The sequence below is a fragment of the Bufo gargarizans genome, unplaced genomic scaffold (genome assembly GCF_014858855.1).
Source record: "Bufo gargarizans isolate SCDJY-AF-19 unplaced genomic scaffold, ASM1485885v1 fragScaff_scaffold_35_pilon, whole genome shotgun sequence".
Taxonomy (NCBI): Eukaryota; Metazoa; Chordata; class Amphibia; order Anura; family Bufonidae; genus Bufo; species Bufo gargarizans.
In genome coordinates, this window is record NW_025334101.1 from 168,294 (window position 1) to 238,368 (window position 70,075).

The window sequence follows — 70,075 nt, forward strand, 5'->3', positions numbered from 1 at the left end:
CCCTCCCCCATATAGCTGGTAGTGACCGCCCCTCCCCCATATAGCTGGTAGTGACCGCCCCTCCCCCATATAGCTGGTAGTGACCGCCCCTCCCCCATATAGCTGGTAGTGACCGCCCCTCCCCCATGGAGCTAACGACCGCCCATCCACCATATAGCTGGTAGTGACCGCCCCTCCCCATATAGCTGGTAGTGACTGCCCCTCCCCCATAAAGCTGGTAGTGACTGCCCCTCCCCCATAAAGCTGGTAGTGACCGCCCCTCCTCCATATAGCTGGTAGTGACCCGCCCCTCCCCCTATAGCTGGTAGTGACCGCCCCTCCCCATATAGCTGGTAGTGACCGCCCCTCCCCCATATAGCTGGTAGTGACCGCCCCTCCCCCATATAGCTGGTAGTGACCGCCCCTCCCCCATATAGCTGGTAGTGACCGCCCTCCCCCATATAGCTGGTAGTGACTGCCCCTCCCCATGGAGCTAACGGACCGCCCATCCCCCATATAGCTGGTAGTGACCGCCCCTCCCCCATGGAGCTAATGACCGCCCCAACCCCATATAGCTGGTAGTGACCGCCCCTCCCCCATATAGCTGGTGATGACCGCCCCCCCCTCCCCCAGATCTGATAATTATCACCCCTTCCCCATAGATCTGGTGATGACCGCCCCTCCCCCATAGATCTGGTGATGACCGCCCCTCCCCCCATAGATCTGGTGATGACCGCCCTCCCCCATAGATCTGGTGATGACCGCCCCCTCCCCATAGATCTGGTGATGACCGCTCCTCCCCCATAGATCTGGTGATGACCCCCCCCCCCTACCCCCATAGAATCTGGTGATGACCTCCCTCCCCCACAGATCTGGGATGACCGCCCCTCCCCCATAGAGCTGTTGATGACCCTCCCCCATAGATTGGTGATGACCGCCCCTCCCCCATGGAGCTAATGACCGCCCATCCCCCGTAGATCTGGTGATGACCGCCCCTCCCCCGTAGATCTGGTGATGACCGCCCCTCCCCCATAGATCTGGTGATGACCGCCCCTCCCCCATAGATCTGGTGATGACCGCCCCCTCCCCCAATGGAGCTAATGACCGCCCCTCCCCCATAGATCTGGTGATGACCGCCCCTCCCCCATGGAGCTATGACCGCCCCTCCCCCGTAGATCTGGGATGACCGCCCCTCCCCCGTTAGATCTTGGTGATGACCCCGCCCCTCCCCCGGTAGATCTGATGATGACCGCCCCTCCCCCGTAGATCTGGTGATGACCGCCCCTCCCCCGTAGATCTGGTGATGACGCCCCCTCCCCATGGAGCTAATGACCGCCCCTCCCCCGTAGATCTGGTGATGACCACCCTTCCCCTGTAGATCTGGTGATGGACCGCCCCTCCCCCGTAGATCTGGTGCTGACCGCCCCTCCCCCGTAGATCTGGTGCTGACCGCCCCTCCCCGTAGATCTGGTGATGACCGCCCCTCCCCCGTAGATCTGGTGCTGACCGCCCCTCCCCCGTAGATCTGGTGCTGACCGCCCCTCCCCCCGTAGATCTGGTGCTGACAGCCCCCTCCCCCGTAGATCTGGTGCTGACCGCCCCTCCCCCGTAGATCTGGTGCTGACCGCCCCTCCCCCGTAGATCTGGTGCTGACCGCCCCTCCCCCATATAGCTGGTAGTGACCGCCCCTCCCCCATATAGCTGGTAGTGACCGCCCCTCCCCCATATAGCTGGTAGTGACCGCCCCTCCCCATATAGCTGGTAGTGACCGCCCCTCCCCCATGGAGCTAACGACCGCCCCTCCCCCATATAGCTGGTAGTGACCGCCCCTCCCCCATATAGCTGGTAGTGACCGCCCCTCCCCATATAGCTGGTAATGACCGCCCCTCCCCATATAGCTGGTAGTGACCGCCCCTCCCCCATGGAGCTAACGGACCGCCCCTCCCCCATATAGCTGGTAGTGACCGCCCCTCCCCCATATAGCTGGTAGTGACCGCCCCTCCCCCCGTAGATCTGGTGATGACCGCCCCTCCCCCATAAAGCTGGTAGTGACCGCCCCTCCCCCATAAAGCTGGTAGTGACCGCCCCTCCCCATAAAGCTGGTAGTGACCACCCTCCCCCATATAGCTGGTAGTGACCGCCCCTCCCCCCATATAGCTGGTAGTGACCGCCCCTCCCCCATATAGCTGGTAGTGACCGCCCCTCCCCCATATAGCTGGTAGTGACCGCCCCTCCCCCATATAGCTGGTAGTGCCGCCCCTCCCCATGGAGCTAACACCTCCATCCACCATATAGCTGGTAGTGACCGCCCCTCCCCCTATAGCTGGTAGTGACTGCCCCTCCACCATAAAGCTGGTAGTGACCGCCCCTCCCCCATATAGCTGGTAGTGACCGCCCCTCCCCCATATAGCTGTAGTGACCGCCCCTCCCCACTATAGCTGGTAGTGACCGCCCATCCCCCATATAGCTGGTAGTGACCGCCCCTCCCCCATATAGCTGGTAGTGACCGCCCCTCCCCCCATATAGCTGGTAGTGACCCGCCCCCTCCCCCCATATAGCTGGTAGTGACCGCCCTCCCCCCGTAGATCTGTGATGACCGCCCTCCCCCATATAGCTGGTAGTGACGCCCCTCCCCCCCTAAAGCTGGTAGTGACCGCCCCTCCCCCATATAGCTGTAGTGACCGCCCCTCCCCCATATAGCTGGTAGTGACGCCCCTCCCCATGGAGCTAACGACCGCCCATTCCCCATATAGCTGGTAGTGACCGCCCCTCCCCATATAATGCTGGTAGTGACTGCCCCTCCCCATAAAGCTGGTAGTGACCGCCCCTCCCCATATAGCTGGTAGTGACCGCCCCCCCCATATAGCTGGTAGTGACCGCCCCTCCCCCATATAGCTGGTAGTGACCGCCCTCCCCCATATAGCTGGTAGTGACCGCCCTCCCCCCTATAGCTGGTAGTGACCGCCCCTCCCCCATATAGCTGGTAGTGACCGCCCCTCCCCCATATAGCTGGTAGTGACCGCCCCTCCCCATATAGCTGGTAGTGACCGCCCCTCCCCAGAGCTAACGACGCCCTCCCCCATATAGCTGGTAGTGACCGCCCCTCCCCCATATAGCTGGTAGTGACCGCCCCTCCCCATATAGCTGGTAATGACCGCCCCTCCCCATATAGCTGGTAGTGACCGCCCTCCCCCAGGGATGCTATCACGACCGCCCCTCCCCCCATATAGCTGGAGGACCGCCCCTCCCCATATAGCTGGTAGTGACCGCCCCTCCCCCATATAGCTGGTAGTGACCGCCCCTCCCCCATATAGCTGGTAGTGACGCCCCCCCCATATAGCTGGTAGTGACCGCCCCTCCCCCATATAGCTGGTAGTGACGCCCCCCCCTATACGGTAGTGGACCGCCCCTCCCCCATATAGCTGGTAGTGACCGCCCCTCCCCCATATAGCTGGTAGTGACGCCCTCCCCCATGGAGCTAACGACCGCCCATCCCCCATATAGCTGGTAGTGACCGCCCCTCCCCCATGGAGCTAATGACCGCCCCAACCCCATATAGCTGGTAGTGCCGCCCCTCCCCCATATAGCTGGTGATGACCGCCCCCCCCTCCCCCAGATCTGATAATTATCACCCCTTCCCCATAGATCTGGTGATGACCGCCCCTCCCCCATAGATCTGGTGATGACCCGCCCTCCCCCATAGATGGTGATGACCGCCCCTCCCCCATAGATCTGGTGATGAGCGCCCCTCCCCCATAGATCTGGTGATGACCGCCCCTCCCCATAGATCTGGTGATGACCGCCCCTCCCCCATAGATCTGGTGATGACCGCTCCTCCCCCATAGATCTGGTGATGACCCCCCCCCTCCCCCATAGATCTGGTGATGACCTCCCCCTCCCCCACAGATCTGGTGATGACCGCCCCTCCCCCATGGAGCTAATGACCGCCCCTCCCCCATAGAGCTGTTGATGACCTCCCCCATAGATCTGGTGATGACCGCCCCTCCCCCATGGAGCTAATGACCGCCCCTCCCCCGTAGATCTGGTGATGACCGCCCCCTCCCCCGTAAGATCTGGTGATGACCGCCCCTCCCCCGTAGATCTGGTGATGACCGCCCCTCCCCCATAGAGCCGGTGCTGAGCGCCCCTCCCCCATAGATCTGGTGATGACCGCCCCTCCCCCATGGAGCTAATGACCCGCCCCTCCCCCATAGATCTGGTGATGACCGCCCCCTCCCCCATGGAGCTAATGACCGCCCCCTCCCCCGTAGATCTGGTGATGACCGCCCACTCCCCCGTAGATCTGTGTGATGACCGCCCCTCCCCCGTAGATCTGATGATGACCGCCCCTCCCCCGTAGATCTGGTGAGGAGCCCGCACCCTCCCCCGTAGATCTGGTGATTGACCGCCCCTCCCCATGGAGCTAATGACCGCCCCTCCCCGTAGATCTGGTGATGCCACCCTTCCCCTGTAGATCTGGTGATGACCGCCCCTCCCCCCCGTAGATCTGGTGCTGAGCCGCCCCTCCCCCGTAGATCTGGTGCTGACCGCCCCCCTCCCCCCTAGATCTGTGCTGACCGCCCCGTCCCCCGTTAGATCTGGTGCTGACCGCCCCTCCCCCGTAGATCTGGTGCTGACCCGCCCCTACCCCCGTAGATCTGGTGCTGACCGCCCCTACCCCGTAGATCTGGTAGCTGACCGCCCCCTCCCCCGTAGATCTGGTGCTGACCTGCCCCTCCCCCGTAGATCTGGTGCTGACCGCCCCGCCCCCGTAGATCTGGTGCTGACCGCCCCTCCCCCGTAGATCTGGTGCTGAGCCGCCCCTCCCCGTCTTAGATCTGGTGATGACCGCCCCTCCCCTATAGGGTAGTGACCGCCCCTCCCCCTATATGGTATGACCGCCCCTCCCCCATAGCTGGTAGTGACTGCCCCTCCCCCATGGAGCTAACGACCGCCCCTCCCCCATATAGCTGGTAGGACCGCCCTCCCCATGGAGCTAATGACCGCCCCAACCCCAATAGCTGGTAGTGACCGCCCCTCCCCCCATATAGCTGGTGATGACCGCCCCCCCCCTCCCCCAGATCTGATAATTATCACCCTCCCTCCCCCATAGATCTGGTGATGACCGCCCCTCCCCCATAGATCTGGTGATGACCGCCCCTCCCCATGGAGCTAATGACCGCCCCTCCCGTAGATCTGGTGATGACCGCCCCACCCCCATGGAGCTAATGACCGCCCCTCCCCCGTAGATCTGGTGCTGACCGCCCCCCCGTAGATCTGGTTGACCGCGCCTCCCACGTAGATCTGGTGCTGACCGCCCCTCCCCCGTAGATCTGGTGCTGACCGCCCCTCCCCCGTAGATCTGGTGCTGACCGCCCTCCCCCGTAGATCTGGTGCTGACCGACCCGTGCCCCCCGTAGATCTGGTGCTGACCGCCCCTCCCCCCATAGATCTGGTGCTGACCGCCCCTCCCCCGTAGATCTGGTGATGACCGGCCCTCCCCCCATATAGCGGTAGTGACCGCCCCCTCCCCCATATAGCTGGTAGTGACCGCCCCTCCCCCATATAGCGGTAGTGACTGCCCCTCCCCCATGGAGCTAACGACCGCCATACCCCCATATAAGCTGGTAGTGACCGCCCCTCCCCCATGGAGCTAATGACCCGCCCCACCCCATATAGCTGGTAGTGACCGCCCCTCCCCCATATAGCTGGTGATGACCGCCCCCCCCCTCCCCCAGATCTGATAATTATCACCCCTTCCCCATAGATCTGGTGATGACCGCCCCTCCCCCCCATAGATCTGGTGATGACCGCCCCTCCCCCATAGATCTGGTGATGACCTCCCCTCCCCCATAGATCTGGTGAGGACCGCCCCTCCCCCATAGCTCTGGTGATGACCCCCCCCTCCCCCATAGATCTGGTGATGACCTCCCCTCCCCCACAGATCTGGTGATGACCCGCCCCTCCCCCATGGAGCTAATGACCGCCCCTCCCCCCGTAGATCTGGTGATGACCGCCCCTCCCCCATAGAGCTGTTGATGACCTCCCCCATAGATCTGGTGATGACCGCCCCTCCCCCATGGAGCTAATGACCGCCCCTCCCCCCGTAGATCTGGTGATGACCGCCCTCCCCCGTAGATCTGGTGATGACCGCCCTCCCCCGTAGATCTGGTGATGACCGCCCCTACCCCGTAGATCTGGTGATGACCGCCCCTCCCCCGTAGATCTGGTGATGACCGCCCCTCCCCCATAGATCTGGTGATGACCGCCCCTCCCCCATAGATCTGGTGATGACCGCCCCTCCCCCATGGAGCTAATGACCGCCCCTCCCCCATAGATCTGGTGATGACCGCTCCTCCCCATAGATCTGGTGATGACCGCCCCTCCCCCATGGAGCTAATGACCGCCCCTCCCCCGTAGATCTGGTGATGACCGCCCCTCCCCGTAGATCTGGTGATGACCGCCCCTCCCCCGTAGATCTGGTGATGACCGCCCCTCCCCCGTAGATCTGATGATGACCGCCCCTCCCCCGTAGATCTGGTGATGACCGCCCCTCCCCCGTAGATCTGGTGATGACCGCCCCTCCCCATGGAGCTAATGACCGCCCCTCCCCCGTAGATCTGGTGATGACCGCCCTTCCCCTGTAGATCTGGTGATGACGCCCCTCCCCGTAGATCTGGTGATGACCGCCCTCCCCCGTAGATCTGGTGATGACCGCCCCTCCCCCGTAGATCTGGTGCTGACCGCCCCTCCCCCTAGATCTGGTGCTGACCGCCCCTCCCCCGTAGATCTGGTGCTGACCGCCCCTCCCCGTAGATCTGGTGCTGACCGCCCCTCCCCTAGATCTGGTGCTGACCGCCCCTCCCCCGTAGATCTGGTGCTGACCGCCCCTCCCCCGTAGATCTGGTGCTGACCGCACCCTCCCCGTAGATCTGTGCTGACCGCCCCTCCCCCGTAGATCTGGTGCTGACCGCCCCTCCCCCGTAGATCTGGTGCTGACCCGCCTCCCCCGTAGATCTGTGCTGACCGCCCCTCCCCCGTAGATCTGGTGCTGACCGCCCCTCCCCGTAGATCTGGTGCTGACCCGCCCCTCCCCCGTAGATCTGGTGCTGACCGCCCCTCCCCCGTAGATCTGGTGCTGACCGCACCCTCCCCCGTAGATCTGGTGCTGACCGCCCCTCCCCCGTAGATTTGGTGCTGAACCGCCCCTCCCCCGTAGATCTGGTTGCTGACCAGCACCCTCCCCCGTAGATCTGGTGATGACCGCCCCTCCCCATGGAGCTAATGACCGCCCCTCCCCCGTAGATCTGGTGATGACCGCCCCTCCCCCGTAGATCTGGTGATGACCGCCCCTCCCCCGTAGATCTGGTGCTGACCGCCCCTCCCCCGTAGATCTGGTGCTGACCGCCCCTCCCCGTAGATCTGGTGCTGACCGCCCCTCCCCCGTAGATCTGGTGCTGACCGCCCCTCCCCCCGTAGATCTGGTGCTGACCGCCCCTCCCCGTAGATCTGGTGCTGACCGCCCCTCCCCCGTAGATCTGGTGCTGACCGCCCCTCCCCCGTAGATCTGGTGCTGACCGCCCCTCCCCCGTAGATCTGGTGCTGACCGCCCCTCCCCCGTAGATCTGGTGCTGACCGCCCCTCCCCCGTAGATCTGGTGCTGACCGCCCTCCCCCCGTAGATCTGGTGCTGACCCGCCCCTCCCCCGTAGATCTGGTGCTGACCGCCCCCTCCCCCGTAGATCTGGTGCTGACCGCCCCTCCCCCGTAGATCTGGTGCTGTACCGCCCCTCCCCCGTAGATCTGGTGCTGACCGCCCCTTCCCCCGTAGATCTGGTGGCTGACCGCCCCTCCCCCGTAGATCTGGTGCTGACCGCCCCTCCCCCGTAGATCTGGTGCTGACCGCGCCCTCCCCACGTAGATCTGGTGCTGACCGCCCCTCCCCCAGTATGAGCGGTGCTGACCGCCCCTCCCCCGTAGATCTGGTGATGACCGCCCCTCCCCCGTAGATCTGGGTGCTGACCGCCCCTCCCCCGTAGATCTGGTGCTGACCGCCCCTCCCCCGTAGATCTGGTGCTGACCGCCCCTCCCCCGTAGATTGGTGCTGACCGCCCTCCCCCGTAGATCTGGTGCTGACCGCCCTCCCCCCAGTAGATCTGTGATGACCGCCCCTCCCCAGTAGATCTGGTGATGCCGCCCCTCCCCCGTAGATCTGGTGAGGACCGCCCCTCCCCCTGATCTGGTGATGACCGCCCCTCCCCCGTAGATCTGGTGATGACCCGCCCCTCCCCCGTAGATCTGGTGCTGACCGCCCCTCCCCGTAGATCTGTGCTGACCGCCCCTCCCCCGTAGATCTGGTGCTGACCGCAGCCCCTCCCCCGTAGATCTGGTGCTGACCGCACCCTCCCCCGTAGATCTGGTGCTGACCGCCCCTCCCCCGTAGATCTGGTGCTGACCGCCCCTCCCCCGTAGATCTGGTGCTGACCGCCCCTCCCCCGTAGATCTGGTGCTGACCGCCCCTCCCCCGTAGATCTGGTGCTGACCGCCCCTCCCCCGTAGATCTGGTGCTGACCGCCCCTCCCCCGTAGATCTGGTGCTGACCGCCCCTCCCCCGTAGATCTGGTGCTGACCGCCCCTCCCCCGTAGATCTGGTGCTGACGCCCCTCCCCCGTAGATCTGGTGCTGACCGCCCTCCCCCGTAGATCTGGCGCTGACCGCCCCTCCCCCGTAGATCTGGCGCTGACCGCCCCTCCCCCGTAGATCTGGCTGCTGACCGCCCCTCCCCCGTAGATTCTGGCGCTGACCGCCCCTCCCCCGTAGATCTGGCGCTGACCGCCCCTCCCCCGTAGATCTGGCGCTGACCGCCCCTCCCCCGTAGATCTGGCGCTGACCGCCCCTCCCCGTAGATCTGGCGCTGACCGCCCCTCCCCGTAGATCTGGCGCTGACCGCCCCTCCCCCGTAGATCTGGCGCTGACCGCCCCTCCCCCGTAGATCTGGCGCTGACCGCCCCCCCCGTAGATCTGGCGCTGACCGCCCCTCCCCGTAGATCGGCGCTGACCGCCCCTCCCCCGTAGATCTGGCGCTGACCGCCCCTCCCCCGTAGATCTGGCGCTGACCGCCCTCCCCCGTAGATCTGGCGCTGACCGCCCCTCCCCCGTAGATCTGGCGCTGACCGCCCTCCCCCGTAGATCTGGCGCTGACCGCCCCTCGCCGGTAGATCTGGCGCTGACCGCCCCTCCCCCGTAGATCTGGCGATGTCCGCCCCTCCCCCGTAGATCCGGCGATGTCCGCCCCTCCCCCGTAGATCCGGCGATGTCCGCCCCTCCCCGTAGATCCGGCGATGTCCGCCCCTCCCCCGTAGATCCGGCGATGTCCGCCCCTCCCCTATATCAGGCGATGACCGCCCCTCCCCCGTAGATCCGGCGATGACCGCCCCTCCCCCGTAGATCCGGCGATGACCGCCCCTCCCCCGTAGATCCGGCGATGACCGCCCCTCCCCCGTAGATCCGGCGATGACCGCCCCTCCCCCGTAGATCTGGTGATGACCGCCCCTCCCCCATGGAGCCGGTAGGGCTGACGTCCCATGCATTAGCCTCACATGAGAGGGTACGGGCCCCCGAGGGGCAGCAGGGGCCCCGGTTGGTAAATCTGTAGTGTTGTCAGTGCAGTCCCGTTCCCTGCGCTGATGATAACCCCCATCATCCTCTGATCAGCGTGTTGTCTCCTCCCCAGGCTGAGGATGCGCTGCCCGCTCTGCCACGCCCTGCTGGCCCTGACTCTGCTGTGTAACCTGCTGCTCCTGTACTACACCTGGCGCCTCCGCCCGGAGCCGCGCCCCCCGTCTTCTCTGTCCGCGGGCATCACTGTCATTGTGCGGGAGTTCCGCCCCTTTGAGCATGGCCTGGCGGAGTTACACCGCTCCTTCCTGCGCGCCCGCCCTGCACTCCAGATCCTGGTGGCTTCAGAGTTGGCTCCGTACCCGCCGGTCCCTGGCATTTCCCTGCTGAGGCTTCACCCATCCCCGGAGCTGCCCAGCGCTGCCGCCCGCCTGGAGTCCCATGTTCACACCCGCCTGGTGGCGCTGGTACCGGACGGGTGTGCCCTGGATCCTCCTGATCTACTGGAGCGGATGGCTCGTGGACTGCGCGACGCTGCGCCCGGAGTCAGACTAGTGGCGGCCGGAGCTGGCGCCGCCCTGCACTGCCTGCACCTGAACGTGTCTCAGAGGGAATGGACGGCACAGTACCGGGTGGCCGGTGGCAGAGAGTCCTGCGGAGCGGTGGCCGGAGCGGCAGTCATCCTCATGCGCTCCCGCGACTTGTTTGACTTGCCCTTTCCTCTCTCCCGCCCCCTGCTGGCGGCCATATTTATTCAGGCGGCTCTGCGTGGGTGGAGGGTGAAGGTGATGGATGACGTCATGTTTCCTCGCACTCCGTTCCCGGCCACAGACCACGGCCGCTGGAAGGCAGAGCAGGCGGAGCGGGCAGAGGAGGCAGCCACAATGCGGGCACTGGGCGTGAAGCTGCTGCGCGGACTGGATGGGGGGGAGCGCTGGTTTGGCTGCACCAAGGAGACGCCCCGCTGCTTTGGGACTGTGGTTGGAGAAACCCCGGATTACCTGTACGAGGGGCGCTGGACCCCCCCCTGCTGCCTCCGGGCCCTCAGGATCACAGCGCTCCACGTCATCAAGGTCCTGGAGGCAAACAACGTGCGGTACTGGCTGGAGGGGGGGAGCCTGCTGGGGGCCGCCCGCCATCGGGACATCATCCCCTGGGACTATGACGTGGACCTTGGCATCTACCTGGAGGACATCGCCCTGTGCCCAGAGCTGCGGGGGGCCCAGGAGGGCTCTCTGGTAGATGAGGAGGGCTTTGTGTGGGAGCGGGCCGTGGAGGGCGACTTCTTCAGGGTGCAGTACAGTCAGACCAACCACCTCCATGTGGACCTGTGGCCCTTCTACCCCCGGGATGGGCTGATGACCCGGGACTCCTGGACTGGTCACCCGCAGGACATTGAGTTCCCAGAGCGCTTCCTCCGGCCCCTGCAGACGCTGCCGTTCGCCGGGGCTTTAGTTCAAGCCCCAAATCGCCACGTGGAGCTGCTGAAGATGAAGTTTGGGGAGAGAGCCATAGAGGAACCCGAGTACCCCAACCCGGCCCTACTGAGGATGGGGGGGGCGGTGAGACCAGAGCGAGGCCTGAAGGGTGGGATGTGGGGCACTGGGAGGGGGCGCAGGACTATAGGGGGCAGATAATGGCTGAAATAAACCAAGGATGTTCACTGCATGGACTGTGTATATACCCAGGAGAGCGAGGGGCGGATACGAGTATATACCCAGGAGAGCGAGGGGCGGATACATGTATATACCCAGGAGAGCGAGGGGCGGATACATGTATATACCCAGGAGAGCGAGGAGCGGATACATGTATATACCCAGGAGAGCGAGGAGCGGATACATGTATATACCCAGGAGAGCGAGGGGCGGATACATGTATATACCCAGGAGAGCGAGGGGCGGATACATGTGTATATACCCAGGAGAGCGAGGGGCGGATACATGTGTATATACCCAGGAGAGCGAGGGGCGGATACGAGTATATACCCAGGAGAGCGAGGGGCGGATACATGTATATACCCAGGAGAGCGAGGGGCGGATACATGTATATACCCAGGAGAGCGAGGAGCGGATACATGTATATACCCAGGAGAGCGAGGGGCGGATACATGTATATACCCAGGAGAGCGAGGGGCGGATACATGTATATACCCAGGAGAGAGAGGGGCGGATACATGTATATACCCAGGAGAGCGAGGGGCGGATACATGTATATACCCAGGAGAGAGAGGGGCGGATAAGAGTATATACCCAGGAGAGCGAGGGGCGGATACATGTATATACCCAGGAGAGAGAGGGGCGGATACATGTATATACCCAGGAGAGCGAGGGGCGGATACGAGTATATACCCAGGAGAGCGAGGGGCGGATACATGTATATACCCAGGAGAGCGGGGGGCGGATACATGTATATACCCAGGAGAGCGAGGGGCGGATACGAGTATATACCGTATTTTTCGCCTTATAAGACACACCTAGGTTTTTGAGGAGGAAAATAAGGGCTCTTTCACACCTGCATTGTGCGGATCCGGCATAGAGTTCCGTCGTCGGGGCTCTATGCCGGAAGAATCCTGATCAGTTTTATCCTAATGCATTCTGAATAGGAGAGAAATCCGTTCAGGATGCATCAGGATGTCTTCAGTTCCGGAACGGAACATTTTTTGGCCGGAGAACATACCGCAGCATGCTGCGCTTTTTGCTCCGGCCAAAAATCCTGAAGACTTGCCGCAAGGCCGGATCCGGAATTACTGCCCATTGAAAGGCATTGATCCGGATCCGGCCTTAAGCTAAACGTCGTTTTTGCCGGATCCGACGTTTAGCTTTTTTAGAGTGGTTACCGTGGCTGCCGGGACGCTAAAGTCCTGGCAGCCATGGTAAAGTGGAGCGGGGGAGCAGTATACTTACCGTCCGTGCGGCTCCCGGGGCGCTCCAGAGTGACATCAGGGCGCCCCACGCGCATGGATCACATGATCGCATGTACACGTCATCCATGCGCATGGGGCGCTCTGACGTCATTCTGGAGCGCCCCGGGAGCCGCGCGGACTGTAAGTATACCGCTCCTCACTACTACTATGGCAACCAGGACATTAATAGCGTCCTGGCTGCCATAGTAACACTGAACGCATTTTGAAGACGGATCCGTCTTCAAATGCTTTCAGTTCACTTGCGTTTTTCCGGATCCGGCGTGTAATTCCGGCAAGTGGAGTACACGCCGGATCCGGACAACGCAAGTGTGAAAGAGGCCTAAGAAAAAAAAATGTTTTAACCAAAAGGTGTGATTTTGGTGGGTTTGAGCTAATGGCGGTCTGTGCACGACACTATTATGCGGGATCTGTGGATGGCCCTGCTATATGTGTCATCCCCATCATTATCCCATTCACAGTCCTAGGGAGGGTCTGTAGTAGGCGGGGAGAGCGGCGGGCCGCGCAGGCGCTGTGCTCTGTACTGTATTATACGTAGTGTTAATCATCAGATCTAAACTGAATAACGATGCGCTGCCCCCCATGTGTCCATAACACCACACTGTGTATAAAGACCCCCATACAGGACGTACAATGTCTGCCCCCTGACTGGGAGGTAATCAGGTCAGACACTGTAGTAACCTAATCATCTCCAGACAGGAAAACCACATTAAAAGTACCCCAAAATCCACAATATCCAAACAGACAAACAGACAGAGAGCTTCTGTTACATACAGTACAGACCAAAAGTTTGGACGCACCTTCTTCTCATTCAAAGAGTTTTCTTTATTTTCATGACTATGACAATTGTAGATTCACACTGAAGGCATCAAAACTATGAATTATCACATGTGGAATTATCTACATAACAAAAAGTGTGAAACAGCTGAAAATATGTCATATTCTAGGTTCTTCACAGTAGCCACCTTTTGCTTTGATTACTGCTTTGCACACTCTTGGCATTCTCTTGATGAGCTTCAAGAGGTAGTCACCTGAAATGGTCTTCCAACAGTCTTGAAGGAGTTCCCAGAGATGCTTAGCACTTGTTGGCCCTTTTGCCTTCACTCTGCGGTCCAGCTCACCCCAAACCATCTTGATTGGGTTCAGGTCCGGTGACTGTGGAGGCCAGGTCATCTGGTGCAGCACCCCATCACTCTCCTTCATGGTCAGATAGCCCTTACACAGCCTGGAGGTGTGTTTGGGGTCATTGTCCTGTTGAAAAATAAATGATGGTCCAACTAAACGCAAACCAGATGGAATAGCATGCCGCTGCAAGATGCTGTGGTAGCCATGCTGGTTCAGTATGCCTTCAATTCTGAATAAATCCCCAACAGTGTCACCAGCAAAGCACCTCCACACCATCACACCTCCTCCTCCATGCTTCACGGTGGGAACCAGGCATGTAGAGTCCATCCGGTCACCTTTTCTGCGTCGCACAAAGACACGGTGGTTGGAACCAAAGATCTCAAATTTGGACTCATCAGACCAAAGCACAGATTTCCACTGGTCTAATGTCCATTCCTTGTGTTCTTTAGCCCAAACAAGTCTCTTCTGCTTGTTACCTGTCCTTAGCAGTGGTTTCCTAGCAGATCTTCTACCATGAAGGCCTGATTCACACAGTCTCCTCCTAACAGTTGTTCTAGAGATGTGTCTGCTCCTAGAACTCTGGGTAGCATTGACCTGGTCTCTAATCTAAGCTGCTGTTAACCTGCAATTTCTGAGGCTGGTGACTCGGAGGAACTTCTCCTCCGCAGCAGAGGTGACTCTTGGTCTTCCTTTCCTGGGGCGGTCCGCATGTGAGCCAGTTTCTTTGTAGCGCTTGATGGTTTTTGTGACTGCACTTGGGGACACTTTCAAAGTTTTCCCAATTTTTCGGACTGACTGACCTTCATTTCTTAAAGTAATGATGGCCACTCGTTTTCCTTTACTTAGCTGCTTTTTTCTTGCCATAATACAAATTCTAACAGTCTATTCAGTAGGACTATCAGCTGTGTATCCACCTGACTTCTCCACAACGCAACTGATGGTCCCAACCCCATTTATAAGGCAAGAAATCCCACTTATTACACCTGACAGGGCACACCTGTGAAGTGAAGACCATTTCAGGTGACTACCTCTTGAAGCTCATCAAGAGAATGCCAAGAGTGTGCAAAGCAGTAATCAAAGCAAAAGGTGGCTACTCTGAAGACCCTAGAATATGACATATTTTCAGTTGTTTCACACTTTTTGTTATGTATATAATTCCACATGTGTTAATTCATAGTTTTGATGCCTTCAGTGCGAATCTACAATTGTCATAGTCATGAAAATAAAGAAAACTCTTTGAATGAGAAGGTGTGTCCAAACAGTCAGACCAACCACCTCCATGTGGACCTGTGGCCCTTCTACCCCCGGGATGGGCTGATGACCCGGGACTCCTGGACTGGTCACCCGCAGGACATTGAGTTCCCAGAGCGCTTCCTCCGGCCCCTGCAGATGCTGCCGTTCGCCGGGGCTTTAGTTCAAGCCCCAAATCGCCACGTGGAGCTGCTGAAGATGAAGTTTGGGGAGAGAGCCATAGAGGAACCCGAGTACCCCAACCCGGCCCTACTGAGGATGGGGGGGGCAGTGAGACCAGAGCGAGGCCTGAAGGGTGGGATGTGGGGCACTGGGAGGGGGCGCAGGACTATAGGGGGCAGATAATGGCTGAAATAAACAAAGGATGTTCACTGCATGGACTGTGTATATACCCAGGAGAGCGAGGGGCGGATACATGTGTATATACCCAGGAGAGCGAGGGGCGGATACATGTGTATATACCCAGGAGAGCGAGGGGCGGATACATGTGTATATACCCAGGAGAGCGAGGGGCGGATACATGTGTATATACCCAGGAGAGCGAGGGGCGGATACATGTGTATATACCCAGGAGAGCGAGGGGCGGATACATGTGTATATACCCAGGAGAGCGGGGCGGATACATGTGTATATACCCAGGAGAGCGAGGGGCGGATACATGTATATACCCAGGAGAGCGAGGGGCGGATACATGTATATACCCAGGAGAGCGAGGGGCGGATACATGTATATACCCAGGAGAGAGAGGGGTGGATACATGTATATACCCAGGAGAGAGAGGGGCGGATACATGTATATACCCAGGAGAGAGAGGGGCGGATACATGTATATACCCAGGAGAGAGAGGGGCGGATACATGTATATACCCAGGAGAGAGAGGGGCGGATACATGTATATACCCAGGAGAGCGAGGGGCGGATACATGTATATACCCAGGAGAGCGAGGGGCGGATACATGTATATACCCAGGAGAGCGAGGGGCGGATACATGTATATACCCAGGAGAGCGAGGGGCGGATACATGTATATACCCAGGAGAGCGAGGGGCGGATACATGTATATACCCAGGAGAGCGAGGGGCGGATACATGTATATACCCAGGAGAGCGAGGGGCGGATACATGTATATACCCAGGAGAGCGAGGGGCGGATACATGTATATACCGTATATGTACCCAGGAGAGCGAGGGTCAGAGTCATGTATATACCGTATATATACTATAGGTTCAAAGCCTTGTGCCAGCAAGTGGGCGTGTCTTTTCTCTGAAGGAGGGTCACAACGTGCCATGTGTTTAGAGGGACCTGCAACCTGATGACATCACTACCCTCCATGTGACTACAGCAAAGGACTCATCACAACCCAAAGGACTTCTATACCTGGTGTTCTGCTTAACCCTGTTTGTACCACGCCATCTGTATTTGTAACCGCAGACCACTGTATATATTCTGTGTGTATAGTGTTAATTCTAGTGAGCCCTTAATGTGATTAAATATATAATTTAATCTTGTGCTATCTTGTATCTCCATCACAAATCCCCACGTCCGTGTTTCGGCCTAGTAATACGCTACCGCTGGTTTTTTTTTTACCCTATATAATCCCGTTAGCAGACCGTACCTATATCAAACAAGGAACTGGTGGAAGATACCCGGGCTGAGAACGCGCTGTTTCACTGCGGAAGTGACCAGGCTCTCTCAGCTTGATGCCTCTCTGTGCTCGCGTGGACAGGAGGTGTCTTTAAAAACTGTACCAAGCTGACCTTACCTGCTCCTCTGAAAGGCGTAACGTCACGCCTTGGTTAACCCATGACCGTACCGTATGTTGTGAGCTCAACGTAGTTGACGTCAGTCGGGGTGGGCCTCACTCCACCTGCCCATCCCACCAGGCAGGCTTGGCTGCTCTCCTACAGGCCGCTCTAGAGGACTTCCCCCTGCTGGACAAAGATGGGGACTTGGACACCTTTTTGTTGGCATTTGAGATGGCCTGCCATCAGTACCAACTGCAAGAGAACCAGTGGGTCAGATTCCTCAAGCCATGTCTCAGGAGAAAAGCCCTTTAAATCTTTGAGTACCTGTCAAGTGAGACCATCCTGAGCTATGAGGACATCACGCAATCTCTGGTCCGGCAGTGCAACTTGACCCCTTAGACATACTGGAAAAAGCTCAGGAATTTGCAGCGGGGTTCTACCCAGAACTGGGCCGATCACATGCAGGCCTTGCTGAGAGCGGTCGACCAATGGACCACAGGATTGGAGCTCACCACTGTCCAACAACTGAAGGAGCTCATCGCCACAGAGCAGTTATTGTGGAATTTCCCGGAGGACCTCCAGCAGTACCTCCGTGACTGGAAGCCAAAGGTGGCCTCCGCAACAGCAGCCCTGGCCGATGAATACACCAACAACAGGACATCAGAGGGCTAACCTGTTGCTGGAGAGGGGGTAAGACGCATGCTGCTACCCCTGCCCCTAGGCCCAAGTGCGCACCGGCCTCACTTTTCACGTGGGTGGGGGAACCCCGACTGTGTCACCTTTGTAAGCAACCAGGACACTTCAAGGCCACGTGTCCCCAGCACCCGAGGGACCCGTCCCAGTCATCGACCCGGAAACCGTCCCCTGTGTTGTGTGGGGGTGGTGGGAGGTCCCTTGACAATGTAAAATTGGTCACCATGGGCCAGGCCATGGCCATGGAACTTGGAGACACCGGCGCTGAGATGACTCTGGTACGGCCTGAACTGGTGGCACCCCATGATTTATTGCCCGGGAGATCCCTTACTGTCTCCGGTATTGGAGGAGTTGAACCGGCGATGCCCATTGCCATGGTCTATTTGGACTGGGGCACCAATCGAGGAGTAAGGGAGGTGGGGGGTATCCGCAAATATCCCCGCCAGTGTTTTGCTTGCGACGGACCTGGGGCGACTTGTGTCTAAGTACGTGGCCGCTGACACCCCGAGGTCCGATCCCCCAGAATGTAATGCCATGTCCACCCCTGTTGATACTGTGAATGTACCCAACATGCCTGTTGGTGGGGATGGGGGATGTAATGTGTGCCTCTCCCCTCAGTGGAGAGGGGGTCATTCCTGCCAGATGTGCTGAAGCCCCAGGGTGTGGCCAGCAAGCCTGCTGGAACCTGTTGTCCTCCGATGTGGTGACTGAGGGGACAAGCAGGGGGCAGACAGCTGCCCAGGAGAAGTAGGGCTCCCAGATAACGCCTCAGTGCAGGGTTCCTCCACCACTGTGATTTCAGAGGGCCAGGTTAGTCCATCTGGACTGGCGACTTGGTCGGAAGCCGAGGGGAAGCAGGCAGTACCAGCGGTGGCAGCGGCCATAGCTGCTGTCACGCGCTGCGGGAGTGCTGGGACTCCTCACGGGTCCGATTAGCTTTCCCACTTCCAACCAAGTGGCTGCCAAAACAGATGGAGGCCAGGAGACAGGTCCCGGGGACGTGGCAGTCTCGTCTATTCTGGCCATGTCCTCTCAGAGGGTTCAGGTGGCGTTAGTGGCTCATGCCAGCCTGAATGCTCTGAAGGAGCAGGCGGCACAGCCTCCCTCGGACTCAGACCTCGAGCGGGTGGCCTGGGACCAAGGACGGCTGTATCGGGTCATGGTCCAGCAAGGCTCACCGGAGGAGTGGCCTAGGGACCAGCAGGTAGTAAAGCTGACAGGGGACGTGGAAGTCTCGTCTATTCTGGGCACATCCGGTCAGGGGTTTCAGGTGGCGTTAGTGGCTGACGCCAGCCTCAACGCTCTCAAGGAGCAGGTGGCATGGCCCCCCTTGGACTGAGACCTCCAGAGGGAGGTCTGGGACCAAGGACGGTTGTGCCAGGGAACCGGAGGCATGGCCTAAAGACCAACAATTTGTGGTACCTTATCCGTTCAGGGCGGAGTTTTTGTGGGTTGCGCATGAAATTCCGATGGCCAGATACCCAGGGGCTGCTAATACAGAGGCCTGGATGGGAGACGTAGCCACCCCTGGGGTATCGGTCACTAAGTGTGTCATGTGCTTCTAGGAAAAGTCGCAGGCCTTGTCGCGGTTGGTGCACGACAGTATGGGGCAAGCCCAGACCGACCAGAAGCAGGGGTATGACCAGATGGCATGTGAGAGGACCCACCAGGTGGGTCAGCAAGCGTGGATACTGGTTCCATTAACTCAGGACAAGCTTCAGGCGGCCTGGGGGGGCCCGTAGCTCGAGCACCAGCGGCTCAATGCCAGGATGTACCTGGTCACCCTGGACCACGCCCAGGGAAGGCAGAAGGCCTTCCCCGTGAACCTGATGCAGGTGCCCTCCGGAAGGGAGAAATGTTCACCAAAACGCCCGGAAGGACAGAGCCCGAGATACCATTAAGCATGGAGTATGCCCTTGCCACTTTTAAGCGGTTGGTCAAGCAGCTTAAGGGACTCGAAGAGTATGTGGCCATGTACCTGGAGGTCATTGCTGTCTTCGGTCCTACATGGGAGGATCCCGGAGAGCATCTGGCTTACGCCAGGAAAGGGCCAGCTGGGCATAAGCGAGGGGCCCCAGGTGGGGAAGCTTTGAAACCGGAGCCAGGGAGAGTGGATGCCAGCCAAGAACCAGGTGATGTCTTCCCTGGGCACCGCCAGGTACTATTGCGCCCCACAAAAAGTAGCCTGACGAGGCCCCTGACGGACCGCACCAGGAAGAAGCTGCCTTCCGCAGTCGATTGGACAAACAACTGCAAAGACGGCCTTCCAGGCGCTGAAGGATACCCTTTCCAGCTTTTGGTACCCCTGACTTCATGCGGCCATTTATAGTACCGCCGGACGCCAGTAATTGTGGCCTTGGTGTTATGCTTAGTCAGGGTGACTCCATTGGCCAGGTGCGAATGGGAGGTGGGTAAGTGGAAGCCTTGCGCTCCAGCCTTACCACTTTGCCATTCGCCACCAGAGAGGGTACAGATGGGCGCACGGGGAAACACAGGAATGTGCTGCCCCTAGCGCCCTCTAAAAGGGGGAGGTGTGAGGAATATGGATTCATATTTACTGTCAGCTATGTTCCCACACCAACCATCTTCTGAAAGGTAGCAGAGGTAGTGAGATCCACAGGGGGGGGGGGGGGCCTGCTTCAAAGCCAGCCAGATGGCAAAGAGCCTCTAGCAGTCCACCTTTGTTTACAATTTCTCACCTCCATTCAGCCAGCCAGGAACCCAGCTAATGGAACAGGAAAAAAGTCTCTGCAGGGGTCTAGGCCATTCCCCAGTTCAATCAAATTTAGCAGACAGCATGAAACCAGTGGTTCATGAGGAATTATGAATCGCCCGTCCATCACAGGCATAAACCTGACACATATTTGTGTCCCTGTGGCCACGATGAACAAGTCAGTGGTCATTGCTTGGTGGTGGGATGCCAGGGAGGAGATTTATACATATCACCTCACAGAAACCAAATGACAATACCATGCTTGGACTCTACTGGTAGCCGGAACCCAGGTGGATCCATTGGTCCCTGAACCACCTCCCTGTGACCATGAGCCCTAAACGGTTTTGTGGCTCATGTGCTGCCAGCATGGCAGAGGGGGTGTGGACCCCTCCCAGAGGCTGGGAGGGTCCGGCTACAGGTTAAAAGGCTTGTGCCAGCTATCAGGCATGTCTTTTCTCTGAAGAAGGTTCACATCGTGCCATGTGTTTAGAGGGACCTGCAACCTGCTGACATCACTGCCCTCCATGTGACCACAGCAAAGGACTCATCACAACCCAAAAGGACTCATCCATCTGGTAAACTGACTATCGCTCTGTTTAATCCTGTTTGTACCATACCACCTGTATTTGTAACCTCAGACCACTGTATCTATCCTTGTGTGTATAATGTATTGTCCAGTGAGCCCTTAAGGCGATTAAATATATAATTTAATCTTGTGCTATTTTGTATCTCGATCATGAATCCCCACGTCCGTGTTTCGGCCTAGTAATACGCTACCGCTGGTTGGTTTCTTACCCTATATAATCCCGTTAACAGACCAGGCTTATCTCAAACAAGGAACTGGTGGCAGTCTTCCCGGGCTAACGTGCCGTTTCACTGGGGCGGTGAAAAGGCTCCCTCAGATTGGTGCTTCTCTGTGCCCACGTGGACAGGAGGAGTCTGCGAAAACTGTACGAAGACTGACCTTACCCGCTCTTCCAGGAGGGTGTAATGTCACGCCTTGGTAACCAGTGACGATCCCGTATCTCGTGAGCTTGACGTCAGTCGAAGTACGGTATTCGTCACATACCGTATATACCCAGGAGAGCGAGGGGCAGCGCCCCTCTGTCCTCCGTCCAGACTCCCCTGTCACCTCTATGTCCTCCAGACCCCCGTGTTCTCTTCCAGGCTCCTCTGTTTTCTTCCAAACTCCTCTGTCTTCCTTGAGACCCCTTTGTCCCCTGACTCTGTTCGTCTCTAGATCCCTCTATGCCTCCCTGCCCTCCTCCAGACTCCCCTGTCCCCTGTCTTCCAGACCGCTCTGCCCTCCTCCAGACTCTCCTGTCCCCTCTATGTATTCCAGACCTCTCTGCCCTCCTCCAGACTCTCCTGTCCCCTCTATGTATTCCAGACCTCTCTGCCCTCCTCCAGACTCCCCTGTCCCCTCTATGTATTCCAGAATTCTCTGCCCTCCTCCAGACTCTCCTGTCCCCTCTATGTATTCCAGACCTCTCTGCCCTCCTCCAGACTCCCCTGTCCCCTCTATGTATTCCAGAATTCTCTGCCCTCCTCCAGACTCTCCTGTCCCCTCTATGTATTCCAGAATTCTCTGCCCTCCTCCAGACTCTCCTGTCCCCTCTATGTATTCCAGATCTCTCTGCCCTCCTCCAGACTCTCCTGTCCCCTCTATGTCTTCCAGACCTCTCTGCGCTCCTCCACACTCCCTTGCCCCTCTATGTCCTCCAGACTTCCCTGTCCCCTCTATGTCCTCCAGACCTCTCTGCCGTCCGGAAGAGAGAAATGTTCACCAAAACGCCTGAAAGGACGGTGCCCACAGAGATGCCGTTAAGCATGGAGTATGCCCCTGCCACTTCTAAGCGGATGGTCAAGCAGCTTAAGGGACTCGAAGGGTATGCGGCCATGTACCTGGAGGTCATTGCTGTGTTCGGTCCTACATGGGAGGATCCCCGAGAGCATCTGGCTTACACCAGGAAAGGGCCGGCTGGGCATAAGCGAGGGGCCCCAGGCAGGCGGGGAAGGTTTGAAACCGGAGCCTGGGAGAGTGGATCCTGGCTCCCCCCCCCCCCCCCCCGGGACAAGAACCAGGTGATGTCTTTCCTGGGCACTGCCAGGTACTATAGGGGGTTTGCGCCCCACAAAAAGTGACCTGATGAGGCCCCTGACGGACCGCACCAGGAAGAAGCTGCCTTCCGCAGTCGATTGGACAAACGACTGCGAGACGGCCTTCCAGGCGCTTAAGGATACCCTTTCCAGCTTCCGGTACCCCAGGCAGCCGACTTCATTCGATGTTTATAGTATCGCCAGACGCCAGTAATTGTGGCTTGGTGTTATGCTTAGTCAGGGTGACTCCATTGGCCAGGAGCGAATGGGAGGTGGGTACGCTCCAGCCTTACCACTTTGCCATTTGCCACCAGAGAGGGTACAGATGGGCGCACAGGGAAACACAGGAATGTGCTGCCCCTAGCGCCCTCTAAAAGGGGGAGGTGTGAGGAATATGGATTAATATTTACTGTCATCTATGTTCCCACACCAACCATCTTCTGAAAGGTAGCAGAGGTAGTGAGCACCACAGGGGGGGCCCTGCTTCAAAGCCAGCCAGATGGCAAAGAGCCTCTAGCAGTCCACCTTTGTTTACAATTTCTCACCTCCATTCAGCCAGCCAGGAACCCAGCTAATGGAACAGGAAAAAACTCTCTGCAGGGGTCTAGGCCATTCCCCAGTTCAATCAAATTTAGGAGACAGCATGAAACCAGTGGTTCATAAGGAATTATGAATCGCCCGTCCATCACAGGCATAAACCCGATACATATTTGTGTCCCTGTGGCCACAATGAACAAGTCCGTGGTCGTAGCTTGGTGGTGGGATGCCAGGGATGAGATTTATACCTATCTCCCCACAGAAACCAAATGACGATACCATGCTTGGACTCTACTGGTAGCCGGAACCCAGGCGGATCCATTGGTCCCAGAACCACCTCCCTGCGACATTCTGGTCTGGAGCCATGAGCCCTAATCAGTTTTGTGGCTCATGTGCTGCCAGCGCATCACTGCCCTCCATGTGACTACAGAAAAGGACTCATCACAACCCAAAAGGACTCATCCATCTCGTAAACTGACTTTCGCTCTATTTAACCCTGTTTGTACCAAACCACCTGTATTTGTAACCGCAGACCACTGTATAGAGAAAAAGAAGAAACTTGCAGCTCTCACCTCCTGATCTCCCTTGTGACGCACGGAAGATAAGGCTTGAACCCAGACACATTTAGAATATCCAGAAAACAAAGGATCAATTCCAGCTTCTGACGTATAAAATAGTTTATTCTTTATTTGGCTTCCAAAATTTAAGATCCAACCTACATCACATGGAGAGACACAAGGTAATTATGACGCGTTTCGGGCTATAGTATTGAGCCCTTCATCAAGACAATACAAAGTGCACTAAAAACAAGTACTTATATACAGCACAGGTAGGTTCCTCCTCCTTTTTTGATTGGCTAAAGGTCACACCCCAGGCCCAGGTGCTCCTGGATTAGGTAAAGAATCCAGCCAAGAGCACATGGGCGGGGAGGCAGCAGATTAGTATCATGCATTTGAAAACACAAACTGATGAACTACACGTACTGCAGTGTTAGATCATATTTTCTGTTTAGGCCCTTCGGTGTACAAGTTTCCAAAACAAACCTCCAATATGTGTCTCTGCTGAGGAGCTTCTGTTTGCGATCCTCTAATAGGTGCGGAGACAACCTCCACGCCCTGCAGAGAACGCAGAGAGGTCGCCCTAGTGAACAGGGGCAAAATGCATTGCTGCCGCTGAGACATTCCGAGACCTGACGTGAGGGACATCACTCAAATGCTTCCTTTACCTACTTATAGATCATTTGTGGTACAGCCCACGTATTGTACCCTGCATATTTTACATGTTATGACATATACTACGTGGTCTGTGTTGCAATTGATGTATTGCTTCAGCATGGTTTTATTATTAGCCGTAGATGTGACCTCTCGAGATAAACATGTGTCGACAGCAGATGCATTTTTTGCTACCACATTTGTAGTTTCCATTAGTTTTAGGCCAAGTGCATGTTTTGGGAATTTTTTCCTCAAACAGACTTGGACTGATTTTTTGGCCCACTGTGGGGGCTCTTTTCGTGGATGCCGTGTTTCTCCATTCCTCAATAAAGGTTAGAACCGGAAGGTGTTTCCGTGTGACTTCACATATCCTGAAATAGTCTCTTCTGTAATTGTATACTACTGTGTAGTTCATCCTTATTCAAGTCTTTTTTGTTCCTGTTTTCACTCTTATGTTTGTTCCCTCTCCTATTATTTTTGTTCTCATCCTTTATTCTATTATTATTATTATTTCCTTTAGAGAAGATGAGGGTCTTTCTGTCTGTTACTCTGGCAGCACGTTGCCTCTATTTATGCTGCTTTGGGTGTATCCTCTCATTTTGAGTCTTAGCTGCTATATTTTGGACTTCTCTTTCATATAGTTCCTCGAGGAGCAGTTCCTCCTTGCCCTAATCCTTTGCCCTTGTCCATAGATCCAGAAAAACGATTTTGTCCGGATCGCTGGAGAAGGTTAGTTGTATAGAAGTGGTACAACTGTTTAGGTGCTCTATACACTTTACTATTCTCTCTTTGTCCCCTGCCATACCCACAGCATGTCGTCAATGAATCGACCATACCATTTAAAGTCCTCTCTATACGGGTTATTGTCGGAGAAGAGATACCTGCTTTCCCACCGCGCCATCTATATATTTGCGATTGAAGGTATTTCGCTCCCATAGGGATTGCTGATTCCTGACGATAATATTTTTTGTCTCATCAGGAAGTCTATACATAGACATAGAAAGTCCTGCCGCTCTGGGGTAATTGCTATAATACTCTAGGGACCGTTTTAGCGCAGTAATAGCGGACTGATGCGGTATGTTCGTATATAATGCAGTGATATCTGCTGTTACCCAGGTAAAAGTACTGTGCCAATCAAAAGAAAGGACATTTCCTAATACTGCGCCTGTGTCCCTCATGTCCTGGTGTTAGCGGCACAAGTGGCTGTAGCAGGGAACCTGCCCACTCCTCTGCCACAATCAGACGTAATGGGGGAGGGAAACCTGCTTTATGGATTTCGGGAAGCGCATGGAACACAGGTGTAATTGCACGCTCTACATATATGAGTTCAGTTTCCTTTTTTGATAAAATACCCCGGGACTGACCCTTTTCCCAAATTTCGCATTTTCTGACAAGGGAGGAGAGGGCTGCAGTCCAATACACGATAGGCGCTGTCATCACTCGGCATACCCAAACTCGCGGTCTGGGATCACCGCCGCTCCGTATTACAACATCCTGCATACCTTGTAGCCCCTCTAACGCGTTATATTCATCTTTGTGAGATTATTTTTAAATCTGTCAAGGACCTCGGACCGGGACTGTATGGGATCATATGTGACGGATCTATTACAGACAGGATCGCTGTCCGAGTCCCTGCACGGATTCTCTGCCATATTACTATGAGGTGCATCACCTTCATACGGTTCTGATACACGGTTTGTCTCCGTGTTGGTGGCCTCATTAATGGATGAAAAGTCATTTTCCTGGCAATCAGTTCACATCTATGGTCGGGACGGGGAGAAGGAAACCCTTCCTGAGAACCCTCTCCTGTAGAGGGGAGATGGGCTTTGAGGAGGTTGAGCACCTGTATGTCCTCGGCTATTTCCTGCGTCTCGGATACCGCCTGCTTTTTGCGAGGTTTTCTCCCCGCCCTGCGTTTGTTGCTTGATTTCTATGACTGGGGCCTCCTGGTGTTCGTCCTTCCGATTGAATAGCAGCACCTTCCGCATTGTCTGAATTGGATTCAATGGAGTCCGTGGAGCTAAACGACGCACCTGCGTTGGGCCCAGCTCTGGATTGGGGGGTTCCTGTTCTGTTTGACCAGGTCTATACGGAGTCTGTACTGTAGTCAAGGAGGTCACGGTTACATTTGCTTGGCTTGAGCTCTGGAAGCGTATCCTCCGGCTGGTTCAGATCTTCAGTTTGGCGTCCATGCCTTGAAAGCTCTCGCTTCGTTAGTTTCAGATCCTCAGGAGCGTTCTGATCTCAGCGCGAGTTTCTTCATGTGCAATGATTAATTCCATTAGTTTTATGGAGCATTCGGACAGACTGTTGTAAAGGAGTCAGAGGACGTCGTGGTCGGGTTTTTCTTTATCCGCAATCCCCGTGGCACCACGTTCTTATCCAGGTATCTTTGTAGGGATAGGGAACCTACCTGTGCTGTATATAAGTACTTGTTTTTAGTGCACTTTGTGTTGTCTTGATGAAGGGCTCAATACTATAGCCCGAAACGCGTCACGGTTACCTTGTGTCTCTCCATGTGCTGTAGGTTGGATCTTAAATTTTGGAAGCCAAATAAAGAACAAACTATTTTATACGTCAGAAGCTGGAATTGACCCTTCGCAGACCACTGTATCTATCCCTGTGTGTATGGTGTATGGTCCAGTGAGCCCTTAAGGCCATTAAATCTATAATTTAATCTTGTATCTCGATCATGAATCCCCACGTCCGTGTTTCGGCCTAGTAATACGCTACCGCTGGTTGGTTTCTTACCCGATATAATCCCGTTAACAGACCGTACCTATATCAAACAAGGAACTGGTGGCAGTCTTCCTGGGCTAACGCGCTGCTTCACTGGGGCGGTAAAAAGGATCCCTCCGCTTGGTGCCTCTCTGTGCCCACGTGGACAGGAGGAGTCTGCGAAAACTGTACGAAGACTGACCTTACCCGCTCCTCCAGGAGGGCGTAATGTCACTCCTTGGTAACCAGTGACCATCCCGTATCTCGTGAGCTTGACGTCTGATGTCAGTCGGAGTACGGTATTTGTCACATACCGTATATACCCAGGAGAGCTCTGTCCTCCCTCCAGACTCCCCTTTCACCTCTATGTCCTCCAGACTCCTCTGTTTTCTTCCAAACTCCTGTCTTCCTTGAGACCCCTTTGTCTCCTCCAGACTCCGGTCGTCTCTAGATCCCTCTATGCCTCCCTGCCCTCCTCCAGACTCCCCTGTCTTCCAGACCTCCCTGCCCTCCTCCAGACTCCCCTGTCTTCCAGACCTCTCTGCCCTCCTCCAGACTCCCCTGTCTTCCAGACCTCCCTGCCTTCCTCCAGACTCCCCTGTCTTCCAGACCTCTCTGCCTTCCTCCAGACTCCCGTCTTCCAGACCTCTCTGCCTTCCTCCAGACTCCTTTGTCCCCTCTACATACTCCGGACCTCTCTCCCCTCCGCCAGACTCCTCTGTCCCCTCTACATACTCCAGACCTCTCTGCCCTCCGCCAGACTCCTCTGTCCCCTCTACATACTCCAGACCTCTCTGCCCCCCGCCAGACTCCTCTGTCCCCGCTACATACTCCAGACCTCTCTGCCTTCCGCCAGACTCCTCTACGTACTCCGGACCTCTCTGCCTTCCGCCAGACTCCTCTGTCCCCGCTACATACTCCAGACCTCTCTGCCCCCCGCCAGACTCCTATGTCCCCGCTACATACTCCAGACCTCTCTGCCCCCCGCCAGACTCCTATGTCCCCGCTACATACTCCAGACCTCTCTGCCCCCCGCCAGACTCCTCTGTCCCCTCTACATACTCCAGACCTCTCTGCCCCCCGCCAGACTCCTCTGTCCCCTCTACATACTCCAGACCTCTCTGCCCCCGCCAGACTCCTCTGTCCCCTCTACGTACTCCTGACCTCTCTGCCTTCCGCCAGACTCCTCTACATACTCCAGACCTCTCTGCCCTCCGCCAGACTCCTCTGTCCCCTCTACATACTCCAGACCTCTCTGCCCCCCGCCAGACTCCTCTGTCCCCTCTACATACTCCAGACCTCTCTGCCCCCTGCCAGACTCCTCTGTCCCCTCTACATACTCCAGACCTCTCTCCCCTCCGCCAGACTCCTCTGTCCCCTCTACATACTCCAGACCTCTCTGCCCTCCGCCAGACTCCTCTGTCCCCTCTACATACTCCAGACCTCTCTGCCCCCCGCCAGACTCCTTTGTCCCCTCTACATACTCCGGACCTCTCTCCCCTCCGCCAGACTCCTCTGTCCCCTCTACATACTCCAGACCTCTCTGCCCTCCGCCAGACTCCTCTGTCCCCTCTACATACTCCAGACCTCTCTGCCCCCCGCCAGACTCCTCTGTCCCCTCTACATACTCCAGACCTCTCTGCCCCCCGCCAGACTCCTCTGTCCCCGCTACATACTCCAGACCTCTCTGCCCCCCGCCAGACTCCTTTGTCCCCTCTACATACTCCAGACCTCTCTGCCCTCCGCCAGACTCCTCTGTCCCCTCTACATACTCCAGACCTCTCTGCCCCCCGCCAGACTCCTCTACATACTCCGGACCTCTCTGCCTTCCGCCAGACTCCTTTGTCCCCTCTACGTACTCCGGACCTCTCTCCCCTGCCCTCCGCCAGACTCCTCTACATACTCCAGACCTCTCTGCCTTCCGCCAGACTCCTCTGTCCCCTCTACATACTCCAGACCTCTCTGCCCCCCGCCAGACTCCTCTGTCCCCGCTACATACTCCAGACCTCTCTGCCCCCCGCCAGACTCCTTTGTCCCCTCTACATACTCCAGACCTCTCTGCCCCCCGCCAGACTCCTCTGTCCCCGCTACATACTCCAGACCTCTCTGCCCCCCGCCAGACTCCTTTGTCCCCTCTACATACTCCAGACCTCTCTGCCCTCCGCCAGACTCCTCTGTCCCCGCTACATACTCCAGACCTCTCTGCCCTCCGCCAGACTCCTCTGTCCCCTCTACATACTCCAGACCTCTCTGCCCCCCGCCAGACTCCTCTGTCCCCGCTACATACTCCAGACCTCTCTGCCCCCCGCCAGACTCCTTTGTCCCCTCTACATACTCCAGACCTCTCTGCCCTCCGCCAGACTCCTCTGTCCCCGCTACATACTCCAGACCTCTCTGCCCTCCGCCAGACTCCTCTGTCCCCTCTACATACTCCAGACCTCTCTGCCCCCCGCCAGACTCCTCTGTCCCCGCTACATACTCCAGACCTCTCTGCCCTCCGCCAGACTCCTCTGTCCCCTCTACATACTCCAGACCTCTCTGCCCCCCGCCAGACTCCTTTGTCCCCTCTACATACTCCGGACCTCTCTCCCCTCCGCCAGACTCCTCTGTCCCCTCTACATACTCCAGACCTCTCTGCCCTCCGCCAGACTCCTCTGTCCCCTCTACATACTCCAGACCTCTCTGCCCCCCGCCAGACTCCTCTGTCCCCTCTACATACTCCAGACCTCTCTGCCCCCCGCCAGACTCCTCTGTCCCCGCTACATACTCCAGACCTCTCTGCCCCCCGCCAGACTCCTTTGTCCCCTCTACATACTCCAGACCTCTCTGCCTTCCGCCAGACTCCTCTGTCCCCTCTACATACTCCAGACCTCTCTGCCCCCGCCAGACTCCTCTGTCCCCGCTACATACTCCGGACCTCTCTGCCCCCCGCCAGACTCCTTTGTCCCCTCTACATACTCCGGACCTCTCTCCCCTCCCCTCCGCCAGACTCCTCTGTCCCCTCTACATACTCCAGACCTCTCTGCCCTCCGCCAGACTCCTCTGTCCCCTCTACATACTCCAGACCTCTCTGCCCCCCGCCAGACTCCTCTGTCCCCGCTACATACTCCAGACCTCTCTGCCCCCCGCCAGACTCCTTTGTCCCCTCTACATACTCCAGACCTCTCTGCCCCCCGCCAGACTCCTCTGTCCCCGCTACATACTCCAGACCTCTCTGCCCCCCGCCAGACTCCTTTGTCCCCTCTACATACTCCAGACCTCTCTGCCCTCCGCCAGACTCCTCTGTCCCCGCTACATACTCCAGACCTCTCTGCCCTCCGCCAGACTCCTCTGTCCCCTCTACATACTCCAGACCTCTCTGCCCCCCGCCAGACTCCTCTGTCCCCGCTACATACTCCAGACCTCTCTGCCCCCCGCCAGACTCCTTTGTCCCCTCTACATACTCCAGACCTCTCTGCCCTCCGCCAGACTCCTCTGTCCCCGCTACATACTCCAGACCTCTCTGCCCTCCGCCAGACTCCTCTGTCCCCTCTACATACTCCAGACCTCTCTGCCCCCCGCCAGACTCCTCTGTCCCCGCTACATACTCCAGACCTCTCTGCCCCCCGCCAGACTCCTTTGTCCCCTCTACATACTCCAGACCTCTCTGCCCCCCGCCAGACTCCTCTGTCCCCGCTACATACTCCAGACCTCTCTGCCCCCCGCCAGACTCCTTTGTCCCCTCTACATACTCCAGACCTCTCTGCCCTCCGCCAGACTCCTCTGTCCCCGCTACATACTCCAGACCTCTCTGCCCTCCGCCAGACTCCTCTGTCCCCTCTACATACTCCAGACCTCTCTGCCAGACTCCCGTCTCCTTTGTGTACTCCAGCATCCTCTGTCAGCAGCTGCAGCATCTCAACTGCCCCCACAAACTCACTGGGATATCCAGCTGTGTACACTGTGGATGATGGGTATGTAGTGTGGAGAGTGCAGGTGTAGTAGGATGTCTACACTGCAGAAGATAGGTATGTAGGGTGGAGGTGCAGTAGGATGACGTGTACTCTGTGGATGATAGGTATGTAGTAGGATGACGTGTACTCTGTGGATGATAGGTATGTAGTAGGACGACGTGTACTCTGTGGATGATAGGTATGTAGTAGGATGACGTGTACTCTGTGGATGATAGGTATGTAGTGTGGAGGTGTATAGTGTGAATGATGGGTATGTAGTGTGGAGGGTGCAGGTGCAGAAGATAGGTATGTAGGGTGGAGGTGCAGTAGGATGAATTGTACACTGCAGATGATGGGTGTGGAGGGTGCAGGTGGAGTAGGATGACAGGTATGTATTGTGGAGGTGTATAGTGTGAATGATAGGTATGTAGTGTGGAGGGGGCAGATGTAGTAGGATGAGGTGTATACAGGGTCACATGCGGTACACAGTCTCTCCACCAGGAGGCATCACTGTCCTTGCGAATAAAGAAATGCAGGGAGCGGTTGGAGCTGGTTTTGTAAGCGGAGGCACGAGTCACCACACCCAGCATGCCTCACCGCAGACATGTCAGCTCTGCCCTGGTTGTACATAGATATCAGACAAGTCCCCATCACACTGCCAGGAATCCCTCAACCCCCAGAACATCGGTAACGCCACCGGCGAGGCTCCTCCCACTGTTCCCGAGGGGAAATACAATGTATCAGCCTGGTGGAGGCTCCAGACTGCATGCTATTATAACAAACCCTCAGCTGTGGAAAGGCAGGATGGGCTTTCAGCTTCTGGATATGAGTAAGCTGAAGTGTGTCCTGCATTAACTGACAGCAAGCAGGGATCCTGAAAGTAAAGGGGAACTGAAACACAATAGCGCACATTCATCAGCCCATTATAACTTCTGTCTCCAAACTGAAGTCTTGAGGCCGCCGGTGTCTGATCCTCTGCTTGCTGTAATACAATCCTCTCCACCTGGACCACGTTCCTGCCGAGCCTGTGTTTAGACAGAGCTGCAGTGTAAAGCATGGGGGGGGGGGGGGGTGAGCAGTGACACTGCTGAGCCTAGCCACTAATAATCAGCAGGGGGCAGAGTCTGTGCAGCAGTCCCCCCAATTATAAAACCACATTCAGATTTCATTATGGACCGTGCACAATGGGAGAGTTTGGACTGTAAGCGCCTGGGGATGATGGGAGTAATGGTCGCTGCAGGCCCAGGGCACGATCCGCTACTACTAGGGGGCTATGGAGGGCAGGGCAGCTGTCTTATTGGGGGCATGCTCTGTATGGCGCTCATTTCTTCAGTGGATACTTGGAGGTCATCATGGCGGTCTACACCAGAGGAGAGGATGTGGCGGAGTAGTCTCCTGGACAGGCGGAGTAGTCTCCTGGACAGGCGGAGTAGTGCTGTACATTTGGGGGACAGATCTTTTGGACTCTAGCGCACTCCCCTGGTCACCACTGCACCGGCAGCAATTCCACAATGAAGACACCACACATCAGCAGCTTCTTTGTCTTTACTTCACTAAACTCCCATCATTGACCACTACACCCATCGTGTTTGGGTCCAGGGCTCCACCGGTAACAGACTTAGTGCACAAGCGTGTAGTGCAGTCACGGATCAGCAGCGACATTTAACCCAGAGCAGGGGGGTCACCGGCTGTGAACCCGCACAAAGTCAAATTGGTCCAAAAATAGAACAAACCTTAAATATCCCAAAATAAAATTACAGACAAAAGGAGCCACCCGCGGACGTATAAAAGAGGGCGGAGCCTCAGGCGGACCATTCCTACACCGCGATTGGCTCCGGTCCTGATTGGAGGAGGCGCCGCCTGAGCGCCCGGAAGATGCAGCACATAAGTTAAGAGTCCAAGTAAAAAAAATAATTATATAAAAAAATAAAAGTGACCTAAACAAGTCCGCGGCCGGCCTCACATGGTGGACTCCTTATCGGAGGGGCTGCAGCCGTCCGTCTTCAGGAGGGGGTCCCCCTCCGGCTGATCCTCCGTCACCACTCGTACCGCCGTCAGATCCACATCGTCCGCACTGGGCTTCGCCGTCCGGTCGCTGTACACCTGGAGCAGGCCGGCACCAAAGGCGTCGCCCTCGACATTCAGTATCGTACAGGTTCGGTCACTGCAGGGAAATCCAACATGGAGTCAGTATAACGGATCCATCCTACTCCAGAATTCCTGACCATCCATGGGGCCTCAGAGGGCTGTGGCCACCATCACACTGGCGGTAGCCTTTTCTGGCTGGACCTGCGGCTCGCCCTCTCACTATAGAGACTGGGGCCGGAGCATGGATCCGGCCGGCTGGTCCCCTGCCAGAAAAGGCTGCCATCAGTGTGACAGTGGCCGAGAGCAGCAAGTGCAGCAGTCACCCAGTAGACAGCAGCTATGTGTTGTTTTAGGGTGGAACACCAGACCAGACCATAGTGTGAGATGCGGGGCGAGTCGTGGTACATAGTGTCATGGTGTGTGGCCGGGTAGTACGTAGTGTCATGGTGCGTGGCCGGGGGGGGGGCGGTAGTACGTAGTGTCATGGTGCGTGGGGAATATTTACCATGACCGATATGTGAAGCACCAGTCTTTAGTAGATGACCCCCAATGTATTTGACTGAAAGCCGCATTTATGATGCCAGTGTGCCCCTCCTGACCCCGGTGAGGGGCACCATCTCCTGCCACCCACAGAGTGAATGGAGCGGCGCATGCGATCGGGGGACAGGAACCCTGTTCTTGGTGGGGCAACTAAGATGTACAGGGGCCACCAAGGAGTCGCCATACTGTACAGGGGCCACCAAGGAGGCGCCATACTGTACAGGGGTCACCAAGGAGGCGCCATACTGTACAGGGGCCACCAAGGAGGCGCCATACTGCACTCTCTTCTAAACGGGCATTTATCCCCCCGCGCTGCAGAGTAGGGCCGATGTCCCCAGGGTAGGTTGTGGGTTATGCTCAGCCCCTAAGAACCAGTACTTACACCAACCAGTCCACAGCCAGAATGAGGGAGATATCATTGGTGGGGAGACCGACCGCCTCCAGAATGATGGCCAGTGTCAGCACGCCGCCCGCCGGGATGCCTGCAGCCCCCACACTGGACGCGGTGGCTGTGACCCTGAGAGAGAGAAGAGGAGGAGTCAGTCTGCGATACGCCCCTTGATGGGCGAGAAGATGTTCAGGGCAGGGCACTCACAGGATGGTGATGATCTGGATGAAGTTCAGGGGGTGGTTGTTCAGCTGCGCGATGAAGACGGCCGCCACACACTGGAACAACGCCGCTCCGTCCATGTTCACTGTGGCGCCGATGGGAAGGATGAATCTGCTGATCTGCTTGGAAACGCCGTTCTTCTCCTCCACACATTTCATCATCAGCGGAAGGGTGGCCGAACTGAGGGGAGAGCGGGAACATTAACCCTACAGCGGTCAACCAGTAACTACTACCTCGTTCTTCTCAGCAGAATATTACATCCTGTATTATACTCCAGAGCTGCACTCACTATTCTGCTGGTGCAGCCACTGTGTACATACATTACTTATCCTGTACTGATCCTGAGTTACATCCTGTATTATACTCCAGAGCTGCACTCACTATTCTGCTGGTGCAGTCACTGTGTACATACATTACTTATTCTGTACTGATCCTGAGTTACATCCTGTATTATACTCCGGAGCTGCACTCACTATTCTGCTGGTGCAGTCACTGTGTACATACATTACTTATCCTGTACTGATCCTGAGTTACATCCTGTATTATACTCCAGAGCTGCACTCACTATTCTGCTGGTGCGGTCACTGTGTACATACATTACTTATCCTGTACTGATCCTGAGTTACATCCTGTATTATACTCCAGAGCTGCACTCACTATTCTGCTGGTGCAGTCACTGTGTACATACATTACTTATCCTGTACTGATCCTGAGTTACATCCTGTATTATACTCCAGAGCTGCACTCACTATTCTGCTGGTGCAGTCACTGTGTACATACATTACTTATCCTGTACTGATCCTGAGTTACATCCTGTATTATACCCCAGAGCTGCGCTCACTATTCTGCTGGTGCAGTCACTGTGTACATACATTACTTATCCTGTACTGATCCTGAGTTACATCCTGTATTATACTCCAGAGCTGCACTCACTATTCTGCTGGTACAGTCACTGTGTACATACATTACTTATCCTGTACTGATCCGGAGTTACATCCTGTATTATACTCCAGAGCTGCACTCACTATTCTGCTGGTGCAGTCACTGTGTACATACATTACTTATCCTGTACTGATCCTGAGTTACATCCTGTATTATACTCCAGAGCTGCACTCACTATTCTGCTGGTGGAGTCACTGTGCACATACATTACTTATCCTGTACTGATCCTGAATTACATCCTGTATTATACTGCAGAGCTGCACTCACTATTCTGCTGGTGCAGTCACTGTGTACATACATTACTTATCCTGTACTGATCCTGAATTACATCCTGTATTATACTCCAGAGCTGCACTCACTATTCTGCTGGTGCAGTCACTGTGTACATACATTACTTATCCTGTACGGATCCTGAGTTACATCCTGTATTATACTCCAGAGCTGCACTCACTATTCTGCTAGTGCAGTCACTGTGTACATACATTACTGATCCTGTACTGATCCTGAGTTACATCCTGTAATATACTCCAGAGCTGCACTCACTATTCTGCTGCTGCAGTCACTGTGTACATACATTACTGATCCTGAGTTACATCCTGTATTATCCTCCAGAGCTGCACTCACTATTCTGCTGCTGCAGTCACTGTGTACATACATTACTTATCCTGTACTGATCCTGAGTTACATCCTGTATTATACTCCAGAGCTGCACTCACTATTCTGCTGGTGCAGTCACTGTGTACATACATTACTTATCCTGTACTGATCCTGAGTTACATCCTGTAATATACTCCAGAGCTGCACTCACTATTCTGCTGCTGCAGTCACTGTGTACATACATTACTGATCCTGAGTTACATCCTGTATTATACTCCAGAGCTGCACTCACTATTCTGCTGCTGCAGTCACTTTGTACATACATTACTTATCCTGTACTGATCCTGAGTTACATCCTGTATTATACTCCAGAGCTGCACTCACTATTCTGCTGGTGTAGTCACTGTGTACATACATTACTTATCCTGTACTGATCCTGAGTTACACCCTGTATTATACTCCAGAGCTGCACTCACTATTCTGCTGGTGCAGTCACTGTGTACATACATTACCTATCCTGTACTGATCCTGAGTTACATCCTGTATAATACTCCAGAGCTGCACTCACTATTCTGCTGGTGCAGTCACTGTGTACATACATTACTTATCCTGTACTGATCCTGAGTTACATCCTGTATTATACTCCAGAGCTGCACTCACTATTCTGCTGGTGCAGTCACTGTGTACATACATTACCTATCCTGTACTGATCCTGAGTTACATCCTGTATTATACTCCAGAGCTGCACTCACTATTCTGCTGGTGCAGTCACTGTGTACATACATTACTTATCCTGTACTGATCCTGAGTTACATCCTGTATTATACTCCAGAGCTGCACTCACTATTCTGCTGGTGCAGTCACTGTGTACATACATTACTTATCCTGTACTGATCCTGAGAGACATCCTGTATTATACTCCAGAGCTGCACTCACTATTCTGCTGGTGCAGTCACTGTGTACATGCATTACTTATCCTGTACTGATCCTGAGTTACATCCTGTATTATACCCCAGAGCTGCGCTCACTATTCTGCTGGTGCAGTCACTGTGTACATACATTACTTATCCTGTACTGATCCTGAGTTACATCCTGTATTATACTCCAGAGCTGCACTCACTATTCTGCTGGTGCAGTCACTGTGTACATACATTACTTATCCTGTACTGATCCTGAGTTACATCCTGTATTATACCCCAGAGCTGCGCTCACTATTCTGCTGGTGCAGTCACTGTGTACATACATTACTTATCCTGTACTGATCCTGAGTTACATCCTGTATTATACTCCAGAGCTGCACTCACTATTCTGCTGGTACAGTCACTGTGTACATACATTACTTATCCTGTACTGATCCTGAGTTACATCCTGTATTATACTCCAGAGCTGCACTCACTATTCTGCTGGTGCAGTCACTGTGTACATACATTACTTATCCTGTACTGATCCTGAGTTACATCCTGTATTATACTCCAGAGCTGCACTCACTATTCTGCTGGTGGAGTCACTGTGCACATACATTACTTATCCTGTACTGATCCTGAATTACATCCTGTATTATACTGCAGAGCTGCACTCACTATTCTGCTGGTGCAGTCACTGTGTACATACATTACTTATCCTGTACTGATCCTGAATTACATCCTGTATTATACTCCAGAGCTGCACTCACTATTCTGCTGGTGCAGTCACTGTGTACATACATTACTTATCCTGTACGGATCCTGAGTTACATCCTGTATTATACTCCAGAGCTGCACTCACTATTCTGCTAGTGCAGTCACTGTGTACATACATTACTGATCCTGTACTGATCCTGAGTTACATCCTGTAATATACTCCAGAGCTGCACTCACTATTCTGCTGCTGCAGTCACTGTGTACATACATTACTGATCCTGAGTTACATCCTGTATTATCCTCCAGAGCTGCACTCACTATTCTGCTGCTGCAGTCACTGTGTACATACATTACTTATCCTGTACTGATCCTGAGTTACATCCTGTATTATACTCCAGAGCTGCACTCACTATTCTGCTGGTGCAGTCACTGTGTACATACATTACTTATCCTGTACTGATCCTGAGTTACATCCTGTAATATACTCCAGAGCTGCACTCACTATTCTGCTGCTGCAGTCACTGTGTACATACATTACTGATCCTGAGTTACATCCTGTATTATACTCCAGAGCTGCACTCACTATTCTGCTGCTGCAGTCACTGTGTACATACATTACTTATCCTGTACTGATCCTGAGTTACATCCTGTATTATACTCCAGAGCTGCACTCACTATTCTGCTGGTGTAGTCACTGTGTACATACATTACTTATCCTGTACTGATCCTGAGTTACACCCTGTATTATACTCCAGAGCTGCACTCACTATTCTGCTGGTGCAGTCACTGTGTACATACATTACCTATCCTGTACTGATCCTGAGTTACATCCTGTATAATACTCCAGAGCTGCACTCACTATTCTGCTGGTGCAGTCACTGTGTACATACATTACTTATCCTGTACTGATCCTGAGTTACATCCTGTATTATACTCCAGAGCTGCACTCACTATTCTGCTGGTGCAGTCACTGTGTACATACATTACCTATCCTGTACTGATCCTGAGTTACATCCTGTATAATACTCCAGAGCTGCACTCACTATTCTGCTGGTGCAGTCACTGTGTACATACATTACTTATCCTGTACTGATCCTGGGTTACATCCTGTATTATACTCCAGAGCTGCACTCACTATTCTGCTGGTGCAGTCACTGTGTACATACATTACTTATCCTGTACTGATCCTGAATTACATCCTGTATTATACTCCAGAGCTGCACTCACTATTCTGCTGGTGCAGTCAGTGTGCACATACATTACTTATCCTGTACTGATCCTGAGTTACATCCTGTATTATACTCCAGAGCTGCACTCACTATTCTGCTGGTGCAGTCACTGTGTACATACATTACTTATCCTGTACTGATCCTGGGTTACATCCTGTATTATACTCCAGAGCTGCACTCACTATTCTGCTGGTGCAGTCACTGTGTACATACATTACTTATCCTGTACTGATCCTGAATTACATCCTGTATTATACTCCAGAGCTGCACTCACTATTCTGCTGGTGCAGTCACTGTGTACATACATTACTTATCCTGTACTGATCCTCAGTTTTACATCAGACACGGAGGCTTCATATTGCTTTCTCTTCCTTTACTGATCACCATAGCAGCAAGGAGAAACAAAAACAAATGCAAATGGTCGCCATAGTAACCCATACGTCCCACCCCTACAGCCCCATATAAGGCTGCGTCCAAGGTGGTACTCCCTCTTTCTTGCTGCTCACCAGATAAGTAACATCTTCATTTTATCTGTTAGCTGCTTCTGTTCTCCCTAGGGGTTTATATCGCTATATATTATATTCCCCTTGTTATTTTCTCCCCTGGGGTTTGTTTTCCTCCCTTTAGGTGGTGTAGGGATTGTGCAGCGGTATAGCTATTTACCCTGCATTCCTTTTCCCAGGGGCTTTCCCTGTCATGGCAGCCATTGCCTACATCAGTATTCCCTGGTCCTAGTTTGCGCTCTACGTTTTTTCCACCTGGGACCTTCCCTCTGGGGGTCCTTGTGTTTTCTCCCTCTCCCCCCTTCTCCCCTCGGGAGTGTTGCTTGGGGGTCCCATTTTGGTTTGTGCGCTCCGCTGGCCTTACCGCCATTTTCTGTCTCCAGCGGTGGTGGGCCACGCCCCCCTCTTAGCGCGAGTCTTCTTCTCCGGATCGGCGGCTCTTCTCCACTGTTCGCGCGCTTTTGGCTGCCTGGAGCGAGATCTCGCGAGATCCGGCGGCCATCTTGGTTCCCGTTCCCGCGAGATCTCGCTTCCTCCGGTCTCCTGCGTGCCTGCTGCCGGTCCACTGTGCTGCTGCTCCGCTCCTCTCTCTCCTGGGGTGATTAACCCCTCGTTCTCCAGGCGCTTTACCCCTAGTTCCTCAGGCTCTCCTCCCTCACAGTCTTCTTCCTGCAGGTACCCTGTTTCCCTGTGCTGGACCAATATGGATCCCTCTGCCCAGTCCTCCCCCCTCCCTGGGGATGCTAATCTCACTGACTCAGACACACAGGCGCAGCTCATCCAGCACTCTGTGTCTAATGCTATTTTGCAGGCTATGGGTTCCATGTCCACTGTCTTATCACAGACCATCTCCCAGGCCCTGTCTGCACACCCCCTGGCTGGGGCCAGACTTGCTCCCTCTGAGATTGCTCAGCATTCTTTTGCTGCTGAACCTCCTGTTGGACAGGAGACAATGACCGGTGTGTTGATGACCACCCCAGACGACGCGCTGAGGTCGCGTAAAAGAGCTTGTCCCCGCCAGGCTGATAAATCGCGGGTGTGGAAACACGCTAGAGCCCTAGCGGATGCCGTCTCTGACTCGGATCTGGGTTCGGGCCCAGAGGATCCGGCAGAGGCTAGCGATTTTTCAGAGGGGGATGACTCCCCTCTGGGGTCCGACCCTATTGCCACTCCCCCTGCGGTTCCTTTAACTAAGGATTCCTCCTCGGCCTCTGCTGACAATTTCCCTTTGGATTCCTCTGGGGCTCCCATGTTTGATCCTGAGGCCCTCCACCACCCTAGATCGGCGGAGTGGCTCCCCGACACACAAATTAGTAATTACCTGGAGCATTGGGCCCGCCGTCCTCTGTCCAAGGAGGCGCGCAGTAAGCTGCGGGCCGAGTGCCCACGGCCTATTATACCCCATAAGGTCTGCGACACGCCCGTCGTGGATCCGAAAATGACCCAATTTTTGTCCAAGTCTGGGTGGAATGCCAAGAAGGGTTTAGACTCAGCCCTTAGAGGATGCCAGGACAAGCTCCTGGACATTTTTGGTCCACTGGCAAAGATAATGGAATTGGCGGAGTCCGCCAGACATGAGGGTTCCCACATTGACCCTGAGGAACTCACGGGCTGGGCCCAGCGGGCGATTTGCATCGCCGGGGGAACCAATGCATCCCTGTCAGTGGAAAGGCGCAAAGCCATCCTGCTTAGGATAGACCCCAAGCTTATAAATCTCGCCCAGACGGAGACGGGCAAAGAGGCGGAAGGCCTGCTTTTTGGGGACTCCTTTATAAAGGATCTCAGCCGCTTCGTCGGCACATTTTCCGCTCTGGACAAGGCGCAGGCAACTATGCGCAAAGTCTTCCAGGGCCGGCAGCAACAGGGGCCGTCTGTCCGGCCGCTCCAGCACCCGAGGCAGGGGTGTATCCAGAGGCTCCTTCTCCCAGCGAGCCGCATTTCAAGACCAGCGGTCTCCCCCAACGTTCTTCCCATCCAGAGGGGGACAATGGCGCTCTCGTTCCTTCCGAGGAAACACGGCTCCCCGCAAGTCCTCCGGTAAGTCAGACCCCGGTCGGGGATTCTTCGGTCCTTTGTGTAGGGGGCAGGCTTCGGCATTTTTTACACGCTTGGGAACTAATTACATCAGACCCATGGGTTCTGGCGACGGTCAGGGGCTTCTCCATAGAGCTCACAGACACCCCTTACTCAGTGCAACACCCACCGTCCTCTCTTCGGAGGGGATCGGACTCCGCCAGGGTGGACGAGGAGCTCTCTTCCCTCTTCCTCAAGAGGGCCATAGAGAGGGCTCACGGCCACTCAGGGGGGGTAATAAGCAACATTTTCTTGGTCCAGAAAAAAGGGGGTCAGATGCGTCCCGTCATCAATCTCCGGGCCCTAAACAGCATCGTACGGTACCGTCACTTCAAGATGGAGGGAATCCATCTACTCCGGGACCTTCTCTCCCCCAGGGATTGGCTCGTGAAGCTGGATCTGAAGGACGCGTACCTTACGGTCTCGGTGGCCCCCCACTCCAGGGATCTCCTTCGCTTCCTCTGGAAAGACGAGGTCTGGAGATTCACATGCCTTCCATTCGGCTTGTCATCGGCTCCTTGGTGTTTCACCAAACTCCTACGTCCGGTCATGGCCTGGTTGAGGAGTCGCGGAGTACGCCTCATAATATACCTGGACGACATCCTCCTGATGCATCAATCCAGGTCGACACTGCTGCAGCACCTCCGATGGACGGCGGATCTCCTAGAGTCGCTCGGCTTCCTACTCAACTTGGAGAAGTCCTGGCTCACTCCCTCCCAGAGGTTGGACTTCCTAGGCTTCACAGTGGACTCGATCTCGGAATCCCTCAGCCTTCCAGGGGACAAGTTACGGTCCATTCGCAAGGAACTGCGACGGGCGTTGACCAGTGCCCACCTGTCCCTGCGTCACCTAGCCCGCATCATCGGCCTGCTGGCATCCTCCATACAGGCTGTCTTCCCGGCACCGTTGCATTACCGGGCCCTACAGCGCTTGAAGATTGCGCACCTCCGCTCGGGGGCCTCCTTTGCAGACATGGTGGAATTGGCTTCGGAGGCCAGAGAGGAGATTCGTTGGTGGATCGCCAATCTGGAGGCTTGGAACGGCAGGGCGATCTTTGGTTTCCAGCCGGAATTCACCATCGAATCGGATGCGAGCCTTCAGGGCTGGGGAGCGCACTGCAACGGGGTCTCCACCGGAGGACCTTGGTCGCATGTCGAGACACACTTGCACATCAATGCCCTGGAATTGCTGGCCGGCTCCTTGGCCGTCAAGAGTTTTACCAACGGTATGGCCAACGCATGTATCCGTCTCCGGATGGACAATATTTCAGCGGTTCGCTATATCAACCGTTTGGGCGGAACCCAGTCTGCTACTCTGGCGGGATTGGCGAAGGACTTTTGGGCGTACTGTCTCTCCAGGGACATCATGGTGCAGGCCGAGTACCTACCGGGACTTCACAACGTGCGGGCGGATTGGAGTTCCCGCCATCTTACGGACGGCAGCGACTGGCAGTTGGACCCGTCGATTTTCTCGGAGGTGTCATCCAGATGGGGACCCTTTTCCGTGGACTTGTTCGCCTCCCGGCTCAACGCTCACCTCCCTCGGTTCTACAGTTGGCGCCCGGATCCGGAGGCGTTGGCGGCGGACGCGTTCTGCAGGATTGGTCCTCCGGCCTTCTCTATGCCTTTCCCCCATTCATGATGATTCCGCGGATGCTTCTCCAAGTACGTCGCCATCTGGCGGAGTTGGTGGCGATAGTCCCGTTCTGGGACTCCCAGGTGTGGTTCCCGTCTCTCCTGGAGCTTCTGGTGGACATTCCCGTCCTTCTACCGAACCCGACCTCTCTCCTGCGCTGCCCTCAGGGGACGCCCCATCCTCTGCTCCTGGACGGATCCCTGCGTTTGATGGCCTGCCGGCTCTCAGGACTCCAGGAGCGGTCGACGGAGTTTCGGAGGCAACTAGGCGCCTCCTGGACGACGCTTGGGCTCCCGGCACCCGAAAATCTTATCGGACGGCCTGGCGAACTTGGGCTGGCTGGTGCCTGGAACGGGACCTGGATCCCGTTTCAGCTCCTGTAGCTCAGTTGCTTCAGTTCCTCACCTCCCTCTTTGAAGAGGGAAAGGCTTACAGAACGATCAATCTTTTTCGTTCGGCGATTTCTTCGTCACATCAAGGATTTGACGGCGTTCCGGCAGGACAGCATCCTTCCGTTTCGCGCCTCCTCCGAGGCACGCGGCTGTCTCGGCCTCCCCGGCCGAGATTTTCTTCCACTTGGGATGTTTCCCTGGTGCTTACCTTTTTGTCCTCTTGGCCTACCAATACTGACCTTTCCTTACGTCAGCTTTCCGCAAAGTTGGTCACTCTCTTTTGCTTAATTTCTTGTAAGAGAGTTTCTGATGTGCGGGCTCTGGACCACGACGCCAGGTCCTTTACCCCGGAAGGCGTGTCTTTTAATATTTCGAGACGCACGAAGACAAACATCCGGGTCGTGTCGTACCCCAGCTTTCCTGCTTCCCCGGCCTTGTGCCCGGTAGCCTGTTTAAAAGAATACGAGGCCAGGACTCGTTCTTACAGATCTCCGGCTGTGCCGCAATTGTTTCTCTCCATCCGTCACCCGTTCGGTCCTGTGACTAGCCCCACGTTAGCCCGTTGGTTGAAATGGGTTATGGCTCTGGCCGGTGTGGACACTTCGGTGTTTACAGCTCATTCGGCGCGCGGTGCGGCGTCTACCTCGTTGGCGGTCTCGGGAGCTCGCCTGGAGGACATCCTACGATTGGCGGACTGGTCTAGTGCCTCCACCTTCCGTGAGTATTATTTCCGTCCTCCTCCTCATTTGTTTGATCCCTTGGTTAGCCAGCTTTGAACTAGCAATATGAAGCCTCCGTGTCTGATGTAAAACTAACTGATTTTCCTAGTCTACGACGTAAAGTCATAGTTTTATTAAGACACGGAGGCGAATATTGCCCACCCTTCCCTCCCCTGGGCTCTTGTAGTGTGGGGGGGGATTTGGCCTGTTAGTTCTACTTTATTTGGTAGGCCTATTTTGAACTGTTATATATTTATAGTGTTCAGTTTTCGCCATTATGTGCTCATACTTGTTTGTATGCTTTACACCGGCCTGGACCTCTGGTGTCCGCTGGATATGGGTTTGGCTTGGCCATACTCTTGCTTTATCGGAGTTTGCTTCTCTTGTTCTTTCAGGTTGAGTCTTCCAGCCCTGGAATGTTCCTGTTCTGGACGGTGTTTTCCTCCAGCTCCTGCATCTGCCACGTTGGATTTGCTGAGAGTCTTGGATGATGGTTTCCAGTCCTTCCCTTGAAGTGGATCCTGTCGCTGGAAAGTTCCTGCTTGGACTCTGTGGGTCTCTTTGGCGCAGGTCATTCTTTGAGTGTTCCGGAGTTGTTCGTTCATCGGTTATTATGGACTGGTTCGCAGAGAAAGAGGAAGTACCACCTTGGACGCAGCCTTATATTGGGGCTGTAGGGGTGGGACGTATGGGTTACTATGGTGACCATTTGCATTTGTTTTTGTTTCTCCTTGCTGCTATTGGTGATCAGTAAAGGAAGAGAAAGCAATATTCGCCTCCGTGTCTTAATAAAACTATGACTTTACGTCGTAGACTAGGAAAATCAGTTAGTTACATCCTGTATTATACTCCAGAGCTGCGCTCACTATTCTGCTGGTGCAGTCACTGTGTACATACATTACTTATCCTGTACTGATCCTGAGTTACATCCTGTATTATACTCCAGAGCTGCACTCACTATTCTGCTGGTGCAGTCACTGTGTACATACATTACTTATCCTGTACTGATCCTGAGTTACATCCTGTATTATACTCCAGAGCTGCACTCACTATTCTGCTGGTACAGTCACTGTGTACATACATTACTTATCCTGTACTGATCCTGAGTTACATCCTGTATTATACTCCAGAGCTGCACTCACTATTCTGCTGGTGCAGTCACTGTGTACATACATTACTTATCCTGTACTGATCCTGAGTTACATCCTGTATTATACTCCAGAGCTGCACTCACTATTCTGCTGGTGCAGTCACTGTGTACATACATTACTTATCCTGTACTGATCCTGAGTTACATCCTGTATTATACTCCAGAGCTGCACTCACTATTCTGCTGGTGCTGTCACTGTGTACATACATTACTTATCCTGTACTGATCCTGAGTTACAGCCTGTATTATACTCCAGAGCTGCACTCACTATTCTGCTGGTGCAGTCACTGTGTACATACATTACTTATCCTGTACTGATCCTGAGTTACATCCTGTATTATACTCCAGAGCTGCACTCACTGTTCTGCTAGTGCAGTCACTGTGCACATACATTACTTATCCTGTACTGATCCTGAGTTACATCCTGTATTATACTCCAGAGCTGCACTCACTATTCTGCTGGTACAGTCACTGTGTACATACATTACTTATCCTGTACTGATCCTGAGTTACATCCTGTATTATACTCCAGAGCTGCACTCACTGTTCTGCTGGTGCAGTCACTGTGTACATACATTACTTATCCTGTATTATACTCCAGAGCTGCACTCACTATTCTGCTGGTGCAGTCACTGTGTACATACTGATCCTGGATTGTACTGCAGAGCTGCACTCACGGTTCTGCTGCCACCTACCTGGATGAGGTCCCGAACGCTGTGGCCAGAGCGCTGATGATGCCCCACAAGAATCGGTAGGGGTTCTTGCGGGTGAAGGTGAAGTATATGAGGGGCAGGACGATGAGGCCATGGATGGCGTGTCCGACCAGGCAGCAGCAGATGTACTTGCCGAGGCTGGTGAAGAGCTGCACCACGTCCTCCATCTCCACGATCTTTCCGGCCACCAGGAACATGATACCGAGCGGCGCGTACCTGCGGAGGAGCGGAGCGTTAGCAGCTGGAGGCGGGGCTACCCCGCAGCGGCGGCCATCTTGGCGGCACCTACCACATGATCCAGGTCACCAGCACCATGGTCGCCTCATTGAAGGAGTTGAAGAACTTGATGAGGATCTCACCTTCCTCCCCCAGTTTGCGCAGCGCCACCCCGAAGACTATGGCGAAGACCACCAGGCCCAGGATGTTCATGCCCTCCACCTCATGCCCATAGGGCACCTGGGAGTAGACGAGAGGGTGAGACCGAGCGAGAGGCTGGGGGGAGAGAGGAGCGGGGGGGGGGGGCGCACTCACCTTCAGGAGCGTCCTGTTCACCTCTGCCGACACGTTGGCGTCATCATGGGAACCATTGACGACCTCCGTCCTGTAGTAGGTGGTGTACTGCAGAGGAGACGCACAGGTCAGAGCAACACCACCCCGGGAGAGGGGCCCCCCAGCATCCACCACCCCCGGGAGAGGAGAGGGGCCCCCCAGCAGACGCCACCCCCGGGAGAGGAGAGGGGGGCCCCCCAGCAGACGCCACCCCCGGGAGAGGAGAGGGGGGCCCCCCAGCAGACGCCACCCCCGGGAGAGGAGAGGGGGGCCCCCCAGCAGACGCCACCCCCGGGAGAGGAGAGGGGGCCCCCCAGCAGACGCCACCCCCGGGAGAGGAGAGGGGGCCCCCCAGCAGACGCCACCCCCGGGAGAGGAGAGGGGGCCCCCCAGCAGACGCCACCCCCGGGAGAGGAGAGGGGGCCCCCCAGCAGACGCCACCCCCGGGAGAGGAGAGGGGGCCCCCCAGCAGACGCCACCCCCGGGAGAGGAGAGGGGGCCCCCCAGCAGACGCCACCCCCGGGAGAGGAGAGGGGGCCCCCCAGCAGACGCCACCCCCGGGAGAGGAGAGGGGGCCCCCCAGCAGACGCCACCCCCGGGAGAGGAGAGGGGGCCCCCCAGCAGACGCCACCCCCGGGAGAGGAGAGGGGGCCCCCCAGCAGACGCCACCCCCGGGAGAGGAGAGGGGGCCCCCAGCAGACGCCACCCCCGGGAGAGGAGAGGGGGCCCCCAGCAGACGCCACCCCCGGGAGAGGAGAGGGGGCCCCCAGCAGACGCCACTCCGGGAAAGGACCCCCCGCAAACAACCACGTCACCACCCAAGGAGAGGAGAGGGGCCCCAGCAGACGCCACGTCACCCGGCACTCACCGACTGGAAAGCGGCCGACACCAAGTTGGAGGGGAAGATGTTTCTGTGGAGAAGAAAAACAAACATCAGGCACCGTGTGGAGGAGGGGCGGCCGCGCTGCACTCGGACCAGATGGCGGCAAATACAGAGGACGCGAGCGGTGACCGAGACGGGGCAGGAGCGTCCGTGACAGAAGTCAGGCATTAAAGTACAAGTGACGGGCACAAAGCGGGCACTGCCACCAGAGGACGAGGACTCACATACAGGGGGTTTGGGCATGACAGCTAGTCTCAAAGTGGGCAGACGGGCATTCCACACTGATCTGAGGGTGTTGGGGCCCGGCTGTGGCCCCTGTATGTGAGGCCTCGCCCTCTCTGTGGTGGCAGTGCCCCCCACTTGTATTTTAATGCTGAAGCTGATTTCAGTTCCGGATGTTCTTCTATTTCTGGCAACAGAATCTCCGCAGACGTCATCACGGAAAAAATACGAGTGGGAAGAAGCTGACGTCAGCAGTGACGTGACAGGGGCCTGGCCGTGACGTCACCACAGCCACGCCCCTCCACGTGTCTGTCTCAATCCACCGTCAACATTGCATCAGCCGCAGGTGGAGAGGAAGCTCCTGCAGCCCCCGACACCCCGGGCACAGCCCCCGACACCCCGGGCACAGCCCCCGACACCCCGGGCACAGGCTCCGCACCGACCCCCATCCCCGGGCACAGGCTCCGCACCGACCCCCATCCCCGGGCACAGGCTCCGCACCGTCCACCACCCCCCGGGCACAGGCTCCGACCCCCCGGGCACTCACCGGACCAGGTCCAGGAAGGAGTCCACCACCTCCTTGCTCTCCGGGACGCCGCCCCCCTTCGTCCCCCCGAGGGCCCCGTCCCCGGGCCGGATGAGCAGCGCCAGGCAGACCCCGAGCGCCGAGGCGAGCAGCGTGGTGACCAGGAAGAAGAGCAGGGCCCAGCCGCCGAGCCGGCCCAGGGCGGAGGGCTGCAGGGAGGCGGCCCCGGACACCAGGCTGCACACCACCAGCGGCAGGATGATCATCTTCAGCAGCCGCAGCAGCAGCTCCCCGGGGAAGGAGAAGCGGGCCACCTGCGCCGCGTCCAGCCCGAGCGGCCGCACCGCCATCCCCAGCGCCGCGCCGAGCAGCACCCCGGCCACGGTCAGCAGCACCAGCGCGTTCCCGCGGAGGAAGCGGCGGCTGCGGGCGCAGCAGGACGAGGCCTCGGGGCGCCGGTGCAGGCCGGGCGGCACCGGGGGGTCGGCTCCGTTACACTGCTTCATCGCGTCTCGGGATCCGCACTCGGCGCTGCCGCTTATAGACTGAGCGCGGGGAGCCACAGGTCGGCTTTATACCGAGGGGGCGGGGCCAGCTGTCAGCCAGAGACGGAACACGTGGCTCATCGCTAAGAGGGGCGTGGCCGGGATATCAGTCACCTCCGTGATCTGCTGGGACGTGTAGTTCTTCCACGGATGGGACGTTCTAGATTGTGAGGCAGACACGATGGGGGTTGTGGTTCATGGCTAGTGACCATGACCCCCACCTGGTGGTGTATTTGGTGCTTGATGAGCTCATTTGCATAGCCCCGCCCCAGCTCATCATTTGCATTATTTTTGTGGGATATTCCTAGGGAGATTATTGATAGCAGAGGTGGCAATGAGCAGCAGACGATGGGGGTAGTGATCCTCACAGCAGGTGGTGATGACGTCACCTGGTGCCAGCGTCTGATCCCCACCAAAAAAACAGGCAACATCTATTCCTTCAAAAACCGCCATACGGTGACCAGAGAACATACCGTGCCCAGACAATATGCCGCCATACGGTGCCCAGAGAACATACCGTGCCCAGACAACATGCCGCCATACGGTGCCCAAAGAACATACCGTGCCCAGACAACATGCCGCCATACGGTGCTCAGAGAACATGCCGCCATATGGTGCCCAGACAACATGCCGCCATACGGTGCCCAGAGAACATGCCGTGCCCAGACAACATGCCGCCATACGGTGCTCAGAGAACATGCCGCCATATGGTGCCCAGACAACATGCCGCCATACGGTGCTCAGACAACATGCCGCCATATGGTGCCCAGACAACATGCCGCCATACGGTGCTCAGAGAACATGCTGCCATACGGTGCCCAGGGAACATACCGTGCCCAGAGAACATACTGGTGCCCAGACAACATGCCGCCATATGGTGCCCAGACAACATGCTGCCATACGGTGCCCAGGGAACATACCGTGCCCAGAGAACATACCGCCATATGGTGCCCAGACAACATGCCGCCATATGATGCCCAGACAACATGCTGCCATACGGTGCCCAGGGAACATACCGTGCCCAGACAACATGCCGCCATACGGTGCCCAGACAACATCCCGCCATACGGTGCCCAGACAACATCCCACCATATGGTGCCCAGACAACATGCCGCCATATGGTGCTCAGACAACATGCCGCCATATGGTGCTCAGACAACATGCCGCCATATGGTGCTCAGAGAACATGCCGCCATATGGTGCTCAGACAACATGCTGCCATACGGTGCTCAGAGAACATGCCACCATATGGTGCCCAGACAACATGCTGCCATACGGTGCCCAGGGAACATACCGTGCCCAGAGAACATACCGCCATATGATGCCCAGACAACATGCTGCCATACGGTGCCCAGGGAACATACCGTGCCCAGACAACATGCCACCATATGATGCCCAGACAACATGCTGCCATACGGTGCCCAGGGAACATGCCGTGCCCAGGGAACATGCCGCCATATGGTGCCCAGAGAACATGCCGCCATATGGTGCCCAGACAACATGCCGCCATACGGTGCCCAGACAACATGCCGCCATACGTGCCCAGAGAACATGCCGCCATATGGTGCCCAGGGAACATACCGTGCTCAGACAACATGCCGCCATACGGTGCCCAGACAACATGCCGTGCCCAGACAACATGCTGCTATACTGTGCTCAGAGAACATGCTGCTATACGGTGCTCAGAGAACATGCCGCCATATGGTGCTCAGAGAACATGCCGCCATACTGTGCTCAGAGAACATGCTGCTATACGGTGCTCAGAGAACATGCCGCCATACTGTGCTCAGAGAACATGCTGCTATACGGTGCTCAGAGAACATGCCGCCATACTGTGCTCAGAGAACATGCTGCTATACGGTGCTCAGAGAACATGCTGCTATACTGTGCTCAGAGAACATGCTGCTATACGGTGCTCAGAGAACATGCTGCTATACTGTGCTCAGAGAACATGCTGCTATACGGTGCTCAGAGAACATGCTGCTATACGGTGCTCAGAGAACATGCTGCTATACGGTGCTCAGAGAACATGCTGCTATACTGTGCTCAGAGAACATGCTGCTATACGGTGCTCAGAGAACATGCTGCTATACGGTGCTCAGAGAACATGCCGCCATACTGTGCTCAGAGAACATACCGCCTGTTGCCATCAGTATCTCCACCTAAACCCCCTTGTAGCTGAAGAAACCGGCCAATGTCCAGAGACAATTCCCCCAGTGACTGACGGCACACAGTTTGGGAGTCACTGACGTCACTAGGCATGGCGCACCTGGATTCAAACCCCCAACAGCCTCATTCACATACAATACATAGGTTACTATAGTACAAGGAGAGGTGGGGTCAGACAATAGCGAGGGCTGATGGGAGGTTGAGGGGGGACACGTTTACACAGGTCTGGCAGTGACACCACCCTGATCCTGGGAAACAATGGAACAGGAAAATGGGGGGGGGGGGTACGGACAGCGAAACATGAAATAAAGGGTCCGTCTGTTACACGGCTCCCCCTTGACCACAAGCCGGCATACATAGTCCGATCCCCCAACAGATCGGCTTGGGGATGTCCGGGAAGTACTCGCTACTCCTGATAACCCGTCAGCATTGCCATTCTGTTTTCCGGGGCGTATGGTTGTAGCGCCAAGCTCCAGCGCAACAACCGGGCATTGCCCCCTGCCACACGATTTAGCCATACCAACGGGTTGTGCTCCGTGAGTAATGTGAACTGCTGTCCATACAAGTAGGGCCCACACCACCGCCAGGCATTCCTTCTCTATGGCGGCGTAGCTCACTTCCCTGGGTAGGAGCTTCTCCGCCATCTTCTCCCACTTGGCTCAGTACCGCTCCCAATCCAAACATTGAAGCGTCGGTGTGAACGAGGAATCGGTTAGATGGATTGGGAGCAGCGAGTACAGTGCCTGCTCACACTCTGGGGCCCAGACTACTTGGCGGGGACGGGTCTTCTTGGTGAGGTCAGTGAGGGGTTTGGCCAGGGTACTATAGTTTGGGACAAACTTCCGATAATAACCCGCGGTCCCTGGGAAGGGTAACACCTGCGTTTTGGTACGGGGGGTTGGCCTCTACTTTAGCGGGCTCAGGCTTCTGCTTCCCACAACCCACGCGGTGTCCTAGGTACGGCACCTCTGCCATCCCAATATGGCACTTGCTGGGCTTTAGGGTTGGGCCAGCCTCTCGGATGCCGTCTATCACGGCACTTATGTGTCTCAGATGCTCTCCCCAAGTTTCACTATAAATAGCGATGTCATCCAAGTATGAACATGCCTAATCTTGGAAGCCATCAAGCAGCCGGTCCACCATACATTGGAAGGTGGCTGGGGCATTTTCATCCCAAATGGCATGACCTTAAATTGGTAGAGACCAAACGGGGTGACAAAGGCCGACTTGGGAATGGCACCTGGCGCTAAGGAATTTGCCAATAGCCCTTACATAAGTCGATGGTCGTGAGGTATTGCCCTCTAGCCGTCCTATCTAAGAGCTCGTCTATCCTGGGCATAGGGTAGGCATCAGAGACCGTTTCATCATTGAGTCTCCGGTAATCTACACATCTCGCTTTGGTACTAGAACTACCGGAGAGGCCCAAGGGCTATCTGCTGCTTCTATGACCCCTAAGTGGAGCATTTCCTGTCTCATGTGCTCCCTGACAGCCTCAGGAATTCTGTAGGGCGCACATATGGCGGCCACATCCTCTGTTCTCTCATAGTAGGGTTTGAGCATGTTCACGTGAAGCATGCGTCTCCCCCCACTACCAGAGCACGGGCCGATCACGTAAGTGGTGTCGCACCTCTGCTCCGCCACTTGGTATGGTCCCTGCCAGGCGGCCTGGAGCTTGTCATGGCGCACAGGTTTCAAAATCAACACCTTTTGGCCAATCTGAAAGCTCCGGTCCCTGGCACCTCTGTCAAACCATCGGCGCTGACGGGTCTGCGCCGCCTGGAGGTTAGTATGTCAATTCCTCCAAGCGGTCACGAAACTCCAGCACATAGGGTATGACAGGGGTCCCAGCCTCACCTACTGCTCCCTCCCAGTGTTCCCGGATTAAACCTAGGGGACCTCTAACTCTCCGTCCGAACAGTAGTTTGAACGGCGAAAACCCTGTCGATTCCTGCAGCAAAAAGGAGGTGGGGTCGGAATTTTTCCCAGTCCCGACGGGTGTCAGTAAAGGTGCTCAGCATCTGCTTTAAGGTGCCATTAAATCTTTCACACAAGCCATTCGTCTGAGGGTGGTAAGGTGAACTAACGATGGATTTGATGGCGCACAGTTTCCACAGCTGTTGGGTGACTTCTGCAGTGAACTGAGTGCCCTGATCCGAGAGAAGACATCAATGCCTCCGCCACCGTCTCTGCCTGAATATTAGTCAGAGCCACCGCTTCTGGATACCGTGTTGCATAATCCACTATAGGTAAAATATACCTTTTGCCTGACGGGCTGGGTTTGGCCAACGGTCCTATAATATCTACCGCTACCCGTCCGAACGGTTCTTCGATGATGGGTAGGGGTTGCAACTTAGCGATCCCCTATTTTACCTACTCGTTGGCATGTGTCGCATGTTTGACAGTACTGCCTAACATCTTTAGAGATGCCAGGCCCCAAAAAAGTGTGGGTAAGCCTGTATCTGGTGCGGCTGACCCCTAAGTGTCCTGCCAGGGGGATATCATGCGCGATCTGTAATAACTCCCTCCTGTACTTCTGTGGGACTACTAGCTGTCGGGTGGAGATGGGTGGGGACCCTGCTGTGACCCTTTCAGAGTCCCGGTACAATAACCCCTACTGCCAAACATATCTCTCACCTTCTATTCCGGTCTGGGCCTGGGCCTTATCCCTATAAACCTGCAACGTAGGGTCACTAAGGGTCTCCTGCCCAGATTCTGCGGGGGTATCCCAGGGGATAGGGTGAACGTTTTGGGGAAGGGTTCTTACCTGGACCTCAGAGTGTGCCGGGTTGTTCAGGGAGTGGGCCTGTGACCTGGTGGTAACGGGATAGGTCTGGTTGGTACCCTGGGAAGGTACAAAAGCGGAAGTCATCGGGCCAAGATCATTTCCCAGCAAAACATCAGCGGGTAGGTCTTTTATCAACCCAACATTAACCATTCCCGCCCCTACACCCCAATGTAGATGTACCCTGGCTGTGGGTAATCTGTGGATGCTCCCTCCCGCCACCCTTACAGTCCCTGCCTGTATTGGGTCTGCCTCATGTAGAACACCCCAGTGTTCCTCTGGATCCTCTGCTCTGATGTTAAGCGGGACAGCCACTGTATGGTAGTAGTGGGCGGCTTCCCTCGCTGGAGGAGGTGGACCTGGAGGAATCCATGCAGCCTGGTTTTGGTTCGGGGTACAGTCACTCTGATAATGCCCAAACTTTTTGCAGGCATGGCACCGTATGGTGCTGCGATTAGGGTATCTGCTGGGATACTAGGCAGGAGCCCTGTGCGTTGTGGTGCTGGTGGCCCAGGGGGTATTGGTCTGGGATTGGGTCTGAAGCTTACCCTGGATTGTCTGCGGGCATCCTGGTAGTCATCTGCCTGTCCGGCTGCGTCAGATAGGGTGGTAGGTTTCCGGTCCCTTACCCTCTACTGCACTTCTGGATTTAGTCCATTGAAAAATTGTTCCAGTAGAACCAGCTGGGTAATTTCCTCTGCTGAAGAAGCTTGGCTGGCGTGTAGCCAGGCTAGGGCTGCCCTCTGCATGCGGCATGCCCACTCTGTCTATGAGTCTTCTTCCAGTTTTTAGTGTCCCTGAGTCGTCTCCTGTATGCTTCTGGGGTGATGGCATATCTTGCCAAAATTACCTCTTTCACGCGGGTATAGTCTGCAATCTCCTCGTCAGGTACAGCTCTAGATGCCTCTGCTGCACGGCCAGAGAGCTTACCAGCGAGGGTCCGTACCCAGTCTGCTGGGGGTACCTGGTGCAGCCTGCACGGCCGTTCAAAGTCTTGCAGGAAGCCATCGCTCTCATCCTCGGCTTCCACAAATTCTTTAAACGCATCATGCGGGTTCTGGAACCGGAGTACTAGTTAGCGGTCTTTCCCATGCCCGCTGCTCTGCTATCCGGAGTTGCTTCTCTCTCTCTTCCCTTGCAGTGATGAAGCTATCCACCTGGTGCATGGTGGCCTGTGCCAGCTCTATGGAGGGATTCTCTCCATAAAATGCCAGCCTGCGTTCCACCTCTCTGTTGAACCCTGACTCTCTGGTTTCTGTAGCCATACTGCGTGCCCGGTCTCCCTCGGTCAGTTCAGCAATTGGCACGGCCTTCGCTTTATCGCTGGCTATCTGCCCTCTCGCTTCCAGCAATTCCTTTAATGTTGTCCGTTTTATTCCAGCAAAGTTCGTCTCCATTCACAGTTCCATCAAACGACCTGTTCTCTGCACGAACCGCTGCTGCAAGGCTTGAATCCCGCCGCTGCCACCAATTGTTGCGGAGCTCCAAGACATACCATCAGTATCTCCACCTAAACCCCCTTGTAGCTGAAGAAGCAGGTCAATGTCCAGAGACAATTCCCCCAGTGACTGACGACACACAGTTTGGGAGTTACTGACGTCACTAGGCATGGCGCACCTGGATTCAAACCCCCAACAGCCTCATTTACATACAATACATAGATTACTATAGTACAAGGACGGGGGGTCAGACAATAGTGAGGGCTGATAGGAGGTTGAGGGGGGACGCGGCAGCTGGTTTACACAGGTCTCCCAGTGTCCCTGGGACACCACCCTGATCATGGGAAACAATGGAACAGGAAAAGGGGGGGGGCACGAACAGCCGAACATAAAATAATATAAAAGAGTCCATCTGTTACACCGTCATATGGTTTCCTGACAATGTACTGCCATGCGGTGCTCATATAATGAATAGGCCGTGTATAAGGGGTCAGTGGGGGCTGTGTATACAGGGTACGCTATGTATATTGGGGTTGGACTGTGTATATGAAGTATGCTGTGTATATGGGGGGCTGTGTATACAGGGGGGGGGCTGTGTATACAGAAGGGGCTGTGTATATACAAGGGGGGCTGTGTATACAGGGAGGGTTGTGTATACAGGTGGGGCTTTGTATACGTGGGGGCTGTGTATATGGGGGGGCTTTATATACAGGGGGGGCTGTGTATACAGGGAGGCTATGTATACAGGGGGGCTGTGTATACAGGGAGGCTGTGTATACAGGGGGGCTGTGTATACAGGGGGGCTTTGTATACAGGGGGGCTGTGTATACAGGGGGCTGTGTATACAGGGGGGGCTGTGTATACAGGGGGGACTGTGTATACAGTGGGGGCTGTGTAAAAAAGAGGACTGTGTATCCAGAAGGGGCTGTGTATACAGGGGAGGCTGTGTATACCTGGAGGGCTGTGTATACAGGTGGGGATTTGTATACAGGGGGCTGTGTATAAAGGGGGGCTGTGTATATACAGGGGGGCTGTGTATATAAGGGGGCTGTGTATACAGGGGAGGCTGTGTATACCTGGAGGGCTGTGTATACAGGTGGGGCTTTGTATATAGGGGAGGCTGTGTATACAGGGGGGCTGTGTATATGGGGGGCTGTGTATACAGGGGGGACTATGTATACAGGGAGGGCTGTGTATACAGGGGGGCTTTATATACAGGGGTGCTGTGTATACAGGGGGGCTGTGTATACGGGGAAGGGGGGTGGCGAAACCAACCTTGCCACGGTGTTTTGGAGGGGGCTGTTTGAAGGCCTCTTGCCTCAGGATTATGGCCCATAGTAACTTGAAAGGAGAAGACAGACCGGCCGCACAGCTTAAATCTGTCTGTAGAATTGTATTTTATGTTATTATGCGTTCGGTTAGATTGTATGTTATGTGAGGGCACCCAGATAGCTAATATCATTGTATTTGTGTATTCTGAGTGCCATTCGCCTAATGATATGCACTCAGACTTGAGCTATCTGGGGATATGTTACATGTCTGTGTTTGCTGTGGGGGTGTGACATTGTGTGTTTAACTGGTGATGTCTGTCCTGTTGTCTCCACATGTGTATTGGCGATCTCCCTTTGTCCTGAGAGATAATTGGATTGCCTTCGGTTGTCTCTGGGACAGAGAGGAGGAAACCATGATGCATTGTGGGGATGTGTTGTATCTGTTCTGTATTTGCAAAACTGTAATAAAAACCAGGCTGGGTGTGCCAGCACATCAGACCACTGCTGACCCTCAACACGGAGCCTTGTCTCGTTATTGGGGGGATTCCCTGTATGCTGTTGGAGACTGATTGCCAGGAGTGTAAGCTGACTGTACGCTTTTCCTGTTTGTCTGCTGACAGCTATTTGCGAGGTTCCAGTTTGGAGTGCTATTTTGTATCCAGTTCGGGAGGTTGGTGTTCTGCAGTAGCTGTGCCTGTCTCTCGGAAAGGGGCATATCGCCTAAACGGATTTTAACCCCTTGTCTGCTGTGTATACAGAAGGGGCTGTGTATATGCAGGGGGGCTGTGTATACCTGGAGGGCTGTGTATACAGGTGGGGATTTGTATACAGGGGGCTGTGTATATAAGGGGGCTGTGTATACAGGGGGGCTGTGTATACAGGGGAGGCTGTGTATACCTGGAGGGCTGTGTATACAGGTGGGGCTTTGTATATAGGGGGGCTGTGTATACAGGGAAGGCTGTGTATATGGGGGGCTGTGTATACAGTGGGGGCTGTGTATATGCAGGGGGGCTGTGTATACCTGGAGGGCTGTGTATACAGGTGGGGCTTTGTATACAGGAGGCTGTGTATATAAGGGGGCTGTGTATACAGGGGGGGCTGTGTATACAGGGGAGGCTGTGTATACCTGGAGGGCTGTGTATGCAGGTGGGGATGTGTATATAAGGGGGCTGTGTATACAGGGGAGGCTGTGTATACAGGGGGGCTGTGTATACAGGGGGGCTGTGTATACAGGGGGGGCTGTGTATACAGGGGGGCTGTGTATAAGGGTACTCTCCCTGTGCGGTGATGTCAGACTCCAGGACGCTTCAATAAACCAGAGATTTGTAGCCTCCAGGAGAAATTCTTAAATCCTTGAATATTAATAACCCAAGTGTGAGATTATAGGGTGCGCCCGCCCGGCGGGTGACTGCAGGCGCCAACACGACCGCTATAACCGAGGACTGCAGGCATCAACACGACCGCTATAACCGAGGACTGCAGGCACCAACACGACCGCTATAACCGAGGACTGCAGGCATCAACACGACCGCTATAACCGAGGACTGCAGGCACCAACACGACCGCTATAACCGAGGACTGCAGGCACCAACACGACCGCTATAACCGAGGACTGGGCCCCAAACATCTCACCCACCCCAAATCGGGCAATCCTGAAATCTGAACTGTTGAGAGGACAGAACACTCCGCCCTGAGTTCCCCATAATAATCCTTTGTGTAATCCTCCCGTCACTGCAGCAGTAGGTACAGTCTGTTCCCTCTCGCCCTGCACCCTCCATTCCTGGCTCTCGCCCTGCACCCTCCATTCCTGGCTCTCGCCCTGCACCCTCCATTCCTGGCTCTCACCCTCCTCGCCCTGCACCCTCCATTCCTGGCTCTCGCCCCGCACCCTCCATTCCTGGCTCTCGCCCTGCACCCTCCATTCCTGGCTCTCGCCCTGCACCCTCCATTCCTGGCTCTCGCCCCGCACCCTCCATTCCTGGCTCTCGCCCCGCACCCTCCATTCCTGGCTCTCGCCCTGCACCCTCCATTCCTGGCTCTCGCCCTGCACCCTCCATTCCCGGCTCTCGCCCTGCACCCTCCATTCCTGGCTCTCGCCCCGCACCCTCCATTACTGGCTCTCGCCCTGCATCCTCCATTCCTGGCTCTCGCCCCGCACCCTCCATTCCTGGCTCTCGCCCTGCACCCTCCATTCCTCACTCTTGCCCTGCATCCTCCATTCCTGGCTCTCGCCCCGCACCCTCCATTCCTGGCTCTCGCCCTGCACCCTCCATTCCTGGCTCTCGCCCTGCACCCTCTTATCCTGGCTCTCGCCCTGCAGCCTCCATTCCTGGCTCTCGCCCCCTGCACCCTCTATTCCTGGCTCTCACCCTGCACCCTCTATTCCTGGCTCTCACCCTGCACCCTCTTATCCTGGCTCTCGCCCTGCACCCTCCATTCCTGGCTCTCGCCCTGCACCCTCTATTCCTGGCTCTCGCCCCGCATCCTCCATTCCTGGCTCTTACCCTGCACCCTCCATTCCTGGCTCTCGCCCTGCACCCTCCATTCCTGGCTCTCGCCCCGCACCCTCCATTCCTTGCTCTCGCCCTGCACCCTCCATTCCTGGCTCTCGCCCTGCACCCTCTTATCCTGGCTCTCGCCCTGCACCCTCCATTCCTGGCTCTCGCCCTGCACCCTCCATTCCTGGCTCTCGCCCTGCACCCTCCATTCCTGGCTCTCGCCCCGCACCCTCCATTCCTTGCTCTCGCCCTGCACCCTCCATTCCTGGCTCTCGCCCTGCACCCTCTTATCCTGGCTCTCGCCCTGCACCCTCCATTCCTGGCTCTCGCCCTGCACCCTCCATTCCTGGCTCTCGCCCTGCACCCTCCATTCCTGGCTCTCGCCCTGCACCCTCTTATCCTGGCTCTCGCCCTGCACCCTCCATTCCTGGCTCTCGCCCTGCACCCTCCATTCCTGGCTCTCGCCCTGCACCCTCCATTCCTCACTCTCGCCCTGCACCCTCCATTCCTGGCTCTCGCCCTGCACCCTCTTATCCTGGCTCTCGCCCTGCACCCTCCATTTCTGGCTCTCGCCCTGCACCCTCCATTCCTGGCTCTCGCCCTGTACCCTCCATTCCTCACTCTCGCCCTGCACCCTCCATTCCTCACTCTCGCCCTGCACCCTCCATTCCTCACTCTCGCCCTGCACCCTCCATTCCTCACTCTCGCCCTCCTCGCCCCGCACCCTCCATTCCTGGCTCTCGCCCTCCTCGCCCTGCACCCTCCATTCCTCACTCTCGCCCCGCACCCTCCATTCCTGGCTCTCACCCTCCTCGCCCTACACCCTCCATTCCTCACTCTCGCCCTCCTCGCCCCGCACCCTCCATTCCTCACTCTCGCCCTCCTCGCCCCGCACCCTCCATTCCTCACTCTCGCCCTCCTCACCCTCCATTCCTGGCTCTCGCCCTCCTCGCCCCGCACCCTCCATTCCTCACTCTCGCCCTCCTCGCCCCGCACCCTCCATTCCTCACTCTCGCCCTCCTCGCCCCGCACCCTCCATTTCTGGCTCTCGCCCTGTACCCTCCATTCCTCACTCTCGCCCTGCACCCTCCATTCCTGGCTCTCGCCCTGCACCCTCCATTCCTCACTCTCGCCCTGCACCCTCCATTCCTGGCTCTCGCCCTGCACCCTCTTATCCTGGCTCTCGCCCTGCACCCTCCATTTCTGTCTCTCGCCCTGCACCCTCCATTCCTGGCTCTCGCCTTGCACCCTCCATTCCTCACTCTCGCCCCGCACCCTCCATTCCTGGCTCTCGCCCTGAACCCTCCATTCCTCACTCTTGCCCCGCACCCTCCATTCCTGGCTCTCGCCCAACACCCTCCATTCCTGGCTCTCGCCCCGCACCCTCCATTCCTGGCTCTCGCCCTGCACCGTCCATTCCTCACTCTTGCCCTGCACCCTCCATTCCTGGCTCTCGCCCTGCACCCTCCATTCCTGGCTCTCGCCCCGCACCCTCCATTCCTGGCTCTCGCCCCGCACCCTCCATTCCTGGCTCTCGCCCGGCACCCTCCATTCCTCACTCTTGCCCTGCACCCTCCATTCCTGGCTCTCGCCCTGCACCCTCCATTCCTGGCTCTCGCCCCGCACCCTCCATTCCTGGCTCTCGCCCCGCACCCTCCATTCCTGGCTCTCGCCCCGCACCCTCCATTCCTGGCTCTTGCCCTGCACCCTCCATTCCTGGCTCTCGTCCCGCACCCTCCATTCCTGGCTCTCGCCCCGCACCCTCCATTCCAGGCTCTCGCCCCGCACCCTCCATTCCTCACTCTCGCCCCGCACCCTCCATTCCTGGCTCTCACCCTGCACCCTCCATTCCTGGCTCTCGCTCTGCACCCTCCATTCCTGGCTCTCAATCTGCACCCTCTTATCCTGGCTCTCGCCCTGCACCCTCCATTCCTCACTCTCGCCCTGCACCCTCCATTCCTCACTCTCGCCCTGCACCCTCCATTCCTCACTCTCGCCCTCCTCGCCCTGCACCCTCTTATCCTGGCTCTCACCCTGCACCCTCTTATCCTGGCTCTGGCCCTGCACCCTCCATTCCTGGCTCTCGCCCTCCTCGCCCTGCACCCTCTTATCCTGGTTCTCACCCTGCACCCTCTTATCCTGGCTCTGGCCCTGCACCCTCCATTCCTGGCTCTCGCCCTCCTCGCCCTGCACCCTCTTATCCTGGCTCTCACCCTGCACCCTCTTATCCTGGCTCTGGCCCTGCACCGTCCATTCCTCACTCTCGCCCTCCTCACCCTCCATTCCTGGCTCTCGCCCTCCTCGCCCCGCACCCTCCATTCCTCACTCTCGCCCTCTTCGCCCTGCACCCTCCATTTCTCACTCTCGCCCTCCTCGCCCCGCACCCTCCATTCCTCACTCTCGCCGTCCTCACCCTCCATTCCTGGCTCTCGCCCTCCTCGCCCCGCACCCTCCATTCCTCACTCTCGCCCCGCACCCTCCATTCCTCACTCTCGCCCTCCTCGCCCCGCACCCTCCATTCCTCACTCTCGCCCTCCTCGCCCCGCACCCTCCATTTCTGTCTCTCGCCCTGTACCCTCCATTCCTCACTCTCGCCCTGCACCCTCCATTCCTCACTCTCGCCCTGCACCCTCCATTCCTGGCTCTCGCCCCGCACCCTCCATTCCTGGCTCTCGCCCTCCTCGCCCTACACCCTCCATTCCTCACTCTCACCCTCCTCGCCCTGCACCCTCCATTCCTCACTCTCGCCCTCCTCACCCTCCATTCCTGGCTCTCGCCCTCCTCGCCCCGCACCCTCCATTCCTCACTCTCGCCCTCCTCGCCCCGCACCCTCCATTTCTGGCTCTCGCCCTGTACCCTCCATTCCTCACTCTCGCCCTGCACCCTCCATTCCTCACTCTCGCCCTGCACCCTCCATTCCTCACTCTCGCCCTCCTCGCCCCGCACCCTCCATTCCTCACTCTCGCCCTCCTCGCCCTGCACCCTCCATTCCTCACTCTCGCCCTGCACCCTCCATTCCTGGCTCTCGCCCTGTACCCTCCATTCCTCACTCTCGCCCTCCTCACCTTCCATTCCTGGCTCTCGCCCTCCTCGCCCCGCACCCTCCATTCCTCACTCTCGCCCTCCTCGCCCGGGCACCCTCCATTCCTCACTCTCGCCCTCCTCGCCCCACACCCTCCATTCCTCACTCTCGCCCCGCACCCTCTTATCCTGGCTCTCGCCCTGTACCCTCCATTCCTCACTCTCGCCCCGCACCCTCCATTCCTGGCTCTCGCCCTCCTCGCCCTACACCCTCCATTCCTCACTCTCGCCCTCCTCGCCCCGCACCCTCCATTCCTCACTCTCGCCCTCCTCGCCCCGCACCCTCCATTCCTCACTCTCGCCCTCCTCACCCTCCATTCCTGGCTCTCGCCCTCCTCGCCCCGCACCCTCCATTCCTCACTCTCGCCCTCCTCACCCTCCATTCCTGGCTCTCGCCCTCCTCGCCCCGCACCCTCCATTCCTCACTCTCGCCCTCCTCGCCCCGCACCCTCCATTCCTCACTCTCGCCCTCCTCGCCCCGCACCCTCCATTTCTGGCTCTCGCCTGTACCCTCCATTCCTCACTCTCGCCCTGCACCCTCCATTCCTCACTCTCGCCCTCCTCGCCCCGCACCCTCCATTCCTGGCTCTCGCCCTCCTCGCCCTGCACCCTCCATTCCTCACTCTCGCCCCGCACCCTCCATTCCTCACTCTCGCCCTGCACCCTCCATTCCTCACTCTCGCCCTCCTCGCCCCGCACCCTCCATTCCTGGCTCTCGCCCTCCTCGCCCTGCACCCTCCATTCATCACTCTCGCCCCCTCCTCGCCCCGCACCCTCCATTCCTGGCTCTCGCCCTGCACCCTCCATTCCTCACTCTCGCCCTGCACCCTCCATTCCTCGCTCTCGCCCTCCTCGCCCCGCACCCTCCATTCCTCACTCTCGCCCTCCTCGCCCCGCACCCTCCATTCCTCACTCTCGCCCTCCTCGCCCCGCACCCTCCATTTCTGGCTCTCGCCCTGTACCCTCCATTCCTCACTCTCGCCCTGCACCCTCCATTCCTCACTCTCGCCCTCCTCGCCCCGCACCCTCCATTCCTGGCTCTCGCCCTCCTCGCCCTGCACCCTCCATTCCTCACTCTCGCCCTGCACCCTCCATTCCTCACTCTCGCCCTGCACCCTCCATTCCTCACTCTCGCCCTCCTCGCCCCGCACCCTCCATTCCTGACTCTCGCCCTGCACCCTCCATTCCTCACTCTCGCCCCGCACCCTCCATTCCTGGCTCTCGCCCTGCACCCTCCATTCCTCACTCTCGCCCTGCACCCTCCATTCCTCACTCTCGCCCTGCACCCTCCATTCCTCACTCTCGCCCTGCACCCTCCATTCCTCACTCTCGCCCTCCTCGCCCCGCACCCTCCATTCCTGGCTCTCGCCCTGCACCTTCCATTCCTCACTCTCGCCCTCCTCGCCCCGCACCCTCCATTCCTGGCTCTCGCCCTCCTCGCCCCGCACCCTCCATTCCTCACTCTCGCCCTCCTCGCCCTACACCCTCCATTCCTCACTCTCGCCCCCTCCTCGCCCCGCACCCTCCATTCCTGGCTCTCGCCCTGCACCCTCCATTCCTCACTCTCGCCCTGCACCCTCCATTCCTCACTCTCGCCCTCCTCGCCCTACACCCTCCATTCCTCACTCTCGCCCTCCTCGCCCCGCACCCTCCATTCCTGGCTCTCGCCCTGCACCCTCCATTCCTCACTCTCGCCCTGCACCCTCCATTCCTCACTCTCGCCCTCCTCGCCCCGCACCCTCCATTCCTGGCTCTCGCCCTCCTCGCCCTGCACCCTCTATTCCTCACTCTCGCCCTCCTCGCCCTACACCCTCCATTCCTCACTCTCGCCCTCCTCGCCCTGCACCCTCCATTCCTCACTCTTGCCCTCCTCGCCCCGCACCCTCCATTCCTGGCTCTCGCCCTGCACCCTCCATTCCTTACTCTCGCCCTCCTCGCCCTGCACCCTCCATTCCTCACTCTTGCCCTCCTCGCCCTGCACCCTCCATTCCTCACTCTCGCCCTCCTCACCTTCCATTCCTGGCTCTCGCCCTCCTCGCCCCGCACCCTCCATTCCTCACTCTCGCCCTCCTCGCCCGGGCACCCTCCATTCCTCACTCTCGCCCTCCTCGCCCCGCACCCTCCATTCCTCACTCTCGCCCCGCACCCTCTTATCCTGGCTCTCGCCCTGTACCCTCCATTCCTCACTCTCGCCCCGCACCCTCCATTCCTGGCTCTCGCCCTCCTCGCCCTACACCCTCCATTCCTCACTCTCGCCCTCCTCGCCCCGCACCCTCCATTCCTCACTCTCGCCCTCCTCGCCCCGCACCCTCCATTCCTCACTCTCGCCCTCCTCACCCTCCATTCCTGGCTCTCGCCCTCCTCGCCCCGCACCCTCCATTCCTCACTCTCGCCCTCCTCACCCTCCATTCCTGGCTCTCGCCCTCCTCGCCCCGCACCCTCCATTCCTCACTCTCGCCCTCCACGCCCCGCACCCTCCATTCCTCACTCTCGCCCTCCTCGCCCCGCACCCTCCATTTCTGGCTCTCGCCCTGTACCCTCCATTCCTCACTCTCGCCCTGCACCCTCCATTCCTCACTCTCCGCCCTCCTCGCCCCGCACCCTCCATTCCTGTCTCTCGCCCTCCTCGCCCTGCACCCTCCATTCCTCACTCTCGCCCCGCACCCTCCATTCCTCACTCTCGCCCTGCACCCTCCATTCCTCACTCTCGCCCTCCTCGCCCCGCACCCTCCATTCCTGACTCTCGCCCTGCACCCTCCATTCCTCACTCTCGCCCCGCACCCTCCATTCCTGGCTCTCGCCCTGCACCCCTCCATTCCTCACTTTCGCCCTGCACCCTCCATTCCTCACTCTCGCCCTGCACCCTCCATTCCTCACTCTCGCCCTGCACCCTCCATTCCTCACTCTCGCCCTCCTCGCCCCGCACCCTCCATTCCTGGCTCTCGCCCTGCACCTTCCATTCCTCACTCTCCGCCCTCCTCGCCCCGCACCCTCCATTCCTGGCTCTCGCCCTCCTCGCCCTGCACCCTCCATTCCTCACTCTCGCCCTCCTCGCCCTACACCCTCCATTCCTCACTCTCGCCCCCTCCTCGCCCCGCACCCTCCATTCCTGGCTCTCGCCCTGCACCCTCCATTCCTCACTCTCGCCCTGCACCCTCCATTCCTCACTCTCGCCCTCCTCGCCCTACACCCTCCATTCCTCACTCTCGCCCTCCTCGCCCCGCACCCTCCATTCCTGGCTCTCGCCCTGCACCCTCCATTCCTCACTCTCGCCCTGCACCCTCCATTCCTCACTCTCGCCCTCCTCGCCCCGCACCCTCCATTCCTGGCTCTCGCCCTCCTCGCCCTGCACCCTCTATTCCTCACTCTCGCCCTCCTCGCCCTACACCCTCCATTCCTCACTCTCACCCTCCTCGCCCCGCACCCTCCATTCCTGGCTCTCGCCCTGCACCCTCCATTCCTTACTCTCGCCCTCCTCGCCCTGCACCCTCCATTCCTCACTCTTGCCCTCCTCGCCCTGCACCCTCCATTCCTCACTCTCGCCCTCCTCACCTTCCATTCCTGGCTCTCGCCCTCCTCGCCCCGCACCCTCCACTCCTCACTCTCGCCCTCCTCGCCCCGCACCCTCCATTCCTGGCTCTCGCCCTCCTCGCCCTGCACCCTCTATTCCTCACTCTCGCCCTCCTCGCCCTACACCCTCCATTCCTCACTCTCGCCCTCCTCGCCCTGCACCCTCCATTCCTCACTCTCGCCCTCCTCGCCCCGCACCCTCCATTCCTGGCTCTCGCCCTCCTCGCCCTGCACCCTCCATTCCTCACTCTCGCCCCGCACCCTCCATTCCTCACTCTCGCCCTGCACCCTCCATTCCTCACTCTCGCCCTCCTCGCCCCGCACCCTCCATTCCTGACTCTCGCCCTGCACCCTCCATTCCTCACTCTCGCCCCGCACCCTCCATTCCTGGCTCTCGCCCTGCACCCTCCATTCCTCACTTTCGCCCTGCACCCTCCATTCCTCACTCTCGCCCTGCACCCTCCATTCCTCACTCTCGCCCTGCACCCTCCATTCCTCACTCTCGCCCTCCTCGCCCCGCACCCTCCATTCCTGGCTCTCGCCCTGCACCTTCCATTCCTCACTCTCGCCCTCCTCGCCCCGCACCCTCCATTCCTGGCTCTCGCCCTCCTCGCCCTGCACCCTCCATTCCTCACTCTCGCCCTCCTCGCCCTACACCCTCCATTCCTCACTCTCGCCCCCTCCTCGCCCCGCACCCTCCATTCCTGGCTCTCGCCCTGCACCCTCCATTCCTCACTCTCGCCCTGCACCCTCCATTCCTCACTCTCGCCCTCCTCGCCCTATACCCTCCATTCCTCACTCTCGCCCTCCTCGCCCCACACCCTCCATTCCTGGCTCTCGCCCTGCACCCTCCATTCCTCACTCTCGCCCTGCACCCTCCATTCCTCACTCTCGCCCTCCTCGCCCCGCACCCTCCATTCCTGGCTCTCGCCCTCCTCGCCCTGCACCCTCTATTCCTCACTCTCGCCCTCCTCGCCCTTCACCCTCCATTCCTCACTCTCGCCCTCCTCGCCCCACACCCTCCATTCCTGGCTCTCGCCCTACACCCTCTATTCCTCACTCTCGCCCTACACCCTCCATTCCTCACTCTCGCCCTCCTCGCCCTGCACCCTCCATTCCTCACTCTCGCCCTCCTCGCCCCGCACCCTCCATTCCTGGCTCTCGCCCTGCACCCTCCATTCCTTACTCTCGCCCTCCTCGCCCTGCACCCTCCATTCCTCACTCTTGCCCTCCTCGCCCTGCACCCTCCATTCCTCACTCTCGCCCTCCTCACCTTCCATTCCTGGCTCTCGCCCTCCTCGCCCCGCACCCTCCATTCCTCACTCTCGCCCTCCTCGCCCTGCACCCTCCATTCCTCACTCTCGCCCTCCTCGCCCTACACCCTCTATTCCTCACTCTCGCCCTCCTCGCCCTGCACCCTCCATTCCTCACTCTTGCCCTCCTCGCCCCGCACCCTCCATTCCTGGCTCTCGCCCCGCACCCTCCATTCCTGGCTCTCGCCCCGCACCCTCCATTCCTGGCTCTCGGATGCCTGATCTCTTATTTCCTGTGTCTCGACCTTATGTGACCCATCAGAACATGGCGTTGCTGGTTGGGCTGTGTGCGGGGCGTGTCCTCCGGTGTCAGCCTGCGGGGTAATGTGACGGAGAGCACATGTGCAGAGGGTAACCTTCACTTTTAGTGCCCCCTGTTATAGTTACAGAATGAAGTGCTAGTATTTTGGTTTTCTTTGCGTGCTGTCAGTGAATGGAAACTCAATCACTTGCTGGTCTTGTCCCTAGGCAGTGGCCCCTGTATATTCTCCTCCCCAGACAGTGGCCCCTGCATGTTCACCTGTGGCCCCTTTATGCTCTCCCCTCTATACAGTGGCCCCTGGGTCTCCGGTGACCCTGCTATGTATGAGCCGTGGGACGGTCAGATCCCGGGATCCAGCAGATTCTTGCCGCACCGATTCGTCCCGATTTCGGATCTTGTGGGTGAGGCGGAAGGAGGCAGAGAAACGATGCCCCGTAATCATGGAGACGTCCACGCACAAGATGGAGGAGGAAGATGAAGACAGGAGGATGATGAGGGTGGTGGTCTTTCCCAGGCTAATTTCTCGACCTCCTCCCTTTCTTGTGGTTTCCATGGTGACATCAGCTCCTGGATAACAGATGTCACAGTTACCATAGAAACCTCACCTGTCTTCCTGTGATCAATTATCCCGCATAACACGATTCTTCACAAACACCATGCGGGGGTCTATCGGGCCCCGGCCCCTCCTGGTCATGTGACAGGGTACAATGCGCTGTGTTCTTCGGCACTGTACAGAGGTATTTGTGCACTGTGTGGTGGTACTTTGTGTGGCCCTCGGCAGGACATTACTATATGGCGGTATTCTGTGGCCTCCTTATGGCGGTTTTGTTGAGGTAGATGTCGTGGCTGTGCTCCACGTGAGCAGGGGAACCAGCAGAAGGGGCGTGCAGGGCACCATCCATTGTAATACTGGGGGTATCAGTCAGGGGGTATCAGTCAGGAGGTATCAGTCAGGGGGTGTCAGTCAGGAGGTGTCAGTCAGGAGGTGTCAGTCAGGGGGTATCAGTCAGGGGGTATCAGTCAGAAGGTATCAGTCAGGGGCTATCAGTCAGGAGGTATCAGTCAGGAGCTGTCAGTCAGGGGCTATCAGTCAGGGGGTATCAGTCAGGGGGTATCAGTCAGGGGGCTATCAGTCAGGAGGTATCAGTCAGGGGCTATCAGTCAGGGGCTATCAGTCAGGGGCTATCAGTCAGGGGGTATCAGTCAGGGGGTATCAGTCAGGAGCTGTCAGTCAGGAGGTATCAGTCAGGAGCTATCAGTCAGGAGCTATCAGTCAGGAGCTATCAGTCAGGAGCTATCAGTCAGGAGGTATCAGTCAGGGGCTATCAGTCAGGGGCTATCAGTCAGGGGGCTATCAGTCAGGAGGTATCAGTCAGGAGGTATCAGTCAGGGGCTATCAGTCAGGGGCTATCAGTCAGGAGGCATCAGTCAGGAGGTATCAGTCAGGGGCTATCAGTCAGGGGCTATCAGTCAGGGGCTGTCAGTCAGGAGGTATCAGTCAGGAGGTATCAGTCAGGAGCTATCAGTCAGGAGGTATCAGTCAGGGGGTATCAGTCAGGAGGTATCAGTCAGGGGCTGTCAGTCAGGAGGTATCAGTCAGGGGCTATCAGTCAGGAGGTATCAGTCAGGAGGCATCAGTCAGGAGGTATCAGTCAGGAGGCATCAGTCAGGGGCTGTCAGTCAGGGGGCTATCAGTCAGGAGCTATCAGTCAGGAGGTATCAGTCAGGAGGTATCAGTCAGGAGGTATCAGTCAGGGGCTATCAGTCAGGGGCTATCAGTCAGGAGCTATCAGTCAGGAGCTATCAGTCAGGGGGTATCAGTCAGGAGGTATCAGTCAGGGGGTATCAGTCAGGAGGTATCAGTCAGGGGCTGTCAGTCAGGGGCTATCAGTCAGGGGCTATCAGTCAGGAGGTATCAGTCAGAAGGTATCAGTTAGAGGCTATCAGTCAGGAGGTGTCAGTCAGGAGCTATCAGTCAGGAGGTGTCAGTCAGGAGGTGTCAGTCAGGAGGTATCAGTCAGGGGGCTGTCAGTCAGGGGGCTATCAAACAGGAGGTATCAGTCAGGGGGCTATCAGTCAGGAGGTATCAGTTAGAGGCTATCAGTCAGGAGGTGTCAGTCAGGAGCTATCAGTCAGGAGGTGTCAGTCAGGAGGTGTCAGTCAGGAGGTATCAGTCAGGGGGCTATCAGTCAGGAGGCTGTCAGTCAGGGGGCTGTCAGTCAGGGGGCTATCAAACAGGAGGTATCAGTCAGGGGGCTATCAGTCAGGAGGTATCAGTCAGGAGGTATCAGTCAGGAGGTATCAGTCAGGAGGTATCAGTCAGGGGGTATCAGTCAGGAGGTATCAGTCAGAAGGTATCAGTCAGGGGCTATCAGTCAGGAGGCATCAGTCAGGGGCTATCAGTCAGGAGGTATCAGTCAGGAGGTATCAGTCAGGAGGTATCAGTTAGAGGCTATCAGTCAGGAGGTGTCAGTCAGGAGCTATCAGTCAGGAGGTATCAGTCAGGAGGTATCAGTCAGGAGGTATCAGTCAGAAGGTATCAGTCAGGAGGAATCAGTCAGGAGGTATCAGTCAGGAGCTATCAGTCAGGGGCTATCAGTCAGGGGCTATCAGTCAGGAGGCATCAGTCAGGGGGTATCAGTCAGGAGGTATCAGTCAGAAGGTATCAGTCAGGGGGCTGTCAGTCAGGGGCTATCAGTCAGGAGGCATCAGTCAGGGGGCTATCAAACAGGAGGTATCAGTCAGGGGGCTATCAGTCAGGAGGTATCAGTCAGGAGGTATCAGTCAGGAGGTATCAGTCAGGAGGTATCAGTCAGGAGGTATCAGTCAGGGGGTATCAGTCAGGAGGTATCAGTCAGAAGGTATCAGTCAGGAGGAATCAGTCAGGAGGTATCAGTCAGGGGCTATCAGTCAGGGGCTATCAGTCAGGAGGCATCAGTCAGGGGCTATCAGTCAGGGGCTATCAGTCAGGAGGTATCAGTCAGGGGCTATCAGTCAGGAGGTATCAGTCAGGAGGTATCAGTCAGGAGGTATCAGTCAGGGGGTATCAGTCAGGAGGTATCAGTCAGAAGGTATCAGTCAGGAGGAATCAGTCAGGAGGTATCAGTCAGGAGCTATCAGTCAGGGGCTATCAGTCAGGGGCTATCAGTCAGGAGGCATCAGTCAGGGGGTATCAGTCAGGAGGTATCAGTCAGAAGGTATCAGTCAGGGGGCTGTCAGTCAGGGGCTATCAGTCAGGAGGCATCAGTCAGGGGGCTATCAGTCTGGAGGTATCAGTCAGGGGGCTATCAGTCAGGAGGTATCAGTCAGGAGGTATCAGTCAGGAGGTATCAGTCAGGAGGTATCAGTCAGGAGGTATCAGTCAGGAGGTATCAGTCAGGGGGTATCAGTCAGGAGGTATCAGTCAGAAGGTATCAGTCAGGAGGAATCAGTCAGGAGGTATCAGTCAGGGGCTATCAGTCAGGGGCTATCAGTCAGGAGGCATCAGTCAGGGGCTATCAGTCAGGGGCTATCAGTCAGGAGGCATCAGTCAGGGGCTATCAGTCAGGAGGTATCAGTCAGGAGGTATCAGTCAGGGGGTATCAGTCAGGAGGTATCAGTCAGGAGGTATCAGTC

At 56.8% G+C, this 70,075-nt stretch overlaps 4 protein-coding genes and 2 pseudogenes across 5 annotated transcripts in view; 1 reads left to right on the forward strand and 5 right to left on the reverse strand.

Moving 5' to 3' along the window:
- LOC122922439 (fukutin related protein) overlaps window positions 1-12,153 on the forward strand; it is a 15,897-nt gene extending 3,744 nt beyond the window's left edge. Inside the window, exon 2 of the mRNA XM_044273052.1 lies at window positions 9,712-12,153. Within this exon, the coding sequence (XP_044128987.1) occupies window positions 9,719-11,233 (1,515 nt within the window). The 5' untranslated portion in view covers window positions 9,712-9,718 and the 3' untranslated portion in view covers window positions 11,234-12,153. The remainder of the gene's footprint in view (window positions 1-9,711) is intronic.
- LOC122922440 (formin-2-like) lies at window positions 10,836-21,131 on the reverse strand. 2 transcript variants are annotated; one of them, XM_044273055.1, is made up of 3 exons: window positions 21,117-21,131; window positions 14,917-16,051; window positions 10,836-10,912 (listed from the first exon to the last, which is right to left on the reverse strand). In XM_044273055.1, exon 2 carries the CDS (start codon window positions 16,045-16,047, stop codon window positions 15,142-15,144), a length of 906 nt encoding a protein of 301 aa, XP_044128990.1. In that variant the 5' UTR covers window positions 16,048-16,051; window positions 21,117-21,131; the 3' UTR covers window positions 10,836-10,912; window positions 14,917-15,141. The 2 variants fall into 2 exon arrangements, with proteins under 2 accessions (XP_044128990.1, XP_044128989.1); XM_044273054.1 differs by lacking the exon at window positions 21,117-21,131 and having other exon boundaries at window positions 14,917-16,252.
- Window positions 21,132-27,710: 6,579 nt separating this feature from the next.
- On the reverse strand, window positions 27,711-30,482 carry LOC122922435 (loricrin-like). Its single transcript, XM_044273044.1, has 3 exons — window positions 29,574-30,482; window positions 28,512-29,482; window positions 27,711-28,434 (listed from the first exon to the last, which is right to left on the reverse strand). Exons 1-3 carry the CDS (start codon window positions 30,480-30,482, stop codon window positions 27,711-27,713), a joined length of 2,604 nt encoding a protein of 867 aa, XP_044128979.1.
- A 1,585-nt stretch (window positions 30,483-32,067) lies between these two features.
- On the reverse strand, window positions 32,068-48,083 carry SLC1A5 (solute carrier family 1 member 5). Its single transcript, XM_044273043.1, has 8 exons — window positions 47,552-48,083; window positions 46,768-46,810; window positions 45,882-45,968; window positions 45,640-45,806; window positions 45,333-45,566; window positions 33,764-33,958; window positions 33,551-33,685; window positions 32,068-32,704 (listed from the first exon to the last, which is right to left on the reverse strand). Exons 1-8 carry the CDS (start codon window positions 48,034-48,036, stop codon window positions 32,500-32,502), a joined length of 1,551 nt encoding a protein of 516 aa, XP_044128978.1. The 5' UTR covers window positions 48,037-48,083; the 3' UTR covers window positions 32,068-32,499.
- Window positions 48,084-57,520: 9,437 nt separating this feature from the next.
- Window positions 57,521-58,063, reverse strand: LOC122922436 (annotated as a pseudogene).
- Window positions 58,064-58,236: 173 nt separating this feature from the next.
- LOC122922437 lies at window positions 58,237-58,713 on the reverse strand (annotated as a pseudogene).
- Window positions 58,714-70,075: the final 11,362 nt, after the last annotated feature.

Bases quoted from the DNA above. Each gene is read 5' to 3' on its own strand.
- LOC122922440 (XM_044273054.1), bottom strand. From the start codon at position 16,179: ATGGCACGTTGTGACCCTCCTTCAGAGAAAAGACACGCCCACTTGCTG.
- LOC122922435 (XM_044273044.1), bottom strand. From the start codon at position 30,482: ATGCTGGAGTACACAAAGGAGACGGGAGTCTGGCAGAGAGGTCTGGAG. The intron at 29,483-29,573 runs GTCCGGAGTATG...TGGCGGGGGCAG, and splicing joins GCGGAGGGGAGGGGAGAGAG to AGAGGTCTGGAGTATGTAGA. The intron at 28,435-28,511 runs GTATGTAGAGGA...GTCTGGCGGAAG, and splicing joins GGAAGGCAGAGAGGTCTGGA to GCAGAGAGGTCCGGAGTATG.
- SLC1A5 (XM_044273043.1), bottom strand. From the start codon at position 48,036: ATGAAGCAGTGTAACGGAGCCGACCCCCCGGTGCCGCCCGGCCTGCAC. The intron at 45,969-46,767 runs GTGAGTGCCGGG...TCTCCTCTGCAG, and splicing joins TGTCGGCCGCTTTCCAGTCG to TACACCACCTACTACAGGAC. The intron at 33,959-45,332 runs GTAGGTGGCAGC...CTCTCCCCTCAG, and splicing joins GCGTTCGGGACCTCATCCAG to TTCGGCCACCCTTCCGCTGA.